We start from the raw sequence: 71,303 nt of genomic DNA on the forward strand, positions 1-71,303 counted from the left end.
CAAATCTAATCATCCTGCTTACATTTTGCATCTTACTTCTGCATCCTGATTCATGTTGCCCTTTTCTTTGTAACGTGCCTCCCACCTTCTGATGGATAAGAGGGTTGATGGGTCTTCAATTTTATTTGTATCTGATTACATGAACTGTGATCCACAGAACTTATATTCTGGAAATTGTTGTTAGTCCTTAAGGTGGTGCCAAACTTAAAAATATGTTCTATTTCTACAGAATAACAGGGAAGGCGGCAGGGTGTAGCCCGATCTCAGAAGTTAAGTGGGGTCAGTAGTTGGAAGGGAGACCACCAAGGAAGACTCTGCAGAGGAAGGCCCTTGCAAACCACCTCTGCTTCTCACTTGCCTTGAAAACCATTTTACTGTGGCCACCATAAGTCAACTTTGACTTGATGGCACTTTACAGACACACACACCCTACAGACCAATACACACAAACACACTACAGAGTGACATAGCTACCCACCTGAAACTTTCATAACCTATGTAAATTCAATTGCTATGGAAGTGTGTAATTAGAAATCAGGCATTCTTGAAACGGGAACTTGTTCAATTGTTATTTCCCCCTCTATTACATCACTTTATTAAATAGAACTTAGTAAGCATTGGTAACAAGTTACGATCAAGAGGTATCCTAGGACTCATGATATTATTAATCTTCTCAGAACTAAGGTAAAAGGTAGAGGTAGTCCCCTGTGCAAGACCGGGTAATTCCTGACCCATGGGGTGACGTCACATCACGATGTTTACTAGGCAGACTTTGTTTACGGGGTGGTTTGCCAGTGCCTTCCCCAGTCATCTTCCCTTTCCCCCCAGCAAGCTGGGAGCCAGCGTGGTGTAGTGGTTAAGAGCGGTGGTTTGGAGCGGTGGAGTCTGATCTGGAGAACCGGGTTTGATTCCCCACTCCTCCACATGAACGACGGAGGCTAATCTGGTGAACTGGATTTGTTTCCCCACTCCTACACATGAAGCCAGCTGGGTGACCTTGGGCAAGTCATATTCTCTCAGCTTCACCTACCTCACAGGGTGTCTGTTGTGGGGAGGGGAAGGGAAGGGGATTGTAAGCCGGTTTGAGTCTCCCTTAAGTAGTAGTAGTAAAGAAAGTAGGGAAGGAAGGAAGGGAGGAAGGAAAACAGAGAAAGGGGGAGGGAGGCAGGGAGGGAGAAAGAGAGAATGGGAGAAAGAAATAGAGGGGGAGAAAGAAAAAATGATGGAGGGAAAGAAAAAGGACAGAGGGAGACAAAGAAAGAGACAGAAAAAGAGGGAGAGAAAGGAGAAAGGGTGACAGAAAAAGAGGAAGAGAGAAAAGCCTCCCCACCCACACACCCGCCTGCCCCACATATTTCCCATATTCAATCTATGTAAAAGATCATTGTCCCAAGATGAGAGGAGGAGGAAGAGGAGTTAGTTTTTATATGCTGACTTTCTCTACCACTTAAGGGAGAATCAAAGCGGCTTACAATCACCTTCCCCTCCCCACAACAGACACCCTGTGAAGTAGGTGGGGCTGAGAGAGCTCTTAGGAGAACTTACTAGCCCATGGTCACCCAGGTGGCTTTTTATGTGGAGGAGCGGGGAAACCAACCTGGTTCACCAGATTAGTGTCTACCACTCCAATCCACTGCTCTTAACCACTATACCACACAGGCTCTTTTCAGGCACAAAATGAACTGTGGCCAATAAGCACCAAGGTGAAAACAAAAGGTAGTGGGGAAAAGGAGAAATTGCAGGGTAGCGCAGTAGATGTTTCAGAGATTTCCAATGACTAAGGGGCAAGTCCTGTCTTTTTTCCAGGGGCAGGAAGGTAAGGGGGTTCCTTGCAAATGTCCAAGTAGGAGCATTCACTAAGAGCAAGATGGATGGGGGATGAGCAGACCTGGTAACTATTTTTTTTTATTTTTCAAATTTATAGTCCACCCTCGTCCCCAGCGAGCCAGGCTCAGGGTGGATAACAACGATTAAAAACATAAATTTCCCATATATAAAATCATCACTATCATTAAAACCATAATTTTAATAAAACATTAATACACAGAAGGCCATAAATATACCTTGGAGCCACAACAAAATAACAGCAGATCAGCCCCCCACAGATTTCAAGAGTGGGGGGCAGGATGGGGAGGCCAGAAAGATGGAACTACAAGCTTTAAAGGAAATTCATCACATAATCTATAAATAAGCTGCCATGAACCTGGCCTTTGGGCCAGGGAGGGTGGGGTAAAAGTGTGATTAATTAAATATATCTTGTTTGTTGTTTTATTCAGCTTTGTTGTTTCGGTGATTTCTTTATGCTCAATATAAAATGTACCTCCCAGCAGTGAGCAAAAGCACTTAAATTTGCTACCGGAAGAATATCTTCCAGCTGAGGGAAGGCTCATATCACAAAACCAAGCAGGTTCTCTAAACTGATCAGAGATACAATTTTCTCGCTAGTCAAGAAAGTCCCTTCTTTGGTTACAAGGATCAGTGAAGGTATTCCGATCCTTCAATACCTGCAAATCAGCAGCCTGCTTGTGGCGGAAATGAATTAAAGCTGTTAAATATTAGAGAACAGTGGCCATAATGTTAGCAAAAGGAACTGAACATACATCACATTTTCACCTGAATTATTCTTACTTCATTGCCAGTACCCCAAAGAAATGTAGAGTGATTTCGCTATATTTTAGAACTGCAGCTCAGGTGACGATAGCCAGACTTTGGAAACGAAAGAAAATATTGCCCAAGAATGTCATTTATGGACAAGGTATAAGATTATTATACACTTGTACAGTTGACTGCCTTCCAGAAAGGTGAGGACATGGGTGACATTGATTACTTATGGCATATGGTCTTAACTCGCATGGAACAAATTGAATATGCTAGCTAGGATAAATAGTTTCTCATCTGATGGTTTGTTGACGTATAATAGGTGTGTAAAGTACCATAGAGTCACAGCCAACTTATGGCGAATCCAGCAATGAGCTTTCAAGGCAAGTGAGAATTAGAGGTGATTTGCCATTTGCCTTCCTCTGCAGAGTCTTCCTTGGTGGTCTCCCGAGATCTGATGAAATCGGGTTATCCCATGCCGCCTTCCCTCCCTATATAATAGTAGATAGCCTATGCCTCTGAACTAAGTTGATAATACTGTATAATCCTGAGGAATTTATCATGTCTGTTTTATGTTAGATGTAAACAGTTTCTTCTGCAAAATAAATAAAATTTTAAAAGGGTCTGTCACAGTATGTCAACTGTTTGAGTCCATTGCAAATAGCTATTCTGTGCCAGAACGGTCCCTTCATTTTTTGACACTGCAAGCCATTCTGACATCCTGAAATAAGTGGCCAATTTTGAGGCTCCGAGCTTTAGCTTCAGATGAGTTATGCCTGCTGCAGACAAAAAACAACCCATGGGTGGGGGGACAAGGGGGTTCTGGGAATTGCCTGGGCCAGGATGTTCCGAATCCTTTTATGTTAGGCACTGCAAATTTGAGGCTGCAGCTTTATTTTGTCATCCCTCTGGGGCTCAAGCGCTACCAAAGAGGCAATGCAGGAGGGAAAGGGAAGCAAAACAGAAGCAGAGGCAAGAATCGGTTGTCTGTCATAACAGGAATAAGCCTCAGGTCCCAGCCCAAGATGAAATATTGGGTGGGGGTGGGGGGATAAAAGAAAGAGAAGGCATAAGGTAGGGGTGTCGTACATAAGGCCTGCAGGCCGGATCCGGCCCCTTGAGAACTCTTATCCGGTCTGTGAGCTGGCCAAGGCAGCCATCCCCCCCCCCCACGCTCAATCTGGGCTGGCAAGGCATGGCCCGGCCCGACCAAGGGGCATTTATGTCCTATCTGGCCCTCGTAACAATTGAATTCAACACCCATGGCATAAGGGCCCTATGAATGCAAAAGGGTCCTCCTGCAAGTTCAGTGTTCAAAATATGAGACTGTACTGGGATACACTTCCTTGGAGTGTGGAAAGAACTGCTTTCAGCATAGTCACCTAACCTCACATAAAAGGCTTCACCACATGTTTGCCATGTGGTAAAACCAAAGACTTTTAAATAAAGACCACTTCTGGGCATTTGCCGGAAGAGATAGTGTTAAGTGAAGCTTTCCTGTCCTGTTGTATACAATCAAGCTAAGCCTCTAGTAAGGTGGACTTGAGTAAACCCCAAGCCTTTTCCAGAGATTTAACCCTCCTAACTGTTCTTTTCAACCTCTTTACCAGGTTTCTCATTTTAAAGAAGTTCCCTCTTTTAAAGTCAAAGGTAATTGTGTGAGATTTCCCAGACAGTTTTCCACATACATATACATTAAATTTGATGGGTACCATTGTGGTCAATATTGCCAACTGGCTGAACTATATCCACATCCCGCACCAAGTCGCTGGCAGCACCACAGAGTATTAAGTCCAAGATCGCCTCCCCTCTGGCTGGGACTAGGACGAATTGTTTGAGGGCACAGTCAGTCATTGAAGTTGTCTAAAAAATTTATCTCTTTGGCTTGACTGTCAATATGAGGGTAGTTAAAGTCTCCCATTATTACTAATTCATCACCTTTGGATGCTCCTCTGATTTCATTCTCCATCTCTAGATCTCCCTGAGCCTTTTGGCCAGGGGGGCCGATAGAACAGTACTAAATGATCTTTGGGGCCCGAACTCATCACCCACCAGGATTCTGTGGACGAGTGTGCCCTTTTTATTGTTTTTACTTTATTCAACACTATTCCGTCCTTGATACCAAGTGGTGCTGGCAGAGAACAGGGGAGCTTGGGGGTCTGCCTATTCCACCTCCGTGCCCTGATGGAATCCTTGCACTCCCTCGCCCCCCCCCCCCAGGCAGACACCGTTCCTGACCCTCTTCCGGAGGTCACTCCTTCACCCACACACTTTGCTCTGAAGGCCCCACTGGTGGTGTGATGCCTGGGGCCCAGACTCTGAGGCACCTTTCCTTACCAAAACAGTCCCCGCCATTAAATGGGTTCCTCCCCTCCTCAGCCCTGCCTCTGCCTCCCTCTCCTCCCTTCGCTCTCTTCTCAGTCTTTGCTTCTTGGAACTCTTCTTCCTTCAACGGGAAGCACCACATGAGATCTCTTCTGCAGCCCTTCCAATCCTCAGTGTTTGGGTCATATTAAAAATTCTCTCTCTGCTGTTGTTTCCCCTCCCGCTCTTTCTCTAGTGTTGATGAGCACACCCACAGTCCAACCACCCATTTTCTGATCTTCTTGGGAAGGCATTCTACCCGGCACTTTCAAAAGGTGTGCCTAGAAATTTATAATCCAGGTCGGAGATGTGTGTGGGCCGTTGCACCTGTCTCTAATGACCCAGTTGTGAATGCTGAGTGCTTTACAAAATGAAACTGCTTTTTAGTCCCTTGCAGCCTAGTTGTAAAAAAAGCCCATTACCGGCAAGATATGTTTCCAGCTTTAGCCCTTTTCTGAAACACAATGATTTCAATATCCAGAGCTTTGGCACGTAGACCCCACAGACCGCTCCCATTCCATTCGACCTGATGTGGGATTCTGTGAAACTGAAAAGCTTGCATAGTTCTATACTGAACTAAATTTTTCCCATCAAAAGAGCTCAGCTTAGTGACCTGGTTCAGACACTGTATGAAACCACAATTGAATTAACCATGGCTTGTGTAATTATCGGAATGCCGCTTGCTCCACGTACCATGATGCGTCCTTTGGCTTATTTGAACTCAGAAAGGGGATGAAAGTGTTGTTCTGGCAAAGGAGCCAACTCCCCACCAAGGTCTTCCTGGAAAGGTGTGTGGGAGAAACAACACCACACCGAGAGGGCTTCAATCGTGGTTTGGTCAGAGGGGGAGAGCTAGGTTTTGACCAGGGAAAGGAGCTGGATGTGTAAATGGCCTACGTGTGTTTGACACACACACACCCCCGCCCCAACATTTTGAGCGTCCCACTTGGATGTTAAGAACATGCACACATGTATTTGGCTAAATTTAAATTATGGACCACTGCCTGTGTATACCAAGGTCCAGAATTGGGCAGTAGCTCCTCACTTTGGGAATGGGGAAGATTTCAGAAACAGAGCAAACGGGAGATAGAATTAAAAAGTCTAAATGTTTATTTAGAAAAATAGATTGAGAAAAGAAGGAGGCACTCAGAGAGCCACAGGCTCATGCACACATACACACATGCACAAAACAAACCTTAACCTTAGACAACCTAACATCGAAATAAAAGCACATAAGGGGGCCAAATAAAAGCATACCAGCCTGTCTGACGCAGCGAAGGGCTCCTGAGGGTATGGGGTGGAAGGAGAGAGAAGAATGAAGAAACAGGTCAGAAAGTGAGGCCAGCTCCAGACCTATGAAGGTCTTGTATTCATGCTATGCAGGAGCAATTGCAGTTGACAAGAAATATATTTTGTTTTAGAAATCTGGTAATTGAATATCATATTGAATATATATCAGGTGCACTAATGCCCAGATTTCATTAAAAATATTACATCTTTTATTGAGAACAGATACCTTTCCTCTTATATCTCCACAATGAAAGATGCTGGAAGTTTTTAAAAAGAAAGCTGGGAGTTCAGAGAACCTGGCAAAGAGACTGTTATACCATCATCAACAGTATTCAATGGCTGCTTTTTAAAGAGCTGCCTTCTGGTGGCTAGGGGAGGGAATGTCTGCCGCTAGGATAGGGGAAATGGCTGTCATATAGGTCTTCCCTCTGTGCTTCCTCTCTCTTCTCACCATAAGGCACCCCTAGGCTTGCCACCTCCCAGGTGGGAAGTTCTAAGCTAGAATTTGTTGGGAAAATTCGAGGTTATGGATCGTTTGATTATGGCTGTGTGAAAGTCAATTAAGACACACGCACGAAATGAACAAACAAAGTCCTTTGTCTTAATAAAACAAACTTTACTCACATAAAATAGGGTAGGGAAATTGGAAGTTAAAACAATAAATCCTTACTACATTGCTAGTTTCCTAAATGTGCCAGAAAAAACTGGGAGGAATCTAAACTTAATCATATGGCATCTCTAAGAGACAGAAATGCTCCATCCTCTCTGTTTGAGATCCAAAAAGTAACTGAGTACTGCTCTTTCTACTTAGACAAAGAAAAAGAGCAGTAATATGCAAATTATTACTATGTGACTAAAAGCATGCTTCCAATAATTCTCACTGACCAATAGCTAATTGACACTTTGGAGATTACATCACCTTCTTGAACTGGTCAACATCAATACAATCAATTTAACCCTTGCCTGTCTGACATAGAACGAAGCTCGCTATACCCAACAGAATTAGAACTCATCGCCAGACTACAGAGATCAGATTCACTGAAGAAAATGGCAACTATATACTGGAGGGAAAGATAACCAGCTGAATACACTGGTTAAGAATGGCTTTGACTTTTAGTTACACTCTTCCATAGCAATTAAACTCTCATAGGTTATCAAAACAGTTTCAGGCAGGTAGCTGGTGGGCCTGTAGTAGAAGAACAAAATGTAAGTTTGGAACCACCGGAAGGACATGTGATTTCCTAATGAGTTTTGGGTTGAGGCCGCGTAGACTTCCTGAGGATCCAGTGCTTTGGATCATTGTTTTTGAACCGTGGGAGGTGCCACAAAGAGGTGGATTCAAGTTTTTTGTGGTGCCCTATGTCCCCACGGATGGGATCTGTGATTTGTTGGTGACCCCACATAAGTGGTGAGTGAGTGGATGGTGAGTTTTGTGAGACCTCACCCCTCATCCCCCCTCCCGCCCCTTTCCTCATTCCCTCTGGGTCTGGTTGTGGCCCAGAACTACGTTTCCCAGAAAGCCTTGCGAGGAGGAGGAGGAGTGCGGTCGCCCTCGGTGGGAAGGGGGGAGAGGCTTTGTCCCCGAGGGTGGGGGGAGGAGGAAGGGGGTCTTGGGGGGACGACCATGGCGGGAGGAGGGGGCTCCTGCGCGCCTGCGGGGAAGGTGAGCGGAAGGTTTTCCTGAGGCGGGGTCTGGGGGGCGAGAGGAGGGGGGAGGGGGAAGAGGGGAAACATCCCTGCCTCGGGGGGCGAAAGGGCCGCAATGGAGGGAGGGAGGGGGCTCACAGCGCTCCTGCAGGGTGGAGCTGGCCCGGAGAGGGAGGGGGGGTTAGGCTCCTATGGCCTCAACTTTTCCTAGCAAAATTCACCATACGTGGGAAAAGAGACCCTTCTTGTGCACTGCCACTTCCAACAGGGACCTTGTTCGGTGTTTGGCATCTTTTGTAACCATTGTGGAGTGAGGGGCCATCTGTAAAACATCCTGTACCAGTTTTCACGTATGTCTGGTTCTCGGGTACAGAGTGATCCTCATTGTGCCATGGGAATAATTTCTCCCAAGATTTTGCATCTATTTGCTGATATTTCAAAAGTAGCTTGTAGATTCGACCAAGCAAATTGTCTTGATGTTTCACTATAATGGTTTCAAATTCCGTTTGTGCCCTAAGTGCACCCGTTTTGAAACCATCTTCCTGAAGTCTTGCTCTTAACTGTAGGTGTGTTAACCGATTTAGGTCCTTATTTTCTTTTTTCAAGCTAGATAATTGCTTAATCTCTCCAGATTTGCTGACAAAGTCTTGATAGGTCAGATACTTGTTGCATTTCCAGATAGATGGATCGTAGTAGGCTTCAAGCAGGGACCTAAGTATGGAGGGAAATGGACTAATCCTTTTTTCTTTTCTTTTTTGGTAACTGTTCCAGACTTTTAAAAGATCAGGTTTCATATTGCAGCCTTGTTGACACGATGATGATGAAAAAAGATCTTTATGTGTTTCTGAGGACGAAAGTAGTCTGTGAAAGCCGACTGTGATGTCAACTTTTTCTAATGTTGGATTTCTGTCCCCCTTTGTCTCTGTATGTCCTTTTTTTTAGTTGCTGGGTTTAGAGTTTTATCCCCTTCTGTTATTTTTCTTCTTTTGAAAAAAGAACACAATTTTTCTTGCCATCGGTTTGAGGTATTGCATTATTTTACTCAATAGACTGGTCGATGGGGCTCTTCTTTCACTCTTCAGCGCTCAGAGACAAGTATAGAAGATCAACTGGGCCATATTTTCCTCTTTCAGAGATCACCAGTGTCCTTTGAGGAGGTAGCCGTGTTCTTTATGGAGGAGGAATGGGTTCTGCTGGATCCCAGCCAAAGAAAGCTCTACTGGAAAGTGATGGAGGAAAATTACAAGACCGTGGGCTCCGTGGGTAAGGATCTTTTCCTCTTTGCCATGAAGGTGGAAGGGAACGGAGAGGCTGGCATCCTCCTTTGGCCCTCTTGAATTTCAGAACATACCTCTGTTTGCCACGGAAGAAAGAACAGAGCTCCCACAACTGGGGATGAATGTATTGATGCCAATACATTGATGCTGTGAAGAGAAGTATGTCAATGAGGAGGGCTCTGATTGGGATAGTCGATATCCAGTTAGGTTCCTGCTAGCAAATCCTGGCGGCCCCTGTTTTCTTCTTTTGCCTTTCTACTTTGACATGGAGTGGGTCTCCCACAGTCCTTTGTTTGAGTGACTGAGTCTAACGGGAGGAGGCGAGAAATGGCCTTGTCGATTTGATTGGACCAGAGGAGGGAGGGGCCTTGGCTGAGTGGCAGAGCTCCTTTTCCTTGTAATGTTCTGCTCTTCCATGTCCTGTTCAGAACAGGGCCCAGTCAGAGCCAAGCCGGGCACGGGGAGGGGCTGTGGCTCATTGGTGGAGCCTCTGCTTGGCATGCAGACGGTCCCAGGTTCAATCCCCGGCATCTGCAGTTAAAGTTACCAGGCAAGTAGGTGACCTCTACCTGAGACCCAGGAGAGCCGCTGCTGATCTGAGCAGAAAATACTGACTTTGGTGGACCAAGGGTCTGATTCAGTAGAACGCAGCTTCATGTGTTCATGCATGTTTCCCCTTTACTGTAGAAGATCAGGGAATCTAAGAGAATTAATGGAGACCAAGATGGATGGTGGAGGGGGGATCCCTTCTCTCCTCCCTGCTGTGCAGTTCAGAGAATATGCCTGTGGAAGTTGGAAGAACGAAAAAGTGAGCTTTGGCCTTCTTTGCCCCCACCCCAGACAGGAAATCTCCTGCCTTACTGAAACTTGGTGGGATGAGACTCACAATTGGAATATTAGGATTAAGGAGTACAACTTGTTTAAAAGGAATAGACAAATAAGGGAAGAGGAGTAACATTATACGTCAAGGATGTATATAGTGGTGAGAAAATACATGAATCAGCAGGGAAGGTTGGTTCATATTCTCTGGGTAAAAGTAAAAGAAATAAGATAGATAGATAGATAGATAGATAGATAGATAGATAGATAGATAGATAGATAGATAGATAGATAGATAATTTATTTACGGCCCTTAGCCAGATAAAACAGAATACATGGGCAAACAAAGAATTACAGTCCTAGTCTTATAACACTTAAAAAGAAAGTCACAACCGGGACACATCTGACAATTGCGCTAAGAGGCTGTACTATGGCGTCGAATTTTCATTGCTGCCATGCAAAATTTCACAACCTGAAGAGTGATCATCCCCTTGTAGGAGCATCTCAATCCTTTCTCCTGCCCTGTCAGGTCCCATTCTCGATAAGAGGGGCTCAATAAACTTCAAACGGGGTAATGTATAAAATTGCAGTTCAGGAGGACATGCTCAACAGTTTCTAAGTCCCCTGATTTGCAAGGGCAAAATCTCTCCTCCCAGGGTGTCTTCTTAAATTTCCCCTCTAGCATTGCAGAAGTTAAGGCTGCACATCTGGCCAGGGTAAAGGCCCCTCTATAATTGTTTATCTCTAAATAGTGGAGATAGGCTGCTGGTGCAAGGATGTATTTGGAATGGAGGGGTGCCATGAATAGAGGCGCCCTTGCTAAATCTGCTCTTCTCTCAATGTCTTTAATCCTTTGGGATATAATTAACTTAGCTTGTTCCCACCCTAACTGAAGTAGTGCTAGAGGTGTAAAACCCAAGTTATTTAATTTGTCTTCTATGGCTATCTCCCATTTTGACCTAAAGGTGTCACAAAGGATCAGTGGGAGAAGACCATTAGGGTTGAAATTAATTTTTAGCCAGAGATAAATTGAGGACAGGACAATCCTTGCCTCCACCTTCACCATCCCAGTTTCTAAATGGATCAGAGCATTTGGAACACATCTTGGCAATTGCAGGGCAGCTCTAAGAAACTTGGATTGCACACGCTCAATGGGAGTAAGAAGAGAGGGTGAAGAATCGAGTTGTGTTCCAGGTAGCATTTGTGCTAGGGTTTTCGCCTGATAAAGTTTAAGTGCTGTTGGAATGTAATGTGCCCCTTTGGTCCGGAGGAAATTGATTATTAATTGAGCTGATCTTTCCCCAAAATTGGCTACATGGGTATTATGGGCCAACTTGGAGCCAGATGCCTGGATTGTCGTTCCGAGATATTTATATCAGGTTACCTATTCCAGCCTGTGGCCATTAATGCTCCACCTCCTATATTTAGGACGTCTACCAAAGGCCATGACTTTTGTTTTATCGTAGTTGATCATCAAGCGTTCTTTCTCGCAAAACGTTGCCACTCTCATAAGCGCCCTCCTTAGACCAACTGGGGTTCTTGAAAGAATTACCACGTCATCGGCGTAGAGCAGTATATGTATATGCCTGTCTGCCAGTTTAGGAGGATGCAAATCTGGTGCTTTCAACGAACTAACTAGATTGTTTATATAGTAGGCCAAAAGCTGGGGGGGGGCGAGAAGACAACCCTGCCTAACTCCTCTATAGGTGTTTATGGGGGCAGTAAGATGTCCTCCTCTATTACACCTGACTCTCAGTGCTGTATGTTCGTGTAGGGCTCGCAGCAGCATCAGGAGCCTTTTGTCTATGTTTGTGGCTTCAAGCTTGTCCCAAAGTAAAGGTCTGGAGATCGAATCAAATGCTGCCCTGAAATCAGTGAATGAATCAATGAAGAGAAATGTGTCAATGAGGAGGGCTCTGATTGGGAAAGACAGTCGATATCCCGTTAGGTTCCTGCTAGCAAATCCTGGCAGCCCCTGTTTTCTTCTTTTGCCTTTCTACTTTGACATGGAGTGGCTCTCCCACAGTCCTTTGTTTGAGTGACTGAGTCTAACGGGAGGAGGCGAGGAATGGCCTTGTTGATTTGACTGGACCAGAGGAGGGAGGGGCCTTTGCTGAGTGGCAGAGCTCCTTTTCCTTGTAATGTTCTGCTCTTCCATGTCCTGTTCAGAGCAGGGCCCAGTGAGAGCCAATCTGGGCACGGGGAGGGGCTGTGGCTGCTTGGCATGCAGAAGGTCCCAGGTTCAATCCCCGGCATCTGCAGTTAAAGTTACCAGGCAAGTAGGTGAACTCTACCTGAGACTCAGGAGAGCCTCTACCTGAGACCCTAGAGAGCCGCTGCTGGTCTGAGTAGACAGTACTGACTGTGGTGGACCAAGGGTCTGATTCAATATAATGCAGTTTCATGTGTTCACGCATGTTTCCCCTTTACTGTAGAACATCAGGGAATCTAAGAGAATTAGTGGAGACCAAGATGGATGGTGGAGGGGGGATCCTTTCTCTCCTCCCTGTTGTGCAGTTCAGGGAATATGCCTGTAGAAGTTTGGAAGAACAAGGAAGTGAGCTTTGGCCTTCTTTGCCCCCACCCCAGACAGGAAATCTCCTACCTTACTGAAACTTGGTGGGATGAGACTCACAACTGGAATATTAGGGTTGAGAGGTACAATTTAGGGATAGACAAATAAGGAAGGGGGAAGGAGTAGCCTTATAGGTCAAGGATGTATATAATGGTGAGAAAATACATGAATCAGAGCTTAGAAGGTTAGTAGATATTCTCTGATTAAAAGTAAAAGGAATAAGAAATAATAGTGATATTATGGTAGGGGTCTGTTATAGACCGCCAGGCGAAGGACTCTTAGACCAGATGACAAAATTTGCAAAGAGATGGGACATAGAGGTCATGGGAGATTTCAGTTCTTTATTTATTTCTCACAGGGACTCAAGGCAGATTCCACATAGTGATCCACTGCAGTCACAAAAAATGGAACATTCAGTAGCCCAGAGGCACTAAGATTTTAGAAGTCTGGAACCACCAGGAAGAGCTGAAGCATAGCTTAAGTCTTCACCTGGCACACTGAGTGGTACAGAAATCACTTAAATAGGACCCTGCTTACCATAAGCTAAACAGAGCAGTATAGACCACAGTCCCTAACCATTTATCCAGAGCTAGTTCAGAAAGGAATTTTCCTCCAGACCATATTGGCCCAGGGATCCTGGAGGTTTCTTGCCTTCCTCTGGGCACAGAGTAAGGGCACTTTCACACAGCCTGAAGAATGCACTTTCAGTCCACTTTCAATGCACTTTGACGGTGGGTTTTACTGTGCGAACAGGCAAAATCCACTTGCAAATGATTGTTAAGGTGCACTGAAAGTGGATTGAAAGTGCATTATGTGGGCTGTGTGAAAATGCCCATTGACTCTAATGTGGGAATGATGGGGGAGGCTAGAGTGGTAGATTTCCTGCATTGCACAAGAGGCTGTACTACATGAGCCTGGAGGTCCCTTCCACCCTTATGTTCCTACATTCCTACCCTCCTTCCCCTGGAAAAAAAGCATGACTTTTGTTTATTCCGTTCCAATCAGTAAAAAATCAACTCCCACAGTCCAGTTGTCCATCTAGTCCAGCATCCTGTTCATACAGTGGCTGCGCTGGAGAGTCAGACATACTCACTAGAGAGTCCAAGCACTGCTCCTGAAGCTGCTTCCTGGCACTGGTGTTGTGGGGTTTACTGCCTCTGAATATGGAGGTTCACTTCAGTCACTATGGCTAGTAGTCCTTTATAAATGCAGTCTTGGGCTGCATCAACAGAAGTAGAGTGTCCGGATCACGCAAAGTGATGCTATCACTTTACTCTGCTCTGGTTAGACCTCACCTAGAGTACTGTGTTCAGTTTGGGGCACCGCAGTTTAAGAAAGATGTAGACAAGCTGGAACGTGTCCAGAGGAGGGCAACAAAGATGGTGAGGGGTCTGGAGACCCAGTCCTATGCAGAAAGGTTGAAGGAGTTGGGTATGTTTAGCCTGAAGAGGAGAAGACTGAGAGGGGATATGATAACCATCTTCAAGTCCCTTCTCTCCTCCCTGTTGTGCAGTTCAGGGAATATGCCTGTGGAAGTTTGGAAGAACGAGGAAGTGAGCTTTGGCCTTCTTTGCCCCCACCCCAGACAGGAAATCTCCTACCTTACTGAAACCTGGTGGGATGAGACTCACAACTGGAATTTAGGGATAGACAAATAAGGAAGGGGGGAGGAGTAGCCTTATAGGTCAAGGATGTATTGACCTCCCCACAGGGAGCTGTCATATAGAGGAGGGTGCCGAGTTGTTTTCTGTTGCCCCAGAAGGTTAGAGCAGAACCAACAGGTTGAAATTAAATCAAAAGAGTTTCCATCTAGACATTAGGAAGAATTTTCTAACAGTTAGAGTGGTTCCTCAGTGGAACAGGCTTCCTTGGGAGGTGGTAAGCTCTCCTTCCCTGGAGGTTTTTAAGACATTAAGCAAATGATGAGAGGGAGGGCATCTTGGCTATCTTCTGGGCATGGAGTAGGGGTCACTGGGGGTGTGGTGGGTAGTTTTGAATTTCCTGCATTGTGCAGGGGTTGGACTAGATGACCCTGGTGGTCCCTTCCAACTTTATGATTCTATGATTAATTTGCTACAGGTCTGACCTGCTTATGCCCCTTGTCAACCCCATAGCTCACTTTGCTCCTATATTTTGTGATAATTTCTGCCTGCCGCAAACAGGCAGTCTTCGGTTCCATTGCAAATACCAGAGGTCATTTGTCCATTTCTACATCATATTGCTCCCCAATGGGTACCCAAAGCACCTTATGTCCTTCTTTCCTCCTCCAATTTATCCTCACAACAACTTCAAAAAGGATGTGGACAGAATGGGGCTGGTGCAAAGGAAAAGTGTGAGGATGATCAGGGGCCTGGAGACCAAGCCCTAGGAAGAAAGGCTGACAGATTTGGCAATGATCAGTCTGGAGAAGAGGCTGAGGGGGAACATGATTGCTCTTTTCAAGTATTTGAAAAAAAGAGAGCAGGGAGCTATTCCTTTTGGTAGCAGAGGGTAGGACTCGCCATAATGGGTTTAAACTACAAGAGGATGGACACTTGTCAGGGGTGCTTTAGGCTGATCCTGCATTGAGCAGGGGGTTGGACTAGATGGCCTCTGTGTCCCCTTCCAGCTCTGTGATTTTATGATTCTATCGTCCGAGGTCTGGCCGAGAGGGTACGCCTGGCCCGAGGTCACCCAGGAAGTGCCCAGGAAGAGTCCTGGGTATTGGAAGCTGGGTCTCTTAGGTCCTAGATAGACACTCTAACCACTACACCACACTGGCTCTGTTAGCTCAGGGAAGCTCCCTTTGTTTTTTACAGGGAGATAATTTCCACCTTCCCTGCCTGTGCTTCCGTTCTCCTCTACAGGGACACAGGCTAGCTTATTCTGTTCTCCCTCCTCCTTTACACCTTACAACTGTTTGAAGTAACAATGAGTAGTGTGTAAAGGAACTGAGAAGGAGACCTAACAGGGGCGGGCAAGTTGTTAGCTAGATACAGCTGTAAGGTTAGAGACCCTTCCATTCTTTTGTGTCACCTCTTGTCTGTCCTTAGACTGATAATCTCAGGTCTATTTCTGCCTTCTCGGAAGTAACTTCTCTATCCCTCTTCAGCCAGTTGGACAGCTAGGGGCAACACTGTTTCTCAGCTTTCCTATCTAAAGAAGTGAGCTGTGACTCATTAAAGCTCAACCCCTGCCAGAAAGTTTGTTAGTCTTGAAGTTGCTACTGGACTCTTGCTCTTTTCTACTGCTACAGAAAGACTAACATAGCTACCCATCATGAGGTTTCCTATCTGAAGTGTAGTTTCCGAATAAACATTTAACTTTATCTTTAATCAGCGAGTCTGCCTCTTTTCTGCGTTCTTAGCACTCTGCCAGCAACAACAACCCTAAGAGGCAGGTCTGGCTGAGACCAAAAGTCAGGCAGCAACCTTCAGTGGCAGATTGGAGATTCGAACCCAGAGCTTCATGATCCTAATCGGACATTCCAATGACATTCCACAGGCAAGCTGTGCCAGGTCAAGGAAAAGACTGAACCTCCCGCCCTGTGTTTTTTCACAGAGTTCATCTTTCCCACCCTCATGTCTCTGCTACTCACACTTTCCTGGCTTCTCATGAGTAAACCTTTGTTTCTATTTCAAAGAACAGAGTGATGGAGTAGAGTGAATCTGTGGCAGGATGGTCTGATCCAATTCCTTTCTGGCACTGAGAGTCGCATCATCATCATCCTGAGGCAGGTGGCCAGTTTTGAGACACCTGAGTTCTGTCTTCCACCATCAATCATGGGTTCCAAGGCAAGAAGCACATGGCTGGAGGTGGGATCTGGGGATTAGGATTCCTTACATGTTTGGAAAGGCTTTTTGGGGGGAAACCTCATTTTCCACTGTATTCCTGGTTCCACATTATTTCCTTTTTGTTATTGTGTGGTATGAACCTTCCCCTTAGTGACAAGATGTTCTTAGGGTAGCAAAAGGAAAAGCTTTGGGTCTCTTTTGTGAGGCAGGTTTTGTATTGAGCCCGAAGAGTACACAGATCACTGAAACAGGGGGGTTTCAGAAAACAGCAAAGATTTATTTATTGATGTACATACGAAGCTGCCCCACATACGAAGCTGCCCCACATATGAAGCTGCCCCACAAATGAACAACAAAACCTTCTCTTCCACATTCCCAGGTGCTTTGGGCTTTTTCATTCCATTTGTGTCTTGTTGCAGGAAACTACATTTCCCAGAAGGCCTTGCAAGCACCAGAGAGGTCAACCCTGTCTGTTGTCGATGTCCAAGTAGCAGTTTTTCCTGGAGTTGGAGAAGGAAAAATTTGCAATATGGAACCCCAGAGGGCCTCTCTTCTCTCTTGTTTCCCCTGGCTGAAGGGAGAATTTGACTCTTGCACGTCTGTAGGAAAGGTGAGTTCAGGATTTCCTCAACAGCTCTTGAGTAAGAATAGGAGACGGAGAGAAATCGCTTGTGAACAGAAGTGAAAGTAGAAGAGGTGGCCGGATGGAGCATAGAAGGGGACTCTATGTTTTCACTCTCTTGAACATGTTCCAGGCAACCAGCCAGGCATTTATTTTATTATTAAAACTTAGGTGAACTCCTGGTCACATGCAGCAGGGTTCATTGTCTTACCTTACTGGGTCCCCATTCTCATTGTTGTTTTTTGCGAGCTCCAAAAGCTACTCCCAAGGAGGCATTTGGCCATATTTTGCGCCTTTAAAAACCTTCTGTTGCTCCCTTTGGAGTGTGATTCCCATGAGCGACATCCTCAAGGTGGTCTCTGACTCAGCAGCTGGTCTGAAGTCAAGTCGGTCTTTATTACGACCCACAGGCCATTCAGAAGCAGAGTGAAACTTCTGCTCAGAGAACAGAGATTCCAATAAATCAAGTGTGCCTGTTCATAAAATCTACCTTGGAAAATCACGTGAGCCGGTGTCTCTATGAGGTTAACAGAGCAAGGACAACATTTACAATTAGGCAGAAGTTTTGGTACCTTCCTGTCAGGCATGCTGATCGCAGTACGTTAAATGTACTCAGTGTCAATGCGTGGTGATATCTTGGAACTCTTAGTATAGATAGGTAACATGCATACTGATGTGTGATCATTGGAGCTAAGTTAAATAGTAGACGACAACACACACTGGAAATCAAAATCCTTTATATGGTCATTAACCGCTAAACTAGCTTTACTTAACCACATGGATTGTAACAAGGGAGGGGAAAGATGGAAAGTGATCAATTTCTTGTCTATTGGGTTGAGCTGAATTGGAGCCACCATGGTGTAGTGGTTAAGAGCGGTGGTTTGGAGCGGTGGACACTGACCTGGAGAACCAGGTTTGATTCCCCACTCCTCCACATGAGTGGTGGATGCTAATCTGGTGAACTGGATTAGTTTCCCCACTCGTACACATGAAGCCAGCTGGGTGACCTTGGGCTAGTCACACTCTCTCAGCCTCACGTAGCTCACAGGGTGTCTGTTGTGGGGAGGGGAAGGGAAGGTGATTGTAAGCGGGTTTGATTCTCCCTTGTGGGAGAGAAAGTCGGCATATAAAACAACTCTTCTTCCCTTTCAGGGATCGCCAGTGTCCTTTGAGGAGGTAGCTGTGTTCTTTACGGAGGAGGAATGGGCTCTGCTGGATCCAGGCCAAAGAAAACTCTTCTGGGAAGTTACAGATGAAATTTACGAGACTGTTGCCTCTCTGGGTAAGGATTATTTCTCTTTTATTATGCACACACAAGAGAAAGGAGGGGATTGCATTTTGCTTTGACACTCTTGAATTTCAGGAGACAATTCCCTTTGCCACAGAGGGAGGAATGGAACTCCCGCACCTGGGGATGTTACAGCATGAGAAAAGGAAAGCACTAAATATTTGAATGCTGTTCTGTATGTCAGGGAATATCTCTTTGGAAGCTTGGAAGTACGAGGAGATGCACTTTGGCCCCCTGGCCCCTCCTTTGCCCACCCAGCCCCGGATAGGTACCTTCCTACCTTCCTTCCGCTGGAAAAAAAAATTGTGGCTTCTGTTTATTCAGCTGAAATCTTTCAAGAATTGAGTCCCGTTTCTCTTCTTTAAGAATACAAGAGAAGTGTTGTGGATCACTCCAGTTGTCCATCTAGTCCAGTGTCCTGTTTCACACAGTGGCTGATCAGCTGCCCTGGAGAGCCAAAAGACAGGGCACAGAGGCCGTGTTCTTTTCCTGATGTTGCCTGCTGGTGCTGCTACCCATGGGTTTGTGTGTGTTAAGTGCCGTCAAGTCTTTTCCGACTCATGGTGACCCTATGAACCAATGTCCTCCAAAAAGTCCTATCATTAACAGCCTTTCTGTGGTCTCGCTAACTAAGGGCTGTGGCTTCCTTGATTGAGTCGATCCATTTCATGTTGGCTCTTCTACTTTTCCTAGCATTATTGTCTTTCCCAGTGATCCTTGTCTTCTCATATTGTGACCAAAGTACAATAGCCTCAGTTTAGTTATTTTAGCTTCTGGTGACAGTTCAGGCTTGATTCGATCTAGAACAGTGGTTCTCAACCTTTTTTGAGCCGCGACCCCCTTTTACAATTGCCAAGTAACCTGCGACCCTCATCACATTTGCATAAATTTGCATAAATTTGCATAAATTACATTTGCAATAGGATAAACACATTTTTTTGGCAGTCCGGGGTATCCATATATATAATTGCTTTAAATTTTAAAGTTTAAAACAAACAAGCAAACGGTACTACCACCTGTTGCGCAGCGGCTATGACTGTGTGGCGCGGCAACCTTTCCTGGCATGGAGGAAAGAGTGCCTCTGAGCATGCACTGGGTTCCTTGTCCTCCCCTCTCTCCCCAAAAACTCTTCCAAGCAGGCCGGGGTTCTCGCGAGGAAACCCCCTCTCTTGTGACTGGGTCACTGCTTGTGCACAGAACTGCAGTTATCCCTCAAAGCGGAGCTCCGTTTAATCACCTCACAAGAGCGAAGGGCCAGGAAAGAGCCGAGGGCCGCTTATCCCGCTCGGACTTTTCGTGCCTTTTTCTCCCCTCCACCAGTCACCACTCCTCTGCGCCTCACCGAACCTGCGCGCTCGAGGGGGAAATCCCGAACTGCGCATGCACCTCAACTCTCTCCCCCTTGGCCTTGCCAGAGCGGAACTGATGACCCAGGGCAGAGCGGAACTGATGACTCAGGGCAGAAAAGCGAAGCCACACTACAGACATACGCACTTGGATTCCAGGCTGAAGCTCCCGCCCCACCCGAGCGCGGCTAAAAGTAAAAACAATGTGGCTGTAGCGGCCTCAAGGGGGACCCCCCTCTTCTTTTCCGAGACCTGAACTGGCCGAGCCAGGGGAGCTTCCTCGGCCTCCCACACATCCTGCCGCATCATCCGCCCAGCGCAGGTGCAACCGCGCCCAGGGCTGGCCCACCCGCCTCTCAGCTGGGCAGCAGGACTACAGCTGGTGTGCTGCAGCACACCGCCGCGTCTCTGCAGCTTGGCTCCTTCTGGCTGTCAGTCGGCCAGTTCCTCTCCTCTCTGCTTGGGGTCTTCCCTGCCCTCGCGGACGGATCAGGGTTACAGGGCGTCTGGGTTAGTCCTGGACAGCCCGGGATGGGGGCTGTCCCAGGACAGTGGCGGCGACCCCCCAGAAAACACTTCGCGACCCCCTTGGGGGTCCCGACCCCCAGGTTGAAAACCACTGATCTAGAACCCATTGATTTATCTTTTTTGCTGTCCACGGTATCCATAAAACTCTCCTCCAACGCCACATTTCAAAGGAATCTACTTTCTTCCTGTCGGCTTTTTTCATTGTCCATACATAGGGGGTTACCACACTTTGTATTCCCAGCAATGTATTAAGAGTTTGAAAATGTTATAAAAAACATCGCTTTAAAAGAGTTTTTGGATACCACGGCTTATAAATGGTTGGAAGACATCTTCACAGCTAAAGGGGCCAAACAAAGTGCGAACAGTATTTTTTATAACATTTTCAAACTCTTAATACATCGCTGGGAATACAAGTGCGGTAACAGCCATAGTAAAGGGGAATAGTATGGCATGAATTAACTTGATCTTGCTTGCCAGTGACACATCCTTAGAAATCTTTTCTAGCTTTTTCACGGCTGCCCCTCCCAGACTCAATCTCCTTCTGATTTCTTGGTTGCAGTCTCCCTTTGGGTTGATGGTAGAGACTGAGAATAGAAAGCCTTGAACAATTTGAATTTCCTCATCATCAACTTTAAAGTTGAGTAATTTCTCAGCAGTCATTACTTTTGTCTTCTTAATGTCCAGGTGTAGTCCTATTTCTGACCAGAGGTGTGAGGCAACCTGTGAGGCAACCTGCTGGCGTCAAGCTGGAGTTGCCAGGAAGAGGAATTATGTCTAACCAATCATTGAACGAATACAGGAACATCTGACCTAGCCCACCATCTAAATCTAATCCAGTTTTCCTTTTGATATGTTCTGCAAATAAATTGAAGAGGCAGGGAAATATAATACATCCTTGTGAGGCACGTTTGCCAATTGGGAACCATTCTGTTTCTCCATATTCTGTCCTCAGAGTAGCCTGTTGTCCAGAGTACAAGTCGCACGTCAAAACAATCAGATACTATGGCACACCCATTTCTTTTAAAACTAGCCATAGCTTTTCATGATCCATGCAGTCAAAAGCTTTGCTGTAATCTATGAAACGCAAGCCGATTTCCTTTTGAAATTCTCAATGTAAATTTGCAATATGATCTCTAGTGCTGCTTCCTTTTCTGAATCCAGCTTGAACATCAGGCATTTCTCATTCCATGTATAGTAACAGTCCTTGTTGTACGATTTTGAGCATCACTTTAATCGCATGAGAAATTAATGTGATTGTCCGATAGTTGCTGCTGTTTTTACTATTTTTGGAACTGGACAGTAAATTGACGTTTCCAGTCTTGAGGCCATTGTTTGTTTTCAACATTTGTTGGCATATTCTTGTTAAGATTTTGAATGGACTCTATTTATGTAGCTTGGAAGAGCTCTATTTGCTCCTGATTTGTTTCTCCCAGTCGCTCTCAGAGCAGCTTTCACTGCCTCTTCTAAAATCATAGGTTCTTCAAAAGATTTGAAGCGGGTCGTGCTGTTCAGATGACAGGCTCTTAGAATGTATCACTTACTGAGAAGTGAAGTTATCTTATTCAGCCAGTCATCGAGTAAGCAGGACTCAACAACTTTACCTACTTTTAAAAAGCAAGTCTTTTTATTGATATACTTCTAGTAAAATATGTGTAAACACAGATTATCAAGTCTTTAACACTTCTATAAAAACTCTTGTCAAAGTACAATGTATGTACTATATTTTTCGCTCCATAAGACGCACTTTTTTCCTCCTCAAAAGTGAGGGGAAATGTCTGTGCATCTTATGGAGTGAATGCCGGCTGGGCGCGTGCACGTCGGGATGGCGCGAGCCGGCATTCCCCGCCCCGACGGCCAGCTGGGAGGCGGATGGGGCCGCACAGAGCTGGCTGGTTTGCATGGCAGTAGACACGGCCTCCTGACTGAGACCCCCTTCCCCCCGGAGACCAGGTCTACCCATTGGTTTCTATGCGCATGGCCAGCATAGGGGGGGGAGAGAAGAAAGCGGCAGCCTGACTGTGCCCGGGAGAGGGGGGGCTGCGGGGAATGCGAGCCAGGCCCTCTCAGGGGCCAGGATCGCAAGGGAGAGGGGCAGTGGGGAAAGCGAGCCTGGCCTTCTCTGGGGCCAGGATCACTCGGGAGGGGGGCGGTGGGGGGCAGGCAGCGCCGCGTGGCTCAAAGCTTCCGCCGCGCAGCTGGGCAGTCCAGGGAAGGGGCGGCGGGCAGTCCAGGGAAGGGGCGGCGGGCAGTCCAGGGAAGGGGCGGGCTGCGCTGGATGGCTGGGAGGGGCCTCCTGCCCCCCAGCTGGCTGGCGGCGGCCCAGCCGGCTCCCGGGGCGGCCTGGCTCCACGCCCTGCTGCCGCTGTGCTGGGTGGCTGGGAGGGGCCTCACGCCCCCCAGCTGGCTGGCGGCTTTAAAGCCTGCTCCCGGGGCGCGTGGGCTCCGTGCTGGGCTGCCGCGACCGGGGGTCGGCCATGGCTCCCAGGGCCTCTTGGCAGCTTTGCCCTTCTCCCTGGGGGCCGGATTCACACACACATTCGCTCCATAAGACACACAGACATTTCCCCTCACTTTTGAGGAGGAAAAAAGTGCGTCTTAGGAGCGAAAAATAAGGTATGCCTCTGTTGATACACCCCATGACCATGTTAGCCTTTTTTGCTGCTGCATCACACTGGTGGCTCATATTGAGTTTACAATCCAGCCATACCGCAAGATCCTGTTCACGCACTCTGCTACCCAGAAGTGTATCCTCCATCCAGTATGCATGCTTCTCATTTTTAAAATATTGTCGAAGGCTTTCACGGTCAGAGTTCATTGGCTCTTGTAGGTCAGGGGTGGGGAACCTCAGGCCCGGGGACCGTATGCGGCCCCCGAGGACATTTTTTATGGCCCTCGGGAGCTGCTGCAGAGGCGGGGCACAGGCGGCCCTTCCAGAGGGTGTTCCTGGTGCCACGGCTTGCAGCAGCGCTGCAGCGCCCTTTGGACCTCCTCTCGCCGACTGTCGGCTGTTGAGCAGCGAGAGGGAGGGGGAAAGAGGCTGGCGGCTCCCGGCGGCAGAGCATGCATGCAGGAGCCGATCGGGCTTCGGGGGACCCTTTTGTGGACTCTGGGGAGGAGAGGGCATGGAGACTGGGGCCGGGTCGCGCTGGGCTCTGTGCGCCTCTGGGTGTGTGTGTGTGGGCAGGGGAGGCTGGGGCCCAGTCGCGCGGGGCCAGCAGGGGTGTGTGTGTGTGGGGGGAAGGCTTTTCTCTCTTTTCTTCCTCTTTTTCTGTCACTCTTCTTTCTCTCCCTCTTTCTCCCTCTTTTTCTGTCTCTTTCTTTGTCTCCCTCCGTCCTTTTCTTTGTCTCCCTTCGTCCTTTTCTTTCTTTCTCCCTCTCTCTCCATTTCTTTCTCCCTTTCTCTCCCTTTCTCCCTCCCTCCCTTTTCCTCTTTCTCTGTTTTCCTTCCTCCCTTGCCGATCGACTGTGGACTGTGCCCCCCTGGCACCTCGTTTGCTCGGGCCCACTGCTGGCTGCCCTTCCGCCTGGGAGGGGGGAGTGGGGGTACCCTGCAGGCCTTCTCTGTGTGGCCTCCCATGGGGTTGCCAACCTCCAGGTGGTGGCTGGAGACCTGGCAACCCTAGCCTCTTCCCCCCCACCGGGAGATCTACACCTGGTATGGCCCCTGAATGATGTCATAAATGTGCAAATGGCCCTTGGCAGGAAAAAGGTTCCCCACCCCTGTTTTAAGAAATATCTGTCTTATCTGTCCATGGTTCCAGCCTCCAGTTTGAAGTCTGTCCATATTTTTTCCTTTTCTTTAAACAAAAAAATATTTTCATTTTTCAGTTTCTGTCTCTCTTTTGCAGTTCCAGATATGAGGGAGATGGTGAGAGAAAAGGAATCAGCAAGGACGGTTGTGGAAAATAATGAAGATAAATGCTTGGAATGTGGAAAGTGCTTCTCTTACAATGGCAGCCTAACGATGCATCAAAGGGTTCACACAGGAGAAAGACCATATAAATGCCTGGAGTGTGGAAAGTTCTCTCAGAATGGCAACTTAACTAAGCATCAAAAGGTTCACACAGGGGAGAAGCCATATAAATGCCTGGAGTGTGGAAAGTGCTTCTCTTCCAGTAGCCACCTGACTGTACATCAGAAGGTTCACACAGGGGAGAAGCCATATAAATGCCTGGAGTGTGGAAAGTGCTTCTCTTGCAATAGTGTCCTAACTTCACATCAGAAGGTTCACACAGGGGAGAAGCCATATGAATGCCTGGAGTGTGGAAAGTGCTTTTCTTTGAATGGTAACCTAACTAAACATCAAAAGGTTCACACAGGGGAAAAGCCATATGAATGCCTGGAGTGTGGAAAGTGTTTCTCTTGCAATAGTATGCTAACCAGACATCAAAAGGTTCACAGAGGAGAGAAGCCATATGAATGCTTGGAATGTGGAAAGCGCTTTTCTCTAAATGGCTACCTGACTGTACATCAAAAGGTTCACACAGGGGAGAAGCCATATAAATGTTTGGAGTGTGAAAAGTGCTTTACTTGGAATAGCTACCTAACTCAACATCAAAGATTTCACAGAGGGGAGAAGCCATATAAATGCCTGGAGTGTGGAAAGTGCTTCTCTTCCAGTAGCCAACTGACTGTACATCAAAAGATTCACACAGGGGAGAAGCCATATAAATGCATGGAGTGTGGAAAGTGCTTCTCTAGCAATAGCGGCATAAGTTCACATCAAAGGATTCACACAGGGGAGAAGCCATATCAATGCCTGGAGTGTGTAAAGTGCTTCTCTCAGAATTCCCAGCTAACTACACATCAAAGGGTTCACACAGGGGAGAAGCCATATAAATGCATGGAGTGTGGAAGGTGCTTCCCTTACAATAGCGGCCTAACTCAACATCAAAGGGTTCACACAGGGGAGAAGCCATATAAATGCATGGAGTGTGGAAAGTGCTTCTCTTGCAAGGGCACCCTAACTACGCATCAAAAGGTTCACACAGGGGAGAAGCCATATAAATGCCTGGAGTGTGGAAAGTGCTTCTCTGAGAATGGCAGCCTAACTAGACATCAAAAGGTTCACACAGGTGAAAGATCATATAAATGCTTGGAGTGTGGAAAGTGCTTCCCGTACAATATGAGCCTAACTTCACATCAAAGGATTCACACAGGGGAAAAGCCATATAAATGCCTGGAGTGTGGAAAGTGCTTCTTTCAGAATTCCCAGCTAACTATACATCAAAGGGTTCACACAGGGGAGAAGCCATATAAATGCATAGAGTGTGGAAAGTGCTTCTCTTACAATAGCGGGCTAATTAACCATCAAAACATTCACACAGGGGAGAAGCCATATAAATGCCTGGAGTGTGGAAAGTGCTTCTCTTGCAATGGCACCCTAACTACGCATCAAAGGGTTCACACAGGAGAAAAGCCATATAAATGCCTGGAGTGTGGAAAGTGCTTCTCTGAAAAAGGCAGCCTAACTAGACATCAAAAGGTTCACACAGGAGAAGCCATATGAATGCTTCGAATGTGGAAAGCGCTTCTCCCTAAATGGCCACCTGACTGAACATCAAAAGGTTCACACAGGAGAAAAGCCATATAAATGCCTGGAGTGTGGAAAGTGCTTCTCTGAAAAAGGCAGCCTAACTAGACATCAAAAGGTTCACACAGGAGAAGCCATATGAATGCTTCGAATGTGGAAAGCGCTTCTCCCTAAATGGCCACCTGACTGAACATCAAAAGGTTCACACAGGAGAGAAGCCATATAAATGCTTGGAGTGTGGAAAGTGCTTCACTTCTAATGGTGAGCTAACTAAACATCAAAGATTTCACACAGGGGAGAAGCCATATAAATGCCTGGAGTGTGGACAGTGCTTCTATTCCAGTAGCCACCTGACTGTACATCAAAAGGTTCACACGGGAGAAACCATATACATGCTTGGAGTGTGGAAAGTTCTTCTCTTCCAATGGCCAACTGACTGTACATCAAAAGCTTCACACGGGAGAAACCATATAAATGCTTGGAGTGGAAAGTGCTTCCGTTACAATAGGAGCCTAACTTCACATCAAAAGGTTCACACGGGAAAAGCCATATAAATGCCTAGAGTATTGAAAGTGCTTCTCTCGCATTGATACCCTAACTACACATCTGAGGGTTCACAGGGGAGAAGCTACCTAAAATAGAGTGTGGTGTAAGTCTAGCCATCTTAATTCATCTCATAGCCACTGGGTGTGTAAGATTGTCGGTTTCATTGGTGACTGCTAAAGTTAAAGAAAAGGCTTCTGATAACAAAGTGTCGTTCTGCTAATGGGTTTTTAAATACCTTGCTTTGTGTTTTCTGTTTTTTATTTTATAATGTAATACCTGTTCTCTTAAGAAAAGCCCTTCTGGATCAGACCAAGGCCCACCAAGTCCAGCTGTCTGTTCACACAGTGGCCAATCGGGTGCCTCTGGGAAGCGCCCAAACAAGACAACTGCAGCAGCATTATCCTGCCTGTTTTCCATAGCACCTAATAGGCATGCTTCGTTGATACTGGAGAGATTAGGTGTGCATCATGACTAGTATCAATTTTGACTAGGAGCCATGGCTAGTTATATTCTCTATGAACATGTCCATTTCAGAAATAGCAAGGCTGACATCAGTATCTGACAAGACAGGTTCTAGATCTTGGGCATCTAGATGGAAAGTACCTGGAAAGTCCCTGACTGATGTCATTCAGGAAACCAGCTTGAACCAGTTTAGACCAAAGCTGATTCAAGGTCCAGCAATAGGTGCAGTGACTCAGCACTGACCTGATTGGTGTGTGGTAGCAAGGAACTGTATGTATATGAATAGCCCTGTAACCAATGTGTGGGAAAATATAGTGGATGGAAGAAGTGTTGGTGATTACTGTGAATCTGAATACTGTAAATAAATCAAGCACTGCTTTTATGTAGTAAGGATCTCTGGTGGTTTTTCCTGGGACTTCTGACTAATCTGCTAGCTCCTGCGACAGTCCACCCCCTCTTAAAGCTTTCCAGGTTGGTATGTCAGCTCTGAATCACCAGCTAAATCACCAGCTAAATCCCAGGGAAGAGCCGGCATAAGACAAAACATCAGTACAGAGAATAACATTGTGACCTTGAGGCTAACCACCTGGCCAGCCACTGAACAACAGGCTGGTGCCTGACATTCTGCCCCCTCTAAGGCCCCCCTCCCCCCATGTCTGGTGGGGAAGGACAATCCGGGTACAACGCATGGAACTGATGCACCAACCTGGGGGCGGAGATGTGGTGATGCGCAACCCACTCATCGTAAGCAGGGCCAAAATATTTCCACTGAACTAGAGTCCCCCCCTGTGGATACGGGAGTCAAGGATTTTGGACACCTCAAAATGTTCTTCCCACCCACCACACTAGACACCTCTGGGGGGACTTCGGAGTGCCACTCGGGCGAGGGGACATGTTTCAAAAGGCTAACATGGAAAACAGGATGGACCTTTCTCAGTGCCTTAGGGAGAGCGAGTTCCACCGTTACTGGATTGACAATTCTCGCTATGGGAAAAGGGCCAATGAATCTTTCACTGAGTTTCTTGCATGGACACAGGGACCGCAAGTTGTTGGTGGACAAGTACACTAAGTTCCCCACCTTGAGCTCCCACCCTGGAGAACGATGCTTATCGGCTTGGGCTTTGTATCTTTGTTTAGCATGTTCCAATTTTTTTTGCAACCATGGCCAAGTGGTTTGAATTGTGTGCTCCCACTCAGAAACGTCTGCACCTCCCTCCTCCCTCGAAACATCCACACTGCCCAGAGGGCCGAACTCTTTCCCATACACAATGCAAAACGGGCTGAAACCTGTAGACTGATGCACAGCATTGTTGTAGGCATATTCTGCAAAGGGTAAGAGATTCACCCAGTCATCTTGATGGTAGTTGACATAACACCGTAAATAACACTCAGACACAGCTTTTACCCGTTCGGTCTGCCCATCGGTCTGAGGGTGAAATGCACTTGACAGCCCCTGCTCTACCGCCACCAATTTGAGAAAAGCTCTCCAAAATTTGGCTACCTATTGAGGTCTGCGGTCGGAGACCACCTTACGCGGAAAAGAATGGTATTTGAAGACGTGACACAAATAAGCGGTCCAATTTTGGGGCGGAGGGCAAACCTGTTAAAGGAACCAAATGCACTTGCTTAGAAAATAGATCCGTTACCACCCACAGTACCGTTTCCCCTTTATTGAGAGGGAGATCAGTCATAAAATCCATTGCAATAACTTCCCATGGTCCTGAGGGAGTTTCTAGAGGCTGCAACAATCCGGGTGGTTTTCCCGGGGACCGTTTTGAATTGGCGCAGATGGGACAACTGCGAAAGAACAAGTGTAGTCTGGTCACATTTTCGGCCACCAAAACTCGCCGGAGGAGGTATAGTGTTTTAACAAACCCAAAATGTCCTGCAGTCTTTGCTCCATGCGCAAGGTGCAACACCTCCCTTTGGAGTACTTCTGGCACATATAGTCTGGCATTTTTAAGATAGAGTTCCCCGCGCTGGTCAAGATCTGTGGGGAGAGTACTGGCCGAACGCTCAGCTTGATAACCTTGGATTAAGGCGTCTTTGAAAGAAATGGGTAGTCCCTCTAGTAGAGGATCGCTCGGAGCTGGGTTAGAAAGTTCGAGAGGCTCCCTGGGTGAAGAGCTGGTGGGCGCTTCCCCCGACGGATTCGTCAGCGGTGTTGGGGAAGGGGGGTGAGCGTTTTCGGTGAGCTAGCAGGCGCTTCCGTGACTTCCAGGGAACGTTGTGTTTGAGCCCTGGTCTGCACGGCTAACGTGGGCAGTCCCCTCTGTTCTGGAGTGAAAAGAGACTCTGTGGGGCGTTCTAGTTTATTGGGATACTGGGGATGCCTGGACAAAGCATCTGCCAGCTGGTTTTGCTTCCCCGGGACATGTTTTATTACAAACTGAAATTTGGAAAAGAAATCCGCGCGCAGGGCCTGTACCCTAACCTCCTCCCGGACTAGTTGATGGAGTACTTCTCTGGCAGTAGCTGTTCCCGGTCTCCCTTCCTGGGATGACCTGTCATCCCCCCCTCCAGAGGAAGAGGTCAATCCAGCTGCTGCCGCCATGCAGAACTTAGGAAAGAGGCTCAAGCCCCATTCCTCACAAAAACAAATCAAACAAGAGAAAAGTTCTTGGTGGGTTTAGTGTTGCAATGTCAGCTCTGGATCACCAGCTAAATCCCACAAACGAACTCCTAGGCAGGTTTTCCATAGAAGGTTGTTTATTGAGAAATAGGCACAGTAGTAAGCAGAAAGTGACTTGGAAATAAGCAACGACACTAATGGGGAAATGCTGAGGGTGCAGGAAATATAAAGAAGAGCAAACTTTCAGAACAGCTCTGGGTTGCCACGGCAAACCCCCCCCCCCCGTTCCCTGTTCTCAGGGTCTTGTTCCCAGGGAAGAGCTGGTGTAAGACAAAACATCAGTACAGAGAATAACATTGTGACCTTGAGGCTAACCACCTGGCCAGCCACTGAACAACAGGCCGGTGCCTTCACCACATCCTGGGGCAGGGAGTTCCACAATTTGACCATGCGTTATGTGAAGAAATACTTCCTTTTATCTGTTTTGAATCTCTCACCCTCCAGCTTCAGCAGATGACCCCACGTTCTAGTATTACAAGAGAGGGAGAAAAGCTTCTCCCTGTCCACTCTCTCCAAACCATGCACAGTTTTATAGACCTCTATCATGTCTCCCCTTAATTGCCTTTCCAAGCTAAACAGCCCTAAGCTTTTATAACCGCTCCTCATAGGGCAGTTGCTCTAGCCTCTGGTCATTTTGGTTGCTCTTTTCTGCCCCTTGTCAAGCACTGCAATATCCTTTTTTAGGTGTGGTGACCAGAACTGTACACAGTATTCCAAGTGTGATCTCACCATAGATTTGTACAAGGGCAGTATGATAGCAGTAGTTTTTTCTCTATTCCTCGTCTAATTATGGCCAGTGTGGAATTTGCCTTTTTCACAGCAGCTGAGCCCTGGGCTAACATCTTCATTGAGCTATCCACTACCACTCCAAGATCCCTTTCTTGATGTGTCGTTGCCAGAACAGATTCTCAAGTAAAGTCTCCAGTCTTGTGTGGGAGGTGATGTACTCCAGGCATAAATCACCTGGATGAATGTTAATCAGTGTACGCTCAAGTAGTTTCAGAGCTAGAAGTGCAAATTTTCTGCCTTTCCCACCTCTATTCATATCTTCCCAAATCTAATCATCCTGATTACATTTTGCATCTTACTTCTGCATCCTGATTCATGTTGCCTTTTCTTTGTAACATGCCTCCCACCTTCTGATGGATAAGAGGGTTGATGGGTCTTCAATTTTATTTGTATCTGACTAAATGAACTGTGATCCACAGAGCTTCTGGAAATTGTTGTTAGTCCTTAAGGTGGTGCCAAACTTAAAAATATGATCTATTACTACAGAAAAATAGGCATGATGTACATCATGAAGGCTGCATGATGTAGCCTGATCTCAGAAGTTAAGTGGGGTCAGTAGTTGGAAAGGAGACTACCAAGGAAGACTCTGCAGAGGAAGGCCCTGGCAAACCACCTCTGCTTCTCACTTGCCTTAAAAACCACTTGCTGTGGCCACCATAAGTTAGCTTTGATTTGATGGCACTTTACACACACACACACACACACACACACACCTACAGACCAATGCACACAAACACACTACAGAGTGACATAGCTACCCACCTGAAACTTTTCATAACCTATGTAAATTCAATTGCTATACGATCAAGAGGTATCCTAGGACTCATGATATTATTAATCTTCTATGAACAAAGGTAAAAGGTAAAGGTAGTCCCCTGTGCAAGCACCGCGTCATTCCTGACCCATGGGGTGATGTCACATCCCGATACTAGGCAGACTTCGTTTACGGCAGTGGTTTGCCATTGCCTTCCCCAGTCATCTTCCCTTTCCCCCCAGCAAGCTGGGAGCCAGCGTGGTGTAGTGGTTAAGAGCAGTGGTTTGGAGCGGTGGAGTCTGATCTGGAGAACCGGGTTTGATTCCCCACTCCTCCACATGAGCAATGGAGGCTAATCTGGTGAACTGGATTTGTTTCCCCACTCCTACACATAGCCAGCTGGGTGACCTTGAGCAAGTCACATTCTCTCAGCTTCACCTACCTCACAGGGTGTCTGTTGTGGGGAGGGGAAGGGAAGGTGATTGTAAGCTGGTTTGAGTCTCCCTTAAGTAGTAGAGAAAGTCGGAATATAAAAACCAGCTCTTCTTCTACTACTCATTTGACCGACCTCGGAAGGGTGGAAGGCTGAGTCAACCTTGAGCCGGCTACTTGAAACTGACTCCCGTCGCGATCGAACTTGCATCGTGAGCAGAGCTTTGAATGCAGAACTGCAGCTTACCACTCTGCACAATGGGGCTGTATACTACAGAATATGAACAAAAGTCTGTATTTTTCCACCAAGCTCCAGAGCAAAAGCATTTTCCTTTTCTTGCATTGAGAAATGAGATTAAGCACCCAGAGTCATTCAAGGGCAACAGAAAACAACTTGGAAATATTTATATACAACATTTATATCCTGTCTTTCTGCCCACTCGGGGCCACGCAATTTGGGTCTAGTATTTACCGGTAGTCCTTTCAAGAGTGTTTGTGTGCCCAGAATTTTTGTGAGGGCAAAATATTTCCCATATTCAATCTATGTAAAAGATCATTGTCCCAAGATGAGGAGGAGGAAGAAGAGGAATTAGTTTTTATATGCTGACTTTCTCTACCACTTAAGGAAGAAACAAACTGGCTTACAATCACCTTCCCCTCCCCACAACCGACACCCTGTGAAGTAGGTGGGGCTGAGAGAGCTCTTAAGAGAACTTACTAGCCCATGGTCACCCAGGTGGCTTTTTAATGTGGAGGAGTGGGGAAACCATCCTGGTTCACCAGATTAGCGTCCACCACTCCAATCCACTGCTCTTAACCACTACACCACACAGTCTCTTCATACACAAAATGAACTGTGGCCAATAAGCACCAAGTTGAAAACAAAAGGTAGTGGGGAAAAGGAGAAATTGCAGGGTAGCAACAGTAGATGTTTCAGAGATTTCCAGTGACTAAGGGGCAAGTCCTGTCTTTTTTCCAGGGGCAGGAAGGTAAGGGGGTTCCTTGCAAATGTCCAAGTAGGAGCATTCACTAAGAGCAAGATGGATGGGAGATGAGCAGACCTGGTAACTATTATTTTTATTTTTCAAATTTATAGTCCACCCTTCGTCTCCAGCGAGCCAGGCTCAGGGCGGATAACAACAATTAAAAACATAAATATCCAATATATAAAATCATCACTATAATTAAAACCATAATCTCAATAAAACATGGCCATAAATATACCTAGGAGCCACAACAAAATATATATCAGCAAATCAGCCCCCCACAGATTTCAAGAGTGGGGGACAGGATGGGGAGGCAGGAAAGATGGAACTACAAGCTTTAAAGGAAATTCACCACATAATCTATAAATAAGATGCCCTGAACCTGGCCTTTGGGCCGGGGAGGGTGGGGTAAAAGTGTGATGAATTAAATAAATCTTGTTTGTTGTTTTATTCAGCTTTGTGGTTCAGTGATTTCTTTATGCTCAATATAAAATGTACCTCCCAGCAGCGACCAAGAGGGAAGGCTCATATCACAAAACCAAGCAGGTTCCCTAAACTGATCAGAGATACAATTTTCTCGCTGTCAAGAAAGTGCCTTCTTTGGTTACAAGGATCAGTGAAGGTATTCCAATCCCTCAATACCTGCAAATCAGCAGCCTGCTTGTCACAAGATTGCAGAAAGGAGAGCTTAACATGAAATTGACAACTATTTCTAAAATAAAATAATCTTTGTTGATCCTGTGTAACATGCTGTGTGCACTTGTCTGGGGTTCTTCTCAAGGCTGATTTGATGGTTTGTTGAAGTATAAAAGTTGGGGGGGTGTAAAGTGCTGTAGAGTCACAGCCAACTTACCGCGAATCCAGCAATGGGCTTTCAAGGCAAGTGAGAATTAGAGGTGATTTGCCATTTGCCTTCCTCTGCAGAGTCTTCCTTGGTGGTCTCCCTTCCGAGATCTGATGAGATCGGGTTATACCATGCCACCTTCCCCCCCCAGTATAATAATAGATATTCTATACCTCTGAACTAAGTTGATAATACTGCATAACCCTGAGGAATTTATCTATTGTGCCTGTTTTATGTTAGATGTAAACAGTTTCTTCTGCAAAATAAATAAAATTTTAAAAGGATCTGTCACCGTATGTAAACTGTTTGAGTCCATTGCAAATAGCTATTCTGTGCCAGAACGGTCCCTTCATTTCTGACACCGCAAGCCTTCCTGACATCCTGAAACAAGTGGCCAATTTTGAGGCTCCGAGCTTTAGTTTCTGACGAGTTATGTCTGCTTCAGACAACCATAGGTTCCAATGCAAAAAACAACCCATGGGTGGGGGGACGGGAGGTTCTGGGGATTGCCTGGCCCAGGATGTTCCGATTCCTTTGATGTTAGGCACTGCAAATTTGAGGCCCCTGCTTTATTTTGTCAACCCTTTGGGGATCAAGCGCTACCAAAGAGGCAATGCAGGAGGGAAAAGGAAGCAAAACAGAAGCAGAGGCAGGAATCGGTTGCCTGTCAGAACAGGATTAAGCCTCAAGTCCCAGCCCAAGATGTAATGTGAGGGGTGGGTGGGGGAAATAACAGAAAGAGAATTCATAAGGGCCCTATGAATGCAAAAGGATCCTCCTGCAGGTTCAGTGTTAAAAATATGAGACTGTGCTGGGAAACACACTTTCTTGGAGTGTGGAAAGAACTGCTTTCAGCATAGCCACGTAACATCACATAAAAGGCTTCACCACTTATAGTTAAAACCAAAGACTTTAAATAAATCATAGAGTAGCATGGTCAAAGTAGCATGGTAGTTGCCAGAAGAGATAGTGTTAAGTGAAGCTTTCAGGTATTCCTCCCTGCAGTTCTCATGTAAAAACATAAGAAAAGCCATGCTGGATCAGACCATCTTTATGGCCCTCCTCTGAATGTGCTCCAGCTTGTCTACATCCTTCTTAAATTGCGGTGCCCAAAAATGAACGCAATACTCTAGGTGAGGTCTAACCAGAGCAGAGTAAAGCAACACCATCATTTTGCATGATCTGGACACTATACTTCTGTTGATACAGCCCAAGATCACATTTGCCTTTTTAGCTACCGCATCACATTGTTGACTCATGTTCAGTGTTTGGTCTACTAAGACCCCAAGATCCTTTTCTCCCACACTACTGTTACGACAAGTCTCCCCTGTTCTATAATTATGCATTTGATTTTTCCTACCTAAATGCAGAATCAAACCAGCTTACAATCACCTTCCCTTCCCCTCCCCACAACAGACACCCTGTGATGTAGGTGAGGCTGAGAGAGCTCTAAGAGCAGTGACTAGCCCAAGGTCACCCAGCTAGCTTCGTATGTAGGAGTGGGGAAACAAATCCAGTTCACCAGATTAGCCTCCGCCTTTCATGTGGAGGAGTGGGGAATAAAACCTGGTTCTCCAGATCAGACTCCACTGCTCCAGACCATACCACCACTCTTAACCACTACACTGCACTGGCTCTCAAGTGATATATTGTACTTCCCAATGTATCAAGTTGATTCACATACAAGCGTTTAAACCTTTATTTTCTATAGAGAGTGATTTTTTTGGGCAGTCACTGGTTTGTTTCTTAAACTTAAGCTTCATGCATTTAAAAACCTTATTCTGAGAAGGGGTCCATAGGCTTCACCAGACTGCCAAAGGGGTTCAAGGCACAAAAAATATTAGGAACCCCTGATATAGACTAAAGTTGTGCCTGCTCACTGCACTTGAGATTTTTAATCATCGTTTGAGTACTAAATGAGCAGCTCAGCCTAGAGTTACCATTCTCCAGGTGGGGCCTGGATGTTTCACCGAATTACAACGGATCTCCACACTACACAGATCGGTCCCCCCTAAGAAATGCCAGCTTCCAGGTGAGTCCTGTGTTGTGGAGGGGGTTGAACTAGATGATCCAGGTGGTCCCTTCCAACTCTATGATTCTATCCCCTGGGATTACAGCTCATCTCCAGACTACCAAGATCAGTTCCCCTGGGGAAAATGGATGCTTTTGAGGGTGGACTCTGTGGCATTGTACCCCACCGTCCTCCCCAAGCTCCACCCCCAAATCTCCAGGAATTTCTCAACCTGGATCTGGCAACTCTACCCCCCTCCCCGCCGCCAGTGACCTGGCAACCCTGTGTGTGTGTCAAGTGCCGTCAAGTCGTTTCGGACTCATGGCGACCGCATGAATCAACGTCCTCCAAAGTGTCCTATCCTTAACAGTCTTGCTCAGATCTTGCAAATTGAGGGCTGTGGCTTCCTTATAGAGTCAATCCATCTCTTGATGGGTCTTCCTCTTTTCCTGCTGCCTTCAACCTTTCCTAGCATGATTGTCTTTTCCAGTGACTCTTGTCTTCTCATGTCCAAAGTACAACAGCCTCAGTTTAGTCATTTTAGCTTCTAGGGTCAGTTCAGGCTTGATTTGATCTAGAACCCACTGATTTGTTTTTTTGGCTGTCCAGGGTATCCGTAACCCTCTCCTCCAACACCACATTTCAAAGTAATCTACTTTCTTCCTATCAGCTTTCTTCATTGTCCAGCTCTCACACCCATACATAGTGATAGGGAATATGATGGCATGAATTAACCTGATCTTGGTTGCTAGTGACACACCCTTACACTTCAGAATATTTTCTAGTTCCTTCATGACTGCCCTTCCCGGCCTCCATCTCCTTCTGATTTCTTGGCTGCCCTCTCCCTTTTGGTTGTGTCAGCCCTTGGCCCACAGAACCAGAAATCACCACAAAGTCATATAGAGTCCAAGCAGATGGCTTTTACTGGTCAAATAGGCATACAGTGCAAACGAATAAAATGACAGCTATGAGAGACTCACTAGCTGGGAGATAATATAAAGCAGAAAAGGCGGGAGATTACAAGCATAGGCTGAACACAGTTTCCCAGGAGCTGAGTTCCCAGGCCTAGGTATGCGACCTTGAGGGCCAGACAGTACAGCGCAGAGACAGAGGCAATAACGAAACCGAGATAGCAACCTGACATTCTGCTCCCCTCAAGGCCCCCTCCCAGTCCGCAAGGGGGCTGGCTTATCCGGGTAAGCAATGTGAAAGGCGTTGACGAGGTCGGGGGCGGAGACATCCCGTGCGCGCACCCATTCGTCATAGGCAGGGGGGAAATGTTTCCAACGGACTAAATACTGCAGGTTGCCATGGTGAACACGGGAGTCAAGGATCTTGGAGACTTCGAAGTGTTCCTCCCCCCCCACCATGATGGGTTGCGCAGGAGGTGGATCCGGATGCCACTGTGGAGAAGCAACATGGGGTTTGAGGAGGCTAATGTGGAAAACAGGATGCACACGCCTCAAGGATTTGGGGAGAGCCAGTTCCACCGTGACAGGGTTTATGACCCGGGTGATAGGGAAAGGGCCAATGAATTTAGCACTGAGCTTATGGCACGGACGGGTGGAACGGAGATTTTTGGTGGAAAGGTAAACCAAAGCACCCACTTGCAGATCACCCCCGGGGGAGCGATGTTTGTCAGCTTGTGCTTTGTATTTACGCTTGGCCCGGTCGAGGTTGCTAACGAGCCAGGGCCAAGTGGTACGGAGGGCGTGTGCCCAGGAGGCAATGTCGGGGTTCCCTTCCCCCTCTACATCATCTGCAGGAGCAATAGGACTGAAATCTTGTCCATACACAGCAAAAAATGGGCTAAAACCTGTGGATTGATGCATGGCATTATTGTAGGCATATTCTGCTAAAGGTAACAGTTCCACCCAGTCATCCTGGTGGTAGTTAACATAACAGCGTAAATAACATTCAAGTACAGCATTGACACGTTCAGTTTGACCATCAGTTTGGGGATGGTATGCACTAGACAAACCTTGTTCCACTCCCACCAACTTGAGGAAAGCTTTCCAAAACTTAGAAACGAAACCACTCCCGCGGTCACAAATTATCTTACGCGGAAACGAATGTAAACGAAAGATATGCGTCACGAAGAGGCGGGCCAGTTTCTGAGCAGAGGGGATCCCTACGCATGGAATCAAATGTATTTGTTTAGAAAACAAATCAGTAACAACCCACAACACAGTTTTACCCCCACTGAGAGGGAGATCAGTCATAAAGTCCATAGCAATCACTTCCCAAGGTTTGCTGGGCGTTTCAAGAGGTTGTAGCAGTCCCGGGGGTTTGCCCTGCGATCGTTTCGCAGCGGCACAAACGGGACAGCTGCGGATGAAAGAGTCAATGTCGGAACGCATTCCCCCCCACCAGAACTGTCTGCGCAATAAGTGAAGGGTTTTCAGAAACCCAAAGTGCCCAGCTGTTTTGGCTCCATGAGCTAAATGCAAAACGTCCTTCCGGAGAGCTTTGGGTACATACAATTTCGAGTCCTTGTACCAGGACCCTCCCTGTTCCAAAACAGGAGGTAGGGTATGAGCGGAGCGTTCTAAAAGGCACTGGTCCCGAAGGACATTTAAAAAGGACTCGGAGATGGGGATTTTGGAGGGGGCCCCCCCGTCGGTCATGGTGATCTTAGAAACAGTTATGGGGCTAGTGCTTACGTGCGGCGGCGCGCAGACTGCAGGCGGCTGGGCGGCCGGAGGGATAGGAAGGGCGGGAACGCCGGTCTGTTGCGGTGGCGGCTGGGCAGCCGGTTGGGCTGACGGAGCTTGTAAGTTGGGTACGGCGTGCTGATGCTGGGATCGAGTTTGCACAGCCAGCACAGGTAGGGCCCCACGTTGCATAGGGGTGAACAGAGAGTTGGTGGGTCTCACGAGTTTTACCGGATATTGTGGTAAACGGGAGAGGGCATCCGCGAGAACGTTCTGCTTCCCAGGGACGTGCTTCAGGGTGAAACGGAACTGAGCAAAGAACTCCGCCCACCGTTGTTGTTTCGCCGACAGCTTATGGGACCCCGTGAGGGCAGCTAGATTTTTGTGATCGGTCCAAACCTCAAAGGGGACTTTAGACCCTTCCAAGAATTGCCGCCATAGAGTCAGTGCATGATGAACCGCTGAGGCCTCTTTCTCCCAGATGGGCCAGTTTAATTGAGCGTGCGCAATTTTTTTTGAAAAGTAAGCGCAAGGGTGAAGAAGACCATCCGGTCCTTGCTGGAGGAGGGCCCCTCCCATGGCTACATCGGAAGCATCGACTTGCACAATGAACATTTGATTTGGGTTTGGGTGCTGTAGCACCGGCTCCGAAGTGAAGAGGCGTTTGAGGGCCAGAAAAGCGGCTTGGCATTGCTCAGTCCACAGGATTGTTGCGGAGGGCAAGGCAGCCGAGCTTACTTTTCCCTTAGTTTTCAGTAGGTCCGTAATGGGTAGAGCCACCTGGGCGAAGTTAGGGATGAATCCCCGATAGAAGTTTGCAAATCCCAGAAATTGTTGTACTTGCTTACGGTTGGTGGGGGGAGTCCAATCGAGGACGGCTTGGACTTTGGCGGGGTCCATGCGAAGACCTTGGTGGGAGATGATGTATCCCAAAAACGTGAGTTTGCTTTGATGAAATTCGCATTTAGCTAGTTTTGCGAAAAGTTGATGGTCACGCAGGCGTTGCAGAACTTCCCGGACCAGAGCTACATGCTCGTTCATAGTTTTCGAATAAATGAGAATGTCATCTAAATAGACCACCACCCCACGATATAGAAGGTCATGTAGGATTTCATTGATGAGTTGCATGAAGACCCCCGGGGCCCCTTTTAATCCGAACGGCATTACAAGGAATTCATACATTCCGAAACAGCTAGAGAAGGCAGTGAGGTGCTCATCCCCTTCGCGGATACTGACTCAGTAGTAGGCTTCCACCAAGTCTAACTTAGAGAACACACGGCCTTCCTGTAATTGTCCCAAAATATCCGATATTAATGGGATAGGATAGGCGTTGGTCTGGGTAACCTCATTGAGCTTTCTGAAGTCAATGCACAGGCGAAGGTCGCCCTCTTTTTTCCGGACGAAAAACGCGGGGGCCGAGTTTGGGGCATTCGAAGGGCGAATGAACCCTCTGGCGAGGTTTTTGTCCAAAAAGTCCCGGAGGACAGTGCGCTCGGAAGCGCTCATAGGGTAAATCTTACTCTTGGTTAATGTGCAGTCCTTTACCACTTCAATCGCACAGTCTGAGGCCCGGTGGGGGGGTAAGGCATCACATTCCCTAAGGTCGAAGACATCTTCAAAGTCCCGGTATACAGCAGGTAGAACCGGTGGTGCTGGGGCAGTAGAGGTTAATGCTGGAACGGGCGGATATAGCAGAGCAAAGTTCTGCCGATGCTGGTCGCAGGTGGGACTAGCGAAGGAGATAGTGTTTGTTTCCCAATCAATACTGGGACTATGTCCTTTAATCCAGTTAATTCCCAAGACTACTTCGAATCGGATAGGGGCTATAGTGAAGTCTATTTGTTCCCAGTGGGAACCAATTCCCATCGCTACCCCTACGGTTCGGTGATCAACTGGACCCCCCTGGAAATCGCTCCCGTCCATTTGGGCAAATTGGACAGGGTTTGGCAAAGCCTCAGATTCGGCTTTGAGAGCAGCAAAAGTGGCCTCGCTTATGAGAGTGCGACAGCAACCGGAGTCAATGAGTGCTTTGACGGGCAATTGGGGACCACCTTTATGGTGTTGTAGAACTGCGTCCACGTAGACAGTGGTGTCCACTTCCTTGATTTTAGTGGGAGCATTCGGTTTAGCAGGGGAATCTGCAGAGGTCTGTGGAGACGCTCCATTCACCACAGACCGAAGCCGTTTTTTGACAAGTCGAGGGGAGATTCTAGGTTTAAGGCTGGAGAATTCCATGGGTCTCCTTCATCTGAGGATGGAGAGTTGTCCCCCAATGGGGCACTTGTAATCCGAGACCCAGCAGGGTCATCAGTAGTAGGCAGGGAGGTCTGGTCTCCAACGTGAAGTGCAGAGGGTGTGGGTCTTCCCGGCGCTGCGCTGCGGGTGGCCGTGGTGCCTCTGCGTGGTGGACGACCTCTGGCTCGGGTTGTCGTGCTGGGGCGAGATGCTTCCGGGCGGTACGGGCAGACAGCTGCAAAGTGACCCATTCCTCCGCAAATAAGACAGGCCCCCCTCTGAAACCGGTCTTCCCGTTCATGGGGCGGGCGTGCGGGATTCCGTGGAGTGGGCGGTGGCGCCTTGGGCTGGGGTTTTTGGGTGCCTTTTTCCCTGTGCTTTTGGCGGACATGGGAAACATAGCGTCGGCGGCTTTCCACTTCCTCGGCTAATAGGATCCATCCCTCAAGAGTATCAGGATCCCCTCGCATGTAAGACCAGTTCAGAATATCAGGGTGTAGGGATTCCCTGAAATGATGAATTAGGGTGGCCTCGGGCCATCCCACAATTTTACTCGCCAGTCTCTGAAATTCATCGGCAAACTCTCGAACCGGAGTGGAGCCTTGCCTGAGTTGTAACAGTTCTGATTTGGCTCGTTCCCCCAGGAAGGGGTCTTCAAACCTCCTCCGCAAAGCAGTCATAAAGTTGTTGAGGGTACGGATAGAGCGGGAACGGGTGTCGAACTGGAGGACCATCCATTCCGCTGCTTTACCCGTTAGAAGGGAAGCCACATAGCGCACCCTGCTATCCTCTGTGGGGAACAATTGTCCCTGTTCCCGCATATAGCTGTCCACTTGATGCAGAAAACAAGGTAGAGTCTCGAGGGACCCATCGTAAGTAGTTCTCAATTTGAGTTGCTTCCAAGGTCCGGGTACAGGCTGAACCGGTTGAACAGGCGGTCCGGGTGGCGGTACAACGGGAGCTCCGGGAGGCGGAGGCAGAACAGGCACGTTAGCGGGTGGCTGGCCGGGAACCCCCGGACCCGGGGGTAGAGCGGGCTGTGCCTGGGCTAAGAGAGCTTGTTGTAACTGTCTATTGTCCTGAAGCATACGCTCCATTAGTTCTTGGAGCTGATCGACACGGTCGGAGAGTTCCCGATTCCGGGCATGTAAGAGGTAAACGTCCTCACCTGGGCCGCCAGTGCGCTGAGGTTTACTTGTCCGAAAACTCGTGGCCCATTGAGAGGTGTCTTCATAAAGGTTCTCTTCCTCAGACTCCTCTGGATCCTGACGTCGGCCAGCAAGGCGGCGTGCGCGTTGGGTTGTGCGCGACGGAGCAAAAATTGGGGAGAAAGAGAGACCTAACGGGCCCCCTGTTCTGTCTTTGGGACGGGTGTCCATTGGTGCCCGCTCCTTAGCCCTGGCAGCTTGAGCCTCGGCCTCCTTAGCTGCTTCAGCAGCTTTCTTATCCGCAAGAACCTTGGCGTTCTCAAGTCTTTGGGCCATAGCTGCAGTAACACGTGGTAACAGCTCCGTTTCCAGAAGTGCAAGTATGGGATCGGGGGCCCCGCCAAGTAGTGGCTGTATCCGAACTGCAATTGCGGGCGCATCGGCCTCGAATGTTGAGGCCAAATGTTGGGTCAAGGTGGCCACCGGGGTGTCCTTTGTACAGTCCACAAGGAGGAGAGCTGTGTGAACGGCAATCCGCTTGGCCTCAGCCTGACAATCGGCTGCATTAGGTACCAGGGAAAAAACTTCCGGCGCGGCTCCTGCCATCGTAGCACTTTCCCGGGTAACAGAGCGCGTCAACGTCCTGGATGGGAGAGACTCCCGAGAGATGAGATTGTCCAAAAGTTCAGTCAGTACTTGTAAATCCTCGGATGCCAACCGGGCATCATCCAGTAATTGATCAAAATCCTGAAGGTCTAAATGAGTATCAGTAGCTTCCGAAGTTAACATCCAGAGAACCCCCTTTAGAGACTGCCACTGTGTCTGCACCAGTCTCCGCAAGCGGCAAACCTCTAGGGTAGTCCGGAAAAGTTCAGCGATTAAGTCTTGTAACAGAGTAGGATCCTCAGAGAAGGGCTCCAGGGTAGTAGATCACTTGGAGAGCTGCACAGCTCCCATCCAAGTGGCAGGCGAACCCTCCTGGGCTCCAGCCTGGCTAGTAGAATGGTGAAGGGATAGCTGTCATAATGTCAGCCCTTGGCCCACAGAACCAGAAATCACCACAAAGTCATATAGAGTCCAAGCAGATGGCTTTTACTGGTCAAATAGGCATACAGTGCAAACGAATAAAATGACAGCTATGAGAGACTCACTAGCTGGGAGATAATATAAAGCAGAAAAGGCGGGAGATTACAAGCATAGGCTGAACACAGTTTCCCAGGAGCTGAGTTCCCAGGCCTAGGTATGCGACCTTGAGGGCCAGACAGTACAGCGCAGAGACAGAGGCAATAACGAAACCGAGATAGCAACCTGACAGGTTGATGGTGGAGCCAAGGAACAGAAAGTCTTCAACAATTTCAGTCTCCTCATCTTCAACCTCAAAGTTGTGTAATTCTCCTGTAGTCATTACTTTTGTCTTCTTGATGTTCAGCTGCAGTCCTGCTTTGGCACTTTCTCTTTTCTCTTCTAACTTTCAGCAGTAGTCCTGTCGTTTCGAGTCCTCCCTATTTTCTGCCAGTAATGTAGTTATCAACCCTAGCCCCCTTTTATTCCTGTTTTCTGAGTTTATGCTTCCCACAGAGAGGAGGATGGAGCCTTTTATTAATACAGTTTTCATGCCATCCATTAAAATGGGAACAGAATAGCCTGACCATTTGCTGTGGGATGTCGTATTTATTTGATCTGGGGTGGCTGGTTACCGCACTTTATATTCCCAGCGATGTATTAAGAGTTTGAAAATGTTGTAAAAAACATCGCTTTAAAAGGGTTTTTGGATACCACAGCTTATAAATGGTTGGAAGACGTCTTCACAGCTAAAGCGTCCAAACAAAGTGCGAACAGTATTTTTTATAACATTTTCAAACTCTTAATGCATCACTGGGAATACGAGTGCTGTAACCCTATTTGCTCCTGTTCCCTCGAACCGCACTTTGGGGGTTACCGCACTTGTATTCCCAGCGATGTATTAAGACATTTTCAAACTCTTAATACATAGCTGGGAATGCAAAGTGCGGTAACCCCCATTGCTTTAAAAGGGTTTTTGGATACCACGGCTTATAAATGGTGGGAAGACATCTTCACAGCTAAAGGGGGGGGGGGAATGCGAACAGTATTTTTTTATAATGTTTTCAAACTTTTACTACATCGCTGGGAATACCTAGTGCGGTAACAGCCAATGTGTGGTTTTTCAACACATGCTTTTTACTTTACTCTTAAGTTCTGCATCTTTTTTAATACGATGTTTTTCCTTAGTATCAGAAGTCTTTGGCTGGTATTCCCAGCAATGTATTAAGAGTTTGAAAATGTTATTAAAAAACATCGCTTTAAAAGAGTTTTTGGATGCCAGGGCTAAAAAATGGTGGGAAGACGTCTTCGCAGCTAAAGGGGCCAAACAAAGTGCAAACAGTATTTTTTTTTATAACGTTTTCAAACTCTTAATACATCGGCGGGGATACATAGAAAGTGCAAACAGTATTTTTGTATAGCGTTTTCAAACTCCTAATACATCGCTGGGAATACAAAGTGCGGTAACCCCCATCGCTTTAAAAGGGTTTTTGGAGACCACGGCTTATCAGTGGTGGGAAGACGTCTTCGCAGCTAAAGGGGCCAAACAAAGTGCGAACAGTATTTTTTTAATAGCGTTTTCAAACTCCTAATACATCGCTGGGAATACAAAGTGCGGTAACAGCCGCTTTCTAAGGGTTAACGCGAGAGAGTCGCAGCCGTAGATCGGCACATTGCCTGCTTCTCTCCTCCCCATCCCACCCCACCCCTTGCGCAAGATGCTCCTGGGTCTCCCAGGTATCTGCTTGAACGGCTTGCACGGATCTGGTAAGCTCGAAGGGGCTGGGGTGGGGGGAGAGACGTGGAAGGGGGTGGGGGGGGACTGCAATGCAAGATCCAAAGCAAAGAGAGAAGAGGGGCGTTAAGTGCATGGGAGAGAGGGAGACCCTTGGTCCCTTTTGTGCAGAGCCGTCTTGCAGGTCCCTGCAAACCCCCGAGTGCCCAGTGGGTAGCCGTGTTCGTCCGTCTGCAGCAGTAGAAAAGGGCCAGAGTCCAGTAGCACCTTAAAGAAGCATCTGAAGAAGTGAGCTGTGGCTCACGAAAGCTCACACCCTACCAGAAAATATTTTTTGTTAGTCTTTAAGGTGCTGCTGGACTCTGGCCCCTTTTCTGCTACCCGAGTGCAGAATCTGTTGGGTCTTCGGTAGCGAGTTTCATTGTATTTCAGACAGTCAGGGGTTAAATTGTTTGTAACCAAGCCATCGCCATTGTATTTTAGATCTTACTATGTGAAGTTGTAGAACTCCCAGCTATGAATCTGGGAAGTGATAGGAAACGTAAGATGTAGTAAGGAATTTGTTATTTTAAACTCAAGCTACCCTTCCCTGATGTTAGTAAGTAAAGTTGATTTTTGCTAAGAGAAGAGACTACTAGTCTTTATTGTGTGCGTGCAACCTTAATTAGCTTCTACCGCTAATACCATTAATATTCAACCATCCATTTCCTCTGACAAGGGTATCCAATTCCCATCAGAATCTGAACCCGGCACCTTGGGAGGCTGGACGAGGCTCAAATGGTTTCAGGTTCCGTAGAGGCATTTTTGGGAAGGAGAGGCAACAATGTGTTGGGGGTGGGGAGGGAGCGGGGAGGAGTCCTAGGGTGAGATTGAGGCTGGGGGAGATGGACGGGGAAGGGGGAGAATGGGGTTGGGGGCGAAGGGATCAGGATGCATGCAGTTGGGGGGGTCTAAGGAGTTCTGAAGAAAAAAAGCTGAGAAAGGGATAATTCAGAGGAACCGGATTAAAAGGGGCTGTGATGCTTGGCTCTCAGGAAAGGCATGCAAAATGCAGCTTCGAGAGAAGAAAGGGGGATCTTCTGAGAAAAGTTTCCTCTTTGGTGATAATGCTGTGCCTTTTTGTCCTTTGAAAGCTAAGGGATGTTTTAATAGCCTGGGCTGGAGAGGCCCACCCCACTGTTTTCCCACATCATCATGGTGTGGTTATGCACATACACACCCATACCCCACATACACAGGTCTCCAATCTGGTTTTACTCCAAAGTTTTGGGAAAGTTCACAGTAAAGCCTGGGTACTTGCCATTGGGGCGGGAGGGGGGGAATTCAGCTTTTCCTGGTCTGGCCCAAGTGACAGCCCATTTTACCTGCCTTTGTCTCCTCCCCTCCTGTAATTGGGTGAGCTTTTTGTGTTTTAATTGGCAATTTTCATTATAACAAAGAATTCAGGTCTCTGAATTCTTAGCTTTCTTTGTTTCTTTTTTTAAAGACCGTCTCTAACCCCTTTTGTTGCAGAGATATGCCTTTCCCCTTGTATCTCCGCACAAAAAAAAAATGAAACCTAGAAGTTCCGAGAACTTGGTTCACATACTACTATGTTCAATTGCCCTTAAAAAAAATAATAGAAAAAAGCCCTGATGGTTTGCGGGACAGCAATGGCCACAGTGGATTTTATTTTATATTTTTATTTCCAAAATTTCTATCTTTCCTTTCTGCCCTTACAAGGATGGGGAAAATGTGGGGAAACGTGCCCTGTGGAAGTCCTGTTGCTTCAACACTGTCATGGCAGCCACACCATCAGTGGTGAAACCACACGTGCGTGTCTCCACATGGAAGACGCCTTGGATGGTTCCTCCCCTGTCTCCCCTTCTCCTTTTTTCTATTTCCAGTCCTAGGCTGTCTCCCCACATGTCTCCTCTCCTTTTCTCTTCTGAAATCCTGGTCCTCTCACTTGGGGGATGCTTTTCTCCTCTCCTGGGCATGCGTAAAGGGGAGTTTTCCCTCCAGACTCCATGAGATTGTTGAAGGTTCTCTTCAGAGTCAGCAATGCCAGATGGAAGACAAGGGACGTGGTTAGTGTTGCCAGCTCCAGGCTGGGAAGGGACTGTGGTTGGTATAATGCCGTAGGTTCCACCTTCCAAAGCAGCCATTTCCTCTGGGGGAATTGATCTCTGTCACCTGGACATCCGTTGTAATAGCAGGAGATCTCCAGCCACCACCTGGAGGCTGGCAACCCTAGATGCGGTCCCTGTCTGGCACGTATACATTTGAGACTCAAACCTGGGGCCAAACTCTCCTGAGCCTTCCTAGATAAGATGCAATATCTTGAATTGCACCCCAAAACGAATCTGGAGAGAAGTTCACTCAAGGGACGAGCACCAAAATATTGAATCTGCAGCAAAAAAGGATTTCTCGCCTTTCTTTCTCTCCCTCCCAAACAGGGGAAAGACAACCTTGGTGCCGTCTCCGCCATCTTCTGCCTCTGGTGAAGGGAAAAGAGACATCATGCAGCCTGCTCAGGTACCGGGGAGGGGGAGCTCACTGGGGAGACATGCAGTGGACAGCGATGGGACAGTTAATAGCCTTTCTTGTGAGGGGTCATTACGTTAAATCAGCACATGGATGCTAAAAAAGGTCTCTACCAGTCTGGTCCACCCATTGGCAGATCAAGCGGAGAGGGCGTTAAAAACCTCTTTGTCTCCTTCAACACCCATGAAGGCAAGCCCTTACACTCCTGTAAGCCAAATATCTTTGTGTGCTCAAATGCTCCTCTCTCCAGAAGGGCCTTCTTCTCAGAGGTAGAGCTTGTATCTGTGATAAGGGAAGGAGGAGTCCAGTAAGAAAGCCAGAGCAGGGGGCAGGCTTGGAGCCCTCTTTGGCCTTGGTTTGCCTCCAAGGACAGCTGGGAAGGGAAAGCCTCACAGCTCTGATCCCCTCCTGGCTGCTTCTGTTCAGAAATTCTCTATCAACCTTTAATGGCATACGGGTTTAAGTTACAATCATAAACATGGTTATATCCAGATAAAATAATACAGTAATACAGTTTATATGTAAATAAAATAATAAATCATGACAACAATCAAGTAGGTTCGCAGTTGGTTCCTTGAATCCTCATCGCAGCTAAAAAAAACTTTGCTACCTCCACTGTAATACAGGGACGCTGATCAGCCAGGAGGAAAGCCACTTTGACCTTTGTGAGGAGACAGGAAATATCCTGCATCAGTGGATCAATGCAGGTTTCCCATAAGGGCACGTAAAAAGCACAATAAAGCAATACATGAGCCACTGTTTTTTATAGGTCCTGCAAGCGTGGGCAGGTCTGGTTACAGGCAGGGATGTTCTTAAATCTACTCCAAAGAATTTCAGTTGGGAGGATGTTCAGAAATTGTGTGCTTGGTTTTCTCTCACAGACCAATTTCCCACCAATATAAAGAAACGCCTTCTTCTTTCTGCAGGGTAGGATATCCTTTGAAGAAGTGGCTGTGTATTTCACCCAGGAGGAGTGGACCCTGCTGCACCCAGCCCAAAAAGCTATGTACAAGGAAGTCATGCTGGAAAATTTTGGGAATGTGGTTTCTCTGGGTGAGGATCATTTTTTCTTTGGCTATCTCCAAAGAAGAGCGACCATGGCTATTGCACAGTTCACTGTAAGGAAGGTAATGTTGAGGAAGGTTGTAGTCAGGCCCATTGGCTAAGCTCCAACAAACACGCGGGGAATCAAACACGGTTCTCCAGATCAGAATCCACTGCTCCATACCACTACACCACTCTGGCTCCCTCTCTAAAGCCTGGTTTCTGGTGTGTATGTGTTGGCAAAGTCCTTGGGGTAATAACCAATCAGCTTCCCATCTGTTACTTAGTTCCCACCCTGGCAAGCCGTGGTTGTTTTCTGTTGCTCAAGAAGGTCAGACCAGAACCAACTGGTTGAAATTAAATCATAAGAGTTTCCGTCTAGACATTAAGAAGCATTTTCTAACAGTTAGAGCGGTTCTTCAGTGGAACAGGCTTCCTCGGGAGGTGGTAAGCTCTCCTTCCCTGGAGGTTTTTAAGAAGAGGTTAGATGGCCATCTGTCAGCAATGCTGGTTCTGTGACCTTAGGCAGATGATGGGATGGAGGGCATCGGCCATCTTCTGGTCACTAAGGGTGTGGAGGGGAGAGGTAGTTGTGAATTTCCTGCATTGTGCAGGGGGTTGGACTTGATGGCCATGGTGGTCCCTTCCAACTCTATGATTCTATGATTCATGCCTGCCAATGCTAGATGGATGAGCTTTGGTCCAATTGCCATATTTATGGTCCGGCAGAGTCAGGATGGCTTGGACCTGCTGAACATTTATATGCACACAGAAGAGCCATAATTGTGTTTTTGTTTTCTCCTGAAAAAGGACCTCTGATTGCCAAACCTGACCTCATATCCTGGCTGGAGGAAGAGAAAAAGCTGTTTGACCGTGGTTGCAATGAAGTGGAGGGATTGGCAGGTAGGCCTGTAGAGGGACTCGTAGTATCTGTGGGGTTCTATCCAAGGTTTGGTGGGTCTCCCTGGTCAAGCTTTAGTAGTTCAGATTACTCCTACCTCAAATTCTGCCCCAAACATTAGCTTTGCCCTTTTGGGGAAAGGTCTCACAAGCCCTGTTTCAGCCAACACAGGAATGAGAAAGCTACTCAGCCTTCCTGGATCTCTGGTCCAGCCGGGCTCTCCATTCTCTGCTCCCCTTCTATTTTGTTTTCTCCCTTTGGTACCAGCCACCATCACTGACCATGTGTGATGAACTATATTCAAGTCCACTTGCGCCTAAGACACCAACAAGATTTTGAGGGTATGAGCTTTTGTTGTTGTGAATGTATAAATGCGCTGAGGTTCAGCCAGGCTCATGGTGTAATCTCCCATTTAAACTTATCTGTTTGAGGAGTGCTGCTCTTAGGATAAGCTACTGATTCTTGGTGTTGCAGGCATTCAAAACAATCCAATACTTTGTTTTCATTGTTTGGGGCTTCCCCGTCATGGATTCAGTAACATGGGCTCAAGATGGAGTTCCAGTTACAGAAATGGAGGAATGACAAAACGTCTTAAGGGAAAGTGCTCTTCCTCATGCTCAGGGATTTTGTAATCTCCCACTTGTGGGTCACCTTTCACTTCCTGTCCAAATGTTATTCCTAGGTGTGATTCTCTGGGTGAGGGGTGAGCCCTTTGTTCTCCTCAGGCTGGAGCCAACTACATTTCTATAGAACTAAAGTACTCTGTGCTTGTGAAGTGATAGAAAAGAGCAAGAGTCCAATAGCACCTTAAAGACTAACAACATTGCTGGCAGGGTATGAGGTATTTAAAGAAGTGAGCTGTGGTTCACGAAAGCTCATATCCTGCCAGAAATTTTGTTAGTCTTTAAGGTGCTTTTTTCTACTGCTATTAACAGACTAACATGGGTTGGGTTTGCATTCCATACTGGCTCACAGACCATAAGGTGCTCCTTGCTGGCTATGACAGTGAAAGACACAGGGGAATGAGTCACATGAAGTGACATGAAGTGACTCATTCCCCTGTGTCTTTCACTGTCATAGCCAGCAAGGAGCACCTTATGGTCTGTGAGCCAGTATGGAATGCAAACCCAACCCAATTATATTAACCTTTGATGGAAATTCTGTGTTGGGAGACGTCATTGTTACTTCTTGTCAATTTGAACATATGAAGCTGCCTCCTGTCAGTGTGGTGAAGGGGTTAAGAGCAGTGGTTTGGAGCGGTGGACTCTTAATTTGGAGAACTGGGTTTGATTCCCCACTCCTCCACATGAGCAATGGATGCCAGTCTGGTGAACCAGGTTGGGTTTCCCCACTCCTCCACATGAAGCCAGCTGGGTGACTTGGGCTAGTCACAGTTCTCTTAGAGCTCTCTCAGACCCACCTACCTCACAGGGTGTCTGTTGCTGGGAGGGGAAGGTGATTGGAAGCCGGTTTGATTCTTCCTGAAGTGGTAGAGAAAGTAGCATTTAAAAACCAATTCCTCCTCCTCCTTCTAAATGAGACTACTGGTCAATCTAGCCACTGTGGCTAGCAAGCACTCTAAGGCAAGGGTGTTTCATCCCTCCATCACACCTATGTTTTTTTGAACGGGAGATCCCAGGGATTGAGCCTGGGACCTTGCGCATAGAGACATGACCCAAACCAATTCCAAACAACATGTGGATACAGTGTTTTGTTCTTCACCCCCATATAACAAAGGTCGCTGTTGAGCAAGATCTTCCAGAGGAAACCCTTGCTTTTCTGGCATATTTTAAACCCAAGCCAGGATTCTTCAATTATTACCATATTGCATGTATTCTGGAGCAGCTAGTCTGAAAGCTGCCTTTGTATTTCAAGAAAGGTGCAGAAGTATTGTTCAGAGTGGGAGGGCTGCAGAGCAAATACCCGGGTAGTGGTGGGAGGGACACACACACCCATATGTGATCAGTGGTCAAGTTGGAGGGACAGCCAGTGTGGTCTCAGGTTGAGCTGGATATAGCTCAGTCTCTGGGTTAATAGGAAGAAAAGATGAATTTTATACCCCACTTTTTCTCTACCATCAGAAAGCAGCTTACGATTTTCCCCTTCCTCTCCCCACCTTTGAGGTAGGTGAGGCTGAGTTCTGAGAGAACTGTGACCGGCCCAAATTCACCCAGCAGGCTTCATGTGGAGGAGTGGGGAAACCACGCTGTCTCACACGTGAGGCAGGAGTGCTCCTCCCTTCCATGGGAATAGGAGGCTCAAAGCTGCTCCTCTTTCTGCTGCTGGTCAAACTGGAGGTGAACAGGAAGCAGTCATCTTTACAGTCAGGGATTCTTAGGAAAGCAGAAAACAGTCTCAAAAAAATGACTTGTTGAGCCTGCCTCCTTAAAATGTGTGTGTCCTTTGGACATAGATTGATTTTGTTTCTGTGGGGACTGGAAAAAGGAGTGTCCACACCTCTGCTGGGCATCTTTTCTTGGGCTCGGCTAAGGTGAGGTAGGGATTATAGGTTTAATGGAAATGTTACACTTTTGCCCATTCTTGCTTTCTTCCTGCTCTGTTTCTAAAATGAATCATACTATGCTGAAGCCTTTGGGATATCCTGCTCCTTGATCTTAATAGAAGGGAAAAGAAAATATGGGCTATGTTCAACCTCCCAAATCATTCAGCTGACCTGTCCCTGGCTAGAGATTCACTGGCTTTCTCCTCCAGTAAGGTGTAGTGTTTAAGAGCGGTGGACTCTAATCTGGAGAACTGGATTTCATTCCCCTCTCCTCCACATGAAGCCTGCTGGGTGACCTTGGGCCAGAACACTCTCTGCCCCACCTACATCACAAGGTGCCTGTTGTGAGGAAGGGAAGGGAAGGTGATTGTAAGCTGCTTTGAGACTCTTTCACCTTTCTCCTCCAACATCAGAGAAGGATCTCTCGGCTAATAACAGTGACAGGGAAAAGTTATTTCTCTATCACTGATATTAACTCCTGATTGATCAATAGAATCTAATATGTCACAGGATCAGTTCTCCATCAAGTTGTTTTGATACGTGTCCAGACAACAAAACTTTGAATTCCCTAATTTCAGGATCCATTATTTCTCAGGATTTATTACAAAGTTTCTCTTTCTTTCAGCAGGAGGTGTATGGGAGACTATGAATGAAAGGAAATTGATGGAGAAAGAAGATACATATCCAGATGTGAAAGAGAATGTTGAATATTGCAATTTACTGCGGATGGAGGAGGGAAAACACCCACTTAAAGTGAGGAATACTTCCAGTCTTCTAAAGGGTGATGACAGTCATGAAATTCCAATACTACAAAAAATGTACAAAGTTGACAAAGGGAATGAGGAAATTGTAAGTGGACAAACAATTTCTGAAAAGTCAGACATTATTATGCATTGGAAAGCCCATAACAGAAAGAAAATATTTAAATTCCTGAAATACAGAAAGAACTTCCATCAGAGTGGAAACCTTACTTCCCATCACACAGAGGAGAAAAAATATAAATGCCAGGAGTGTGGGAAAAGCTTCAGTCTGAGTTGGCACCTTAATTCACATCAAAGGATTCACACAGGGGAGAAACCATATAAGTGCCTGGAGTGTGGGAAAAGTTTCAGTCAGAGTGGAAACCTTGCTTCCCATCAAAGGATTCACACAGGGGAGAAAAAGTATAAATGCCCGGAATGTGGCAAAACCTTTAGTCAGAATGCACACCTTACTTCCCATCAAAGAATTCACACAGGCGAGAAACCATATAAATGCATGGAGTGTGGAAAAGGCTTCAGTCAGAGTGGTAATCTTACATTACATCAAAGAAGTCACACACAGGAGAAACCCTATAAATGCCTGGAGTGTGGAAAAAGCTTTAGTCACAGTGGAAGCCTTACTTCACATCAAAGAACTCACACAGGGGAGAAACCCTATAAATGCCTGGAGTGTGGGAAAAACTTCAGTAACAGCAGACACCTTACTTCCCACCAAAGAATTCACACAGGGGAGAAAAAATACCAGTGCTTCAAGTGTGGGAAAAAATTTGGTCAGAGTGGAAGCCTTACATCCCATGAAAGAATTCACACAGGGGAGAAACCTTATAAATGCCTGGAATGTGGAAAAGCCTTCTGTCAGATTACACACCTTACTTCCCATTACACAATCCACACAGGGGAGAAACCATATAAATGCCTAATGTGTGGGAAAAGCTTCAGTAACAGTGGATACCTTACTTCCCATCAAAGAATTCATAGTGGGGAAAAACCATATAAATGCCTGGAATGTGGAAAAGGCTTTAGACGGAAAGACAGCCTAATTTCCCATCAAAGAATTCACACAGGGGAGAAAAAATATAAATGCCTAGAGTGTGGAAAAAGTTTTGGTCAGAGTGGAAGTCTTATTTCCCATCAAAGAATTCATACAGGTGAGAAACCATATAAATGTCTGGAATGTGGAAAAACCTTCAGTAATAGTGGTAGCCTTATTTCCCATCAAAGAATTCATACAAGAGAGAAACTATATAAATGTCTGGAGTGTGGAAAAACCTTCACTAACAGTAGATGCCTTACATCCCATGAAAGAATTCACACTGGGAATAAACCATATAAATGCCTAGAGTGTGGAAATACCTTCAGCAACAGTGGAAATCTTACTTCCCATCAAAGAATTCACACAGGAGAGAAACCATATAAATGCCTTAAGTGCGGAAAATGCTTCAGTCAAAGTGGAACCCTTCTTTACCATCAAAGAATTCACACAGGAGAAAAACCATATAAATGCCTGGAGTGTGGAAAAGGTTTTAATAACAGTGGATCCCTTACTTCCCATCAAAGAATTCACACAGGAGAGAAACCATATAAATGTCTGGAATGTGAAAAAAGCTTCAGTAAGAGTGGAAATCTTACTTCCCATCAAAGAATTCACACAGGGGAAAAACCATATAAATGCCTAGAGTGTGGGAAATGCTTCAGTCAAAGTGGAAATCTTGGTTCACACCAAAGAACTCACATAGGGGTGAAAAACAAATGAATGCTGAATGTGGATAGACATTACATTGAAGTAAATTGGATTAGAAAGTAGTGCAATAAAAGAGTAGAATATAGACTGTAGTTATGAGTTGTGATGTAATGCATCAGCTCAGGAGGTGACCCTTATCAGGGATTACATGTTTTTTCTTCCTGTTCTTCAGATCCAGCCCAACTAAGAATTGTTGAAGTTAAACTCAAATGTTGTTAGATTTTGTTATCCACTTGCTGATTCACTCATGAGCTTTGTCTGATTTGGAATCCTTGTTGTTCAATTCAAATATTATAATTCAAATGTTTCCCTATTTTGTAATTGTCTTACTGATTGACTGAATAACTATTGTAATCCACCTTTAGTTTCAGTGAGAAAGGTGAACTATAAATGAAGATAAATAAAGCTAAAATGGTTCAGAGATTAAACACAGAACCCTACTTCCTTTATGAAATGCCCTCTTAAACTATTCTCTTTAATGCATTCTCTGGAAAGATATAATTATCAGAGCCTTCCTGACCTCAGCAGGTAGGAAATCCCACAAAGTGGGAGTCCCAAGATAGACTCCTTCTGAGTTAGTGGTTCTTCTTGACCTCACCCATTTTGCCTTGGTTCAGTGAGTGAAGCTGTGTCTGCACAGCATATCAGGAGAGGCAGTTCTATAGAGACGTGGCTGAAAGATTTTGTAGGTAATACCCAGCACCTTAAGTTGAACCTGAAAACCATGGGATGACCACAGAATTGGTGCAATATACATACTGTGCCTTGCTCCTAACAGTAATCTAATTTCAAGGGTGGACTCAGGTAGAGTGTGCTACAGTAGCCTAATTGCTAGGCTACTGTGGCATGGATTCTTGTGGCCAGATTGACCAACCAAGTAAGGAGCCGTCCTCTGTCCCTAAAAGCAGGCTAAAAATGGATAACTTGTGTGTGAACTGATGTCTTCCAGGGTTGCATTGTTAGGCACAAAATATCTCAAGTCCCCTGCAGACTACGTAAGTATTGGGGATGATTAGATCCAGGCTACAGAGGGCAGTGGTTTCTTTTCTCAAGCAGTAAGGTCAGGAGAGGAATGTCCTGCCAGCAATCAAAATTAATACAAATACAAGCTTTATTAGAACTCATTTAGAAACCAAAGCATCCCACCTTACTGTCCATTTACACAGACTCAACCTTGGTGGGTTGGGCAAATCCCAACAGAAGTGACATCCTAGAATGGAGAGCCTGTTGAGGGGGAAAGGAATCTTACCCACCTTCCTGCCTCTTTGTCCTTTATAGTCCTTGGGGCATCACATCATTTCTTCTGGCAAATCTATTCCTTCACACCCTTCATTTTGGGCACTGCAATTACCATTCTCTTCTTGAAGGTGGTGGCCAATTCCTAGCTTTATTTTCTGATGAGTTATGCCAGGTGCAAACAGATAATAGATGGGATTTCAACCTTGCTCTTTTAGATCCTACCCAGACACTCTAACCACTACAAAGTCTGATAGCTCAAGGAAGTTGCTAAAAGCCTTTGTGTTGTGGGAATATTTTCCATCCTTTCTGTCTGTGCTGCCTTTCTCCCCAATGTGGACCAATGTGCTTACATTATTCTCTTGTCCTCCTTTTTATCCTAACAACAACAACCGTGTGAATTTGGCCAAGCTGAGAGTGTTTGATGCACAGTCACCCTGAAAGTTTCCTTAATAAAGACTGGATTTGAATCTGGGTCTCCTAGATCCTGAAAACAGAAGAAGGGATGGCACCAATACAGAGTCCATGAAGAGACAAGAAAACAGGTGCTGTAGGAAAATATTATTTGCATTTGTAGATCCCTACATGTTTTAAATGCTGTTTCACGTGGAGGTCTAGTTAAAAAACAAAATTACAAGAATATGATAATAGCAAGAAATTAATAATAATAATTGTGTGTGTAAAAGTGCCCTAACCTGACTAGCCCAGGCTAGCTCAATCTCATCAGATCTTGGAAGCTAAGAAGAGTCAAGCCTGGCAAGTATTTTGATGAGAGACCTCCAAGGAATACCAGGGTCATGACGCAGGGGCGGGCAATGTCAAACTTAGGAAAAGGCCTGGGCCTCTATGCCCTGTTTGTGGGCTTCCTAGAGGCACCTGGTTGGCCACTGTGTGGAACAGGATGCTGGACTTGATGGGCTTTGGTCTGATCCAGCATGGCTTTCCTTATTTTCTTAAGTTCTTACACTGGAACTGGAAATATTCTTGATGATCTGGTCTGATTCGTACATTGAAGTAAGCATCTAGCAGGTTGAGAGTCACAAACCAGACACTCGGAGGTAACAGAGGAATAACATCAGATGGACAACATTCTGAACCTTTTTTTATCAACAGGATTTAGTTCAGGTTTCTTAGGTCAAGGATTGGCTTTACCCACCCACCCCCCTTTTCCACCAGAAAGTATGTCAAATAAAAGCCTACGTGTTCCTCTTTCCCAAGCACCCTTGTTGTTGTTCGTTTGTTCTGTTTCTGCCAGAAGTTGGAAGTGATGGGCGGTGAGGGGTTCCAAAGAGGAGGAGAATTGCCTCAGGGTTGTGAGAAACTCTATGGCATACCCTTTCAAGACTATGGCAAAGACCCATCAGTCCTGAAAAATATCCCACCAAGTGATGTGGGAAAGGATTTGTTCCTCTGAGCTTGATAACTCTGTGTGTGAGCTGTGGTTGTCAAAAGCCATTTGGAACAATGAGCAGGTTTTGGGGTTGAGACCCACATTCAAGAACCCTTCTCCTGGAATGAGAAGGCTGACTATAGGATTGGTTTGGAGGCCTATATCTGGAGACAGCCTGTGTGGTTTGATGGCCTCTACCCCTATACTGTCAGTGGTAGAACCTAAAGTAAGGTCTAGTTAAAAAACAAAATTAAAAGAATATAATAGAAAGTAATTTGTGGAGGTGGTAGAGGTGAAGTCACCCTTAAGGTCTTAGCTGTGAATTTGTCCATCCCCATTTTGAACAGGACTTTTTCAGTTCTGCTGCTAAGCAAGTCTGAGAGGATCAGTACTGGAATGTGTCTCATGTGGGAGTTCTGTTGAGAACAACAAGGAGTGGCAGCGGATATTGCAGCAGCAAGCCTGCAGGCTGTGCAATCTGCCACATGCTTAACTGAGGAGATCAGATTTTTGAAAGCTTTGAGGCTTCCAGCACTAAAGGCTTTAGATAGTTTAAATTTATCTTCCAGCAAAGGGAAGGCAGGAAGGGATATGTCCATGTTTGGCTCTCATGGTCCTTTCTTGCATGCCCAGGGTAGTGCTGATTGCCATTGGGTAATGCCCATGCTAGTGCCAGTTGGGGTCAGGAAGCAATTTTCCTCCAGGTCAGATTGGCCAGGGATCCTGGAGGGCTTTTTTTGTTTGTTTTTTGTTTGTTTTTTGGCCATCTTTCCTGCATTGTAGATGACTCTAGTGGTATCTTCCAACTCTATTATTCTATGATTCTAAGAGTTCCAGAGAGGGAGCTGTGCCATCCCATAAGAACAACTCACAATGCCAGAGAGGAGTTCTGGGTAGGGTGGCCAGCTCATGGTTGGGAAATTCCTAGAGATTTTTTTTTGGGGGGTGGAGCCTGAGGAGGGCAGGGTTTGGGGAGGGGAGGGACTGCAACGGGATGTAATCCCATAGAGTCCACCTTCCAAAGCAGCCATTTTATCCAGGTGAACTAATCTCTGCCACCTGGAGATCAGTTGTAATAGCAGGAGATCTCCAGCTACCACCTGGAAGTTACAAACCTATAAACACAGCAGCATAAGACAACAAAACACATAAATCTTACATGCAAAAAGTGCTATATTCTATGTGCAGTAGTCAGATACAGTGAATAAATATATACAGTGATGTTAGCTAAACAAATAGAACTATATACAAATGTTAAGCATCTATATACAAATGTTATGGACAATGATTCCAAAGACACTGGTTCTAAAAAAGAACGTTTAACATTTGTATATAGTTCTATTTGTTTAGCTAACATCACTTTATATATTTATTCACTGTATTTATTCACTGTATTTATTCGCTATATTCTACTACACATAGAATATAGCACTTTCTGCATGTATGATTTATGTGTTTTGTTGTCGTATGCTGCTGTGTTTATAAGTTTGTAACTAACATTACAGCAGGCTGATTACTTATCTGCCACCACCTAGAAGTTGGCAACCCTAGTTCTGGGCCGCCTCAGCATTGTAGCTGCAGCCAAAGGCCAAGGAACTTGACTTAAAACTGTCAGAACTGATGACAGATCCATCTTTCCAGAGTGTAGAGCAGCACCAAGCCAGAGCTTTCTCCCAAAAAGCAGCCTTCAAGCACAGTGCTCCATCATGACTCACTTTCAGCCTAAATTGCCCAGACACAGTATTTTGAAACATCATGTGCTTCGCCAAGGCAAAGCAGGCAGAAAGTGCAATAGTCTGTGTGGAGATTTTTGTACTGCAAGATGTACACTTCTTGAAAAGAGCTTTTTGTGCCATTTTTTTCAAGACTGGTTGCTCTTTTATATATTCTTCAAATATCATCTTTTTAACGACTTGCCTGTTGAAAGAACACCAAACTGTGGTGTAATAAAGTTCCATTCTTTAGAGATATTTCTTACCCAGAGCTTTGAAGGAAAGGAACCTCTCCATGCAGTGACAGAGAAAACTTAGAACAGACAGAATTCCTTATAAAGCTGGAAAAAGCTAAGAAAGCAGAGTGGAGGAAGGGAAAGGAGTGCCATCGGGTGTTTTGAGCTTCAAAAATATCTCTGAGGTAGGTCTGTGCATGCATCGTACCTATGTAGGACTGCCCAGGTACCATGACAATAAACAACAGAGCTCTACCACTACAGAGACTAACAACAGTATGGATGAAAATATAACTCACAATAGGTCTGAATCCTCTGTCTTTTCTGGAGAAGGTTACAGGACTATGAGCTACCTAGAATCATTTCATCCATCAAACGGAATAAACAATTCCCAGAACAGACTCGCTTCCAATCAGGTTTATGGTGGAACATCTGATTTATAACTTGTCCAATAGGGATATGTCGGAGCATGAGATAAAGGTACTTCATAGGGGCCTTTCTTTCATCCCAACCCCCCAAAACCCACCCCTTTACACAACTGGATCTTTTAAAACTTGTTAGAACATAGAATGCAGGTTTAGATCAGTACAGCCTCCAATGAAGGATCTTCAGGCAATTGGTTTCCCCAGGTGGTGGGGATATTAACTTGTGCAATGTCAGTGCATCATTCAGGGTGTAAATTATTACACTCTTGAGGCAGGAAGGTAAGTTACACACCAAAGGATGAGCTTCATGCTAATTGGCTGGGTCTTCTCTCTGTAATAAAGACAAGTATAAAGACAAGTATAATAAAGGCCGGTGCTTTTCAACCTGTTCATCAGTGACCTGGAGGTGGGGGTGAACAGCGAGGTGGCCAAGTTTGCAGCTGACACCAAATTATTTAGGGTGGTTAGAACAAAATCAGACTGTGAAGGGCTCCAAAGGGATGTCTACAAACTAGAGGAATGGGCATTAAAATGGCAAATGAGATTCAATGTGAGCAAGTGTAAAGTGATGCATACTGGGGCAAAAAAATCCCAACTTCACATATACACTGATGGGATCTGTGCTGGCAGCGACAGACCAAGAAAGGGACCTTGGGGTGGTAGTGGATCTCTGTGAAAAAGGCAACTTGAACACATGATCTGCCTTATACCTTAGTCAGATTAATGACCTGTCAAGGTGAGTCTTGTCCACTCTGACTGCCAGAGTCCCAGGTGGCCGTCTTTCACCTCACCCACTACATTACTCTTTTTAAACTGGAGATGCTGGGGATTGAACCTGGGACCCTCTGTGTGCCAAGCAGATGCTCTACCACCGAGCCACGGGCCCCTCCCTAAACGGACCTGCCTTTTACTGAGTTAGAGCCTGGGGCTACCTCATCCTCTCATTTGGAGAAGCCAGGGATTGAACCTTCTGCATGCCCAGCAGAGCCTCTGCCACTAAGCCTCAGGACCTCCCTGAACGATGCTGCCTTCTGCTGAGCCAGACCGCTGTTCTATCAGGGTAGACGTGTGTCCACTCTAACAGCCAGTAGCTCTCCAGACAAACGTCTTTTGCATCATCTATTAACTGAGCTTTTAAACTGGAGATGCAGCGAACCGAGACAGGAATCTTCTGCATGCAAACCAGATGTTCCATCACTGAGCCACAGGCCCTCTCCAGATGTGGCTGCCTTCTACACAGTCTATCAAGGTCAATATCGTCTTCTCTGACTGGCAGCAGCCCTCAGAGGTCTTTCACAACACCTGTTGTCTAATTCTTTTAACTGGACATGATGGGAACTGATCCTGCTCAGCAGATGCTCTACCGCAGCCCCTCCCCTCCATCCTCTCAGCCCATCCCTGCCTTTTCTCTCTCTTAACAACTTGGCTGGGCCTTGAAGTTGAGTTTCTGTCTGTGCAAAGGCTTCCCCCCTCCCACTCCTCACTTTCCCCACTTTGTATTTCCCACTAACTGGAGTTCTGGACAGTGCCTCCATCTCCCAATGTAAGGATCCACTTACCAGAACTCCTCCTGGGACAGGTGCTCACAGGATGCTTTGCCTTGGTGTGAAAGTTAAAGGTGGGGTAGGGATGGAACAGGAAGTAATCCCAACTTCCTACATGCCCTTCTAGGAAGCGGTCCTCCCTTCTTTTAACCGTTACATTGACTCCTTCCAGAAAAACAAAGACACAGCAATGATCTTACCTTGCCCTGCAAGGCAGAAAGCAGTCTGGACCAGATAGAGATAGCTCCAGTTTATATATGATGGGAACAGAAGACCATAACCCGCTTCGCTTTGCATGCCTCAAACAATGGGTTCATTGTAAATGAGCGCTGCAATCAACTGGTTGGCGTTTAACCTGCCGTGGAACTTTCCTTTTAAAAACGTTGTTTTAAAAAATTAACTAAGAAAACACGCCATCTGTAAAAGATGTAGCAACAGCAACCACATGCACACTATAAAACAAAAAAATGTTCAGTGGTAGAGCATCTGCTTGGCATGCAGAAGGTCCCCAGTTCAACCCCAAACATCTCCAGTTTAAAAAACCAAGTAGGAGATAATGCGAAAGACCTCAGCCTGAGACTCAGAACAAGCGACTGCCACTCTGAATAGATAATACCAACCTTGATGGACCAGTGGTCTGATCCACTATGTCAGCTTCATGTGTTCATGGACGTTTAGACTTTATGGATGGTACAACTAGACTCTGGAACGTCTGCACTAATCTTGACCAAAGGGCAACGCCAAGGCACAGCAATCTAGCAGCTCACAGCAGTATATCGGAAAAGGATTATGGGTAAAAGGACCAAACTGAGAACAACATGTATTCTTTTTTTAAAAAAATTTATTAATTTTTATAACATAACACAAAAAACAAAAACAAACAAATACAATAAAAACTACATAAAAATACAAAGGAGTATCTATATATACTTATTCATACATACATGATTACAAAATTATGAAAACCGGAAAGATACCCCTTCGACCCTCCACCCACCTTAAAAAAGTGACCCATCACCCGACTTCCGAAGAAGTGTCTTAACAGTTTTAAAAATATCTATTAACAAAAAAATATAAGAATATTAAAACTAAAAATATTGTCGAAGGCTTTCACGGTCAGAGTTCATTGGTTCTTGTAGGTTATCCGGGCTGTGTGACCGTGGTCTTGGAATTTTCTTTCCTGACGTTTCGCCAGCAACTGTGGCCGGCATCTTCAGAGGAGTCTGAAGATGCCTGCCACAGTTGCTGGCGAAACGTCAGGAAAGAAAATTCCAAGACCACGGTCACACAGCCCGGATAACCTACAAGAACCAATATTAAAACTAGTTTCTCTAACTCACTAATTAAAGTAGTAAAATCCATTTTTGCCAGTTTATCCCAATATGTAGCGGCCTTTGCCCAAGTTTTTTTTATATTCTTCCATATCTCTTCCGCGTAGGAATTCAGTTAGTTTGGCCATCCTCATATACATCCATAATTTCTCTCTCCAGTCACAGATTGAAGGTTTATAGAACAACATTTATTCTCAGCGGCTGCAGTTTTTGTGCTTTCCCTGAACTATGCAGCATGGCTAGCTTCCTTGAGTCATCATTTGGTTTGCAAGCATCATTTGGTTCGTAGTGCAACACATCTCTTGATGTGCTAATAACTGGGAGATCTGCGTTCAAATTCTCACTCTGCTATGAAATTGTAGGCGAGGTGACTCTGAGCCAGATGCATACTCTTTTGTCTCAGACCAATCCGCCTCACAGGTTTGCTGCGAGGATAAAAGTAGGAGGAGAGTGGAAAAAAATACTGCTCTTGCGGCAGAGATTTTTCCTCCCCCCAAGGGGGGGGGGCGCGCGAAAGCAATGCCTGTCAATTCATTCCTGCCGCCTGCTTTAGCTTGCAACTTTGAATCCGCGTCGCTGCTTGCAGCGAGCTGCAAAAGGCAACCGCCCAAAAGTGGGTTAAATGCACAGGACGGAGGGTCCCCCCCCCCCGCCACCACCATCCCTAGACAAGCAGGAAATGTAGGAAAGGGGGGATGCCAAAAACAGATGCACTTTCCTGGGGGCAGGGCGATCCACTCCCACCCGTGGGTTTCCTTGCAGGAAGACCGTGGAGGCTGTTGCGCGGACGGAGCAACGCTGGAAAGGTGCAGAATGGGGTGGGTGGGGAATCGGGGATTGTTTTAGGAGCCAAGGGAGATCCCCAAACTGTCCTCCCCTCTGCAAAGTCTATGCACCCAGCTTAGATCTATTTTCTTTTCCATTGCACCTTGAGCCTCTGGCATTCGCCAGGGCAGGCTTTGGTTGGAAAGCCACGCTTAAGAGTTCCCTGCTCGCCTTGGCAGGTCCCCCCTGTGGCCTTCCAGAAGCCCTGGTGTTTTCAAGGACGCAAAAGGGTTTTGCTGAAATCCGAGCAAAGATCCCTGGGTCCATCGTCCTGGGTCCAAGGAAAGGCTAGCCAGATACTGCTAGGAAGCCCACAAGTCACCAGGTTGGGATAGTTGCGCCCTGTCGTTTATCCCGGTCTTCTGGAATTCCAAGGAATACAGCCTTTGCACATGGAGGTTCCATTCTGGACTGTTATGATGCAAGCGAGAGCCTATTCTGATACTTGTGTGTAAAGTGTCTTATGGCGGCTGACTTATGGCGACCCCTTGTTGGGGTTTTCATGGCAAGAGACTAACAGAGGTGCTTTGCCAGTGCCTCCCTCTGCACAGCAACCCTGGACTTCCTTGGTGGTCTCCCATCCAAATACTAACCAGGGCTGACCCTGCTTAGCTTCTGAGATCTGATGAGATCAGGCTAGCCTGGGCCATCCCGGTCAGGGCATTCTGATACTTGTGTGTGTTAAGTGCCGTCAAGTCGCTTCCGACTCATGGCGACCCTATGAATGAAAGTCCTCCAAAATGTCCTATCTTTGACAGCCTTGCTCAGATCTTGCAAATGGAAGGCTGTGGCTTCCTTTATTGAGTCAATCCATCTCTTGTTGGGTCTTCCTCTTTTCCTGCTGCCCTCAACTTTTCCTAGCATGACGGTCTTTTCCAGTGACTCTTGTCGTCTCATGACATGACCAAAATACGACAGCCTCAGTTTAGTCATTTCAGCTTCTAGGGTCAGTTCAGGCTTGATTTGATCTATAACCCACTGATTTGTTTTTTTGGCAGATACTTACTGGAATGCAAAACTAGGGATTCCATCGAAAAAGGGGAGGGGGTTGTCTTACATTTGCATACAAATTCCAGTTGGGTCCAGTAATAAAATTTTGTTTGTGTGGTTTTGAGGGGATGTTATTCTTACATTCAGGGTCATCTTCATTGCAAGTGAGCATGGTAATTAAATGTCTAACCCTCAACACACCGCAAAAATATGTCCAGTGCATTTTAATCTTGTCTTTCCTCTAAGAAGCATTTTTTTTGCCTTGTTTCTCACAACCACCTTGTTAGGTAGTAACATAAGAGTTGGAAGGGGCCGCTGAAGCAACAGCTTGGGGGAAGCAGAATGAGTGGGCCGCCGCCACACGACTGGGGCTTGGCTTGCTCCTAGCCATCAGGGGCGCGGGAAGTATCTGGAATCATCTCCTGGGCCTCAGCTGCACAGGCCAAGGTGGCGATTGCGGTCCCTTGCTCCAGTTAACAAACCACCTTCGGTTCTTGTTTCCAAACCAGAGTGCCCGCATGCCCCAAAGCACCTTGGCGAAACTAATAAGCAATAGCCCCATTAACCCTTAACCCCAGGGAAAAATTTTTTTGACATACACCTGTCCAATTCTGAGGGCACAAAATATAGACTTTACCGTAGACCAGTAGTTCCCAACCTTTTTTTGACCAGGGACCTCTAGGACTTTTTTGTTCAGTGCAGGGACCCCAAGGTTCAAAATAAAAATTCTGAGAATTTGAAAATAAACTTTAATCATAACTGTTAGTTAAACATTAAACTTATAAAAATATATATTCAAATATTATTCTAATAGAGAACTTTTAATTGAAAATATTAATTTATTATGGGTTTATAACTTTGTTTCGTGGACCTTAATTTAGTTCTCGGGGACCCCTGGGGGTCCACGGACCCCCGGTTGGGAACCAGTGCCGTAGACAGTGTAACATGCCTATCGTTACCAGCCAAGACGTAGAACAGATGAAAATCCTGTATACAGCAAGGGAACCTGCTCATTCATGGCAATCTATATTTAGCTCTCACAGATGAATACAAGTGATCACTAAATACAAAATGAGGTGAAGTTTCAATTACAGCTCTGCCACAAGGGGCAGCTGAGACCTTTGCAGCAACCTGACAGTTTTGTGAGGGGTAACGCACACACCGCCTTGTTTTATCTGGGTGCTTCCTTTTTCGGCATGGGGCATAAAGATGACTTCCGGTACGGCAAGCTGCTCCCGCTCCTATAGATCCTTTCTGAAGATAATTCACGGTGGGTAGCCGTGTTAGTCTGTCTGCAGTAGTAGAAAAGGGCAAGAGTCCAGTAGCACCATCATTTCTGAAGGGAGACTTTCTTCTCCTTTCAGTGTATATGGTTTCCTTTGAGGAGGAGGCTGTGTATTTCACTGAGGCAGAGTGCGTTATGCTGGATCCAGGCCAAAGAGCAACGTACGAGGAAGTCATGCAGGAGATTTACGGGAATGTGGCCTTTCTGGGTAAAGAGCTCTTTTCCATTTGTTGGTAGGTGCCGAACAACATAATTCTCACGTTATTTTTCCTGCTATTAATTTTTCTCTAAGGCATGGGTTCCTTCCCACACTTTTTGAGCCTGGGAGCACATTTGGAATTGTAGCTGCCACAGGAGGTGAAGCCAGCCACAAAATGATTGCCACAGCTTATTTTCAGTAACGCAGTGTAGATCCTGGTGCTGTGGTGGCAGTTGCTGCCAAAGCAACATTTTAAAAAAATGTTTTGCGTCAGTGTTTGGCTCTCGTGGCCCTTTCTTGCATGCCCAGGGTAGTGTCGATTGCTACTTTGGGGTCAGGAAGCAATTTTCCTCCTGGCCAGGTTGGCCAGGGATCCTGGAGGGTTGTGTTTGTTTGTTTTTTGGCGGCATCTTCTGGGTGTGGAGCAGGGGTGCGGGGGGGAGGTAGTTGTGAATTTCATGCATTGCGCCGGGGGTTGGACCCGGTGACCTGGTGGTCCCTTCCAACTCCATGATTATGACCTCTTGTCCATGTTATCCTCAAAACAAAACAAAAGTGGTATTTTAAAAAACTACCATTGTAAGCTGCCTTGAACCATGAGGAAAGGCAGGGGGTAAATATTTCAATAAATTAATAAACAACAACCCTGTGAGGTAGGTTATGAACAACAGATTCCCCTACTTACTCACCTGGAGGGAGGATTCCTGAGCTGGTCGTCACTTTCCTGTTTTGAGACATCTTCTGTGGGAGACTTTTATGTTCTCTGCATGCAAGACGATGCATAACTCTGGCCTTTCAGATGCTTTTTTAAAAGTTCAAGTTAATTTTTTACTTCTAAAGCAGCACTCTGTGTTGTGCCCTAGAGTTGATGTCAGCAGTTTTTTAAAATACAAAGAACCGAAATAAACAATGGCTATTAAAAATACAAAAGATATATAAAGGTTAAGACCCCCCCCCCATGTGTCCCTGACAGGTGGCATAGTGACTCCGGTGATCTATTCTAGGATGTTTCTCCTTTGTGGTGGAGAGGAAATGGCTTTTATGCATCCCAGTTAGGTAGAGGAGGGGTCACTGGGGAGACAGGCAGGAGACCTCTTTCCCCAGCTCATCACCCTGGGCTGGAGAAAACCCATCTCTTTCCCGTTGTTTCTATCAAATCTGCACACACACCCCAGCAAGGCTGCGAATGCCTCTCATGAAGACTTGGATGCTGCCAGAGATCCTCTCAGCCACTTTGCCTGAACTACCCTTTGGAATTGTGCTTAGGAAGGAAAGTACTATGAGGAGAAAATGTTTCCTTTCTCTTTCAGGGTCCAGAGCCCTTTGAGGAAGTTGCAGAGTATTAACATGAGGAGGAGTGGGCTTTGCTGGATCTGAACCAAAGAGATCTGCAGGTTGAAATCAGGCTAAAGGCTTTTGCAAATATGGACAATGCGGGTAAGTCTTCCTTTTTTCCCTTTGGGTTGGAAAAAAACAAACCAGTTTAAGAAAGCTGAAAATAGAGAGAAGTTTTTAGCACTCTTGCCATGCATTAGCACCCGCTGCCCTCCTCTTTCAACCTGGCAGGATTGTAGGATCTCTTCACAGAAAGGCAGAGCCCTTTGCCGGAGGCAGAGCGGCAGCCCTTTGCTAATCAGAACTGCATCATATGGCATCGAAAGGACCTCCTGGCTCTTGTTTGAAGGATGTAGTCTGCTATAAGATGGTTCTTCCCTCTGGGCTGGGGCTTCACTTCCTTCTGCAGAGTTTAGGGCAGGTAAAACACTTCCAGCTTTCTCTTTGTGACTCTCTCCTGTGGCCTTCAGGGCAAGGAATCAGCCACATTGCAGTGCCAAGTTGGTGCTTCTCGATACAACAATGAACTGTATGAAGACCTTCATTTATTTATTTATTTACTTCATTTATATCCTGCCTTTCTCTCCAGTCGGGACCCAAAGCACCGCACATCATTCTCTTCGCCTGCATTTAATTCTCGCAACAACCCTATGAGGTAGTCGGAGTGTGTGTGACTGAAGGTCACCCAGTAAACTTCCAAGGCTGAAGGTCACCCAGTAAACTTCCAAGGCTGAGTGGGGATTCGAACCTGGGCTTCCCAGATACTAGCCCAACATCGTAAGCTGCTGCACTACTCTGGTTCTCCAGTGCTGTATGGGATTGTTTAGGGCACATGCATGAAGGTTTGAGAATAGAGTTTTTAAGAGAATGGTGAGGTTTTTTATTTAATAGGTGGCTGGATATAGCAGAAGCATAGCTGGTCTTGGAAACAGCTGGGGGTTCTGTAGAAGTTAAAATTGTAAAATGTTGCAAATTCAGAAAACCGACAACCATAAAATGGGATTTAAAAAAATCTAATAAACAAACCTGTTGAAGAGAGATTTCAATGCAAACATAAAATGACATGGATCCAACCATCTGTGTGCATGCTTGGAGTTTTCCTGTGCTCTTTCCCATTCCTGCAGCACCTCCCAACCTCTGAAAAGATTATTCCTGGGGTCACAGGGTCTGCAGGAAGGAATACCATGTGGGTGCGTGGGCTGGAGAGAAGGACACGAAATGGCTTGCCTGAGTGGACTTGCACCTGCGGAAGAGAAAAGGAGGAACAATTTTGCCTCCTTGTCCTTCCTCAGTCCACTGCCCCTGCCCTCCATGTGCTATTCCTCCACATGGGTCCCACCACCTGGGAATAATCTCTCCAGGGACTGGAAAGGACTGCCAGAACAGAGCTACTGACAGAGGTCAGGTCACGTGTCCGAAGTGCAGGAAGTGATTATGCAGCATTAACATGTACTTGGTCAAAACAATTTCTTCCCCCCCATTTCCTTTTGAAACTCAACTTCAACGCTGTTTTAAACAATTCAAAACATGTCAATAACTCAGTAGTAACATAAGACCAAACAAATGGAGCAAAACTGGGGGAAAAAACACCTCTGTAGCCGTCAGAAAGTAACAGCCGAGACTCTAAAACAAGAAGTCGCTGTAACTAAGGTTGCCAGTTGTCTGGAGAAAAACGTGCTCTGCCTTTAACACAGGCTTAAATGGATATCATTTACATGTTGGCGTGTACTAACGGGCTTAACATTCAAATAGCAAGGCGTCATTGTCCCGCTGTATACAGCATGGGTCAGGCCGCACCTGGAGTACTGTGTGCTGTTCCGGAGGCCTCGCTTTAAAAAGGATGTGGACCGAATGCCAAGGGTGCAGAGGAGACTGACAAGGACGATCAGGGTCCTGGAGACCAAGCCTTATGAGGAAAGGTTGAGGGGCTTGGGAATGTCCAGTCTGGAAAAGAGGAGGCTGGGGGGGGATATGAGTGCTCTCTTTAAATATTTGAAAGGCTGTCATTTAGAGGAGGGCAGGGAGCTGTTCCTGTTGGCAGCAGAGGATAGGACTCGCAATAATGGGTATACATTACTGGCAGAAAAGTACTGGCTGGACATTAGGAAAAAATTGTTTTACAGTAAGAGTAGTTCAGTAGTAGAATGGGCTGCCTAGGGAGGTGGTGAGGTCTCCCTCACTGGCAGTCTTCAAGCAGCAGCTGGACGAACTAGGGCTACGCTGTTCCTGCATTGAGCAGGGGGTTGGACTAGATGTTCTCTATGGCCCAACTCTATGATACCTCCAAGCCCTGAAAACCTTCAGCTGCCCATTCTACATATTAAATCTCTATTAAAGGGGCAAGAAATTTTTCTCCAGGGCTGTTGGCAAGCATAGCCAACCCAAGGCCAACATTGCTTCCCATCAAAGGCTTTAGGGAACTGATTACTCTCTCTGATCAGCATGATGTGCATCTGTTAATAGCCAAGTTCGGGTCGCTGTGTTAGTCTGTAGTAGCAGATCAAAATATGAGTCCATTAGCATCTTCAACAAAATTTTCCAGAGTGTAAGCTTTCAGGATTCAAAGCTCAATTCTTCAGATTAAATTAGCTTTGACTCATGAAAGCTTATACCCTGGAAATTTTTGTTAGTTTTTTCTTTGCTACTGGACTAAAATTTTATTTTGTTGAAAACCAACTGGCTCTGTTCTGGATGCACTGTACTTTGATCTGGAGTACTGGATTCATCTGGAAAGAGATTTTACCAGCAGAGTTCAAATGAAGCTGCCATTAGTCCTAGCTGAGTATTCTATGTTGTGACTAACAGCTGCCTTCTCATACAGAATTCTTCTCAGTCTTGTAGAAACACCTTCAAACAGGGGACTGAACCTGGGACCTTCTGCATGCAAATTGTTTGCTTTTCCACTGAGAGATAGATCTTCTTACTTGTGCATTTATCCCCACCTGGCCTGCAAGAATTTGAAGAGCTGCATGCAAAAGGTTATTCCAGGTATCTGTACAACAATCCTATTAGGTAGGTTATACTTGACAGATGCATACTGTCTCATGGTCAGCATGGTATAGTGGTTATGAATATTGGACTAGGATCTGGAAGATCCAGGTTGGAATCCCCATTTTGCCATGAAAGCTGCTGGGTGGGGAAGCAGTCACAAGGAGTGCCTAAACTTAGCCTAAATTACCTCATAGGATTGTTGTTGTGAGGGTAAAATGGAGGAGGGCTGAAAAGAATATGGCAAGCTGCTTTTGGTCTCCATTGGGGGAAAACCGAGTGTAAATGCCTAAATTAAATTAAGGTCATCCACTAAGGTTAGGGATGTGGACTGGTATGGTTTAGCCTTCTCAGATCTCAGAACCTAATCATGGTCAGTATGTACCGTAGATGATAGACCACCAATAAAGACTCTGCAGAGGAAGGCAATAGAAAACCACCTCTGTGTCTTGCTTGCTTTGAAAGCCTCTTGCAGGGGTCACCATAAATGGGTTGTGATTTGACAGCACTTACATAAGAAATCAGCTTAGAGGCTGGGAGATCCAGGTCATATACACACTAAGCTGACTTGTACAGGTCTATCAAGGTCAGTTTTGTCAACTCTGACAGGCAGCTGCTCTCCAGGATCCCAAGCGTGGGTCTTTCACATCACCTCCTGTGTGTTGAGTGCCGTCAAGTCGCTTCCGACCCTATGAATGAAAGTCCTCCAAAATGTCCTATCTTTGACAACCTTGCTCAGATCTTGCAAATTGAAGGCTGTGGCTTCCTTTATTGAGTCAATCCATCTCTTGTTGGGTCTTCCTCTTTTCCTGCTGCCCTCCACTTTTCCTAGCATGACTGTCTTTTCCAGTGACTCTTGTCGTCTCATGACATGACCAAAATACGATAGCCTCAGTTTAGTCATTTTAGCTCTAGGGTCAGTTCAGGCTTGATTTGATCTAGAACCCACTGATTTGTTTTTGTCAGTCCACGGAATCCGTAATACTCTCCTCCAACACCACATTTCAAAGGAATCTGTTTTCTTCCTATCAGCTTTCTTCACTGTCCAGCTTTCACACCCATACATAGTAATAGGGAATATGATGGCATGAATTAATCTAGTCTTGGTGGCCAGTGACACATCCTTACACTTCAAAATCTTTTCTAGCTCCTTCATGGCTGCCCTTCCCAGTCTCAATCTCCTTCTAATTTCTTGGCTGCAGTCTCCCTTTTGGTTGATGGTGGAGCCAAGGAATAGAAAGGCTTGAACAATTTCAGTTTCCTCATTGTCAACCTTAAAGTTGTGTAATATCCTGTAGTCATTACTTTTGTTTTCTTGATGTTCAGCTGTAGTCCTGCTTTGGCACTTTCTCTTTTAACTTGCAGCAGTAGTCGTTTCAAATCTTCACTATTTTCTGCCAATAACGTAGTGTCATCAGCATATCTCAAATTATTAATGTTCCTTCTTCCAATTTTCACTCTACCTTCATCAAAATCTAATCCATCTTTCCTAATTATACATTCTGCATATAGATTGAAGAGATAGGGAGATAAAATACATCCTTGTCTGACACCTTTGCCAATTGGAAACCATTCTGTTTCTCCATATTCTGTTCTAACTGTGGCCTCTTGTCCAGAGTACAGGTTGCGCATCAAAACAATCAGATGTAGAGGCACACCCATTTCCTTTAAAACCAACCATAGCTTTTCATTATCCACGCAGTCGAAAGCTTTGCTGTAATCCATGAAACACAAGCTAATTTTCTTCTGAAATTCTCTCGTATGCTCCAGTAACCAGCGTATATTTGCAATATGATCTCAAGTGCCTCTTCCTTTTCTGAAACCAGCTTGAACATCAGGCATTTCTCGTTCCATATATGGTAACAGCCTTTGCTGTAAGATTTTGAGCATCACTTTACTTGCATGAGAAATTAATGCGATGGTCAGATAGTTGCTGCTATCTTTGATGTCTCCTTTCTTGGGAATTGGAATGTAAATGGATCATTTCCAGTCTGTGGGCCATTGTTTTGTTTTCCATATCTGTTGGCATATTCTTGTCAAGATTTTGATGGCCTCCGTTTCTGTGGCTTGGAATAGCTCTATTGATATCCCATCTGCTCCTGGTGATTTGCTTCTCCCGATTGCTCTCAATGAAGCTTTCACTTCACTTTCTAAAACTGTAAGTTCTTCTTCAAAATATTATTCTTTTGTCCTTTCATCTCTTCTGTATAGTTCTTCAGTGTATTGTTCTCACCTTTTCTTTATTTTGTCCTGTTCAGCTAATGTATTTCCATGCTGATCTTTCAGCATGCCTAACCATGCTTTAAATTTCCCTTTGAGTTCTTGGATTTTGTGGAACAGATCTCTTGTTCTTCCTTTTTTGTTGTTCTCTTCTATTTCTT

At 46.2% G+C, this 71,303-nt stretch overlaps 2 protein-coding genes across 2 annotated transcripts; both read left to right on the forward strand.

The window, feature by feature from the left end:
* The first annotated feature begins 9,071 nt into the window (after positions 1–9,071).
* Positions 9,072–49,200, forward strand: LOC130479732 (zinc finger protein 665-like). The gene is made up of 6 exons (XM_056852179.1): positions 9,072–9,162; positions 23,976–24,632; positions 24,699–25,202; positions 25,955–26,016; positions 47,403–47,603; positions 49,147–49,200. The coding sequence occupies exons 1-6, from the start codon at positions 9,072–9,074 to the stop codon at positions 49,198–49,200; spliced, it is 1,569 nt and encodes a 522-aa protein (XP_056708157.1).
* A 2,369-nt stretch (positions 49,201–51,569) lies between these two features.
* LOC130479818 (zinc finger protein 501-like) lies at positions 51,570–53,438 on the forward strand. Its single transcript, XM_056852264.1, has 2 exons — positions 51,570–52,544; positions 53,049–53,438. The coding sequence occupies exons 1-2, from the start codon at positions 51,570–51,572 to the stop codon at positions 53,436–53,438; spliced, it is 1,365 nt and encodes a 454-aa protein (XP_056708242.1).
* The last annotated feature ends 17,865 nt before the right edge of the window (positions 53,439–71,303 follow it).

Source organism: Euleptes europaea, chromosome 1 (genome assembly GCF_029931775.1).
Source record: "Euleptes europaea isolate rEulEur1 chromosome 1, rEulEur1.hap1, whole genome shotgun sequence".
In the NCBI taxonomy this organism is placed as follows: Eukaryota; Metazoa; Chordata; class Lepidosauria; order Squamata; family Sphaerodactylidae; genus Euleptes; species Euleptes europaea.

Bases quoted from the DNA above. Each gene is read 5' to 3' on its own strand.
- LOC130479732 (XM_056852179.1), top strand. From the start codon at position 9,072: ATGGAGGAGGAATGGGTTCTGCTGGATCCCAGCCAAAGAAAGCTCTAC. The intron at 9,163-23,975 runs GTAAGGATCTTT...TCTCTTTTGCAG, and splicing joins CAAGACCGTGGGCTCCGTGG to TTCCAGATATGAGGGAGATG. The intron at 24,633-24,698 runs GTTTGGAGTGTG...GATTTCACAGAG, and splicing joins AGGGGAGAAGCCATATAAAT to GGGAGAAGCCATATAAATGC.
- LOC130479818 (XM_056852264.1), top strand. From the start codon at position 51,570: ATGAATGAAAGGAAATTGATGGAGAAAGAAGATACATATCCAGATGTG. The intron at 52,545-53,048 runs ATTACACACCTT...ACCTTCAGCAAC, and splicing joins GTGGAAAAGCCTTCTGTCAG to AGTGGAAATCTTACTTCCCA.